The following is a 72,089-nucleotide window of genomic DNA, read 5'->3' as shown; positions in this document are numbered from 1 at the left end:
CCTACCTGGAATAAGTATAGGAGGATTCAATATCAACAACCTCCGCTATGCGGATGATACAGTACTGATAGAAACAGTGAAATAAGTTTACAGAAACGAGTATCTACCATCAACGCAGAGAGCGAAAGACTTGGCCTAACCTTAAACAAAAAGAAAACTGAAGTAATGCTAATATTAAAGAAACCTGATATCCCAAACTGTAGGATCGTATTGGGAAAAGAAATCCTGAAACAAGTCCACAATTTCAAGTACCTTGGATCATGGGTAACATCCAATGGCAAATGTGAAACAGACATAAAAGCAAGAATAGCAATGGCAAGAATGACATTTACAGAAATGAGAAACATCCTAAAGAACAAGAAAATAGCAATTGACAACCGCCTTAGAACTCTCAGCTGCTACATTCTTCCTTTATTGATGTATGGCTGTGAGTCATGGACCATCACAAATGCAATGGAAAAAGAATTAAGCAGCAGAGATGTGGTTCCCATGAAGAATGCTATGCATATCATACATGGACAGTTCTACAGAGAATGAAAACAAAATGTTCATTACTTAAATAAATCAGAAAACAGCAATCAAAGTTCTTGGGACACATCATGCGAAGAGAGACATTAGAACATTTAGTTACAACTGGAAAGCTGGAAGGAGAAAGAAGCAGAGGCAGACAGAGAATGAGAATGACAGATGGATTAACATCATGGTTAGAAACAGGGGAGGCAACAACTACAATTCGAAGGGTCAGGGACTGTGATGGATGGAGAGACATAATTGCCCACGCTGAACGGCAAGGCACCTGAATGAATGATGAATGATATAACTGATATGAAGTCACTGAATTTTTTTTACTTTTGAACCACTTTAACTGTGGGATGGCTCAGTAGTGCAGTGGTTAGCACAACACTTTATAGTATCAGCAACCTGAGTTCAATCCCTGCTGCTGTCTGTAAGGCCTGTAAAGTGTTTGTACATTCTCCCTGTAACTGCATGTGCTCCAGTTTCCTCTCACAGACAAAGACGTACCAGTTGGTAGGTTAATTGGTCATTGTAAATTGTCCTGTGATTAAATCGGGGGATTGCTGGGCAGGGTGACTCGAAGAGTCAGGAGGTCTATTCCATGCAGTATCTCAATAAATAAATTAAAATCTACATACACCTCTGTCAAGTAAAGACATGACTTCGGGACTGCTCTTCAGAAGAAATTCTCCATTCTGGTTGCTTCACAGAAAGCAAATTGCGTAAGAACGCAACACACATGTACATGCACAAACCCTTGGGCCCAGGTATTTCAATGTATCAAATATGATGGATGAGAGAAGATATACTTCATTTTTTAATAAGTAGTTTAAAAGGCCAATGGGCAGTTGGAACTTTTGGTTAACTCTCCTAAATGCTTGGATTCATTCTCTCAGATATTCTGTAAACCTAGCTTTTAAGTGCATTTTTTTTCTCTTGAGGTATGGAGGCAAAGATGTTAATTGAAGTTATCGATTAAACTTTCCTAACAACAATTTTCTGCTTTTAATAGGAATGCAGATTAAAACCAGTCTGATTTTATTTTGGTGAATTACACCTAGATGCTTAATCAAATTCACAGGAGGAAATAAGTTTGAGGAATTTATTCTACCAGCTGGTGTAATTTTCCTCTTTTTATTTCAAAGTTCAAAGTAAATTTATTATCAAAGAACATAAACGTCACCATATGTTGAGATTCATATTCTGGCAGGCATTCTCAGTAGGACAGAGAAATACAATATTACATTGTGATTCAAATGAAATTGATACCCACATGACGACAGCAAGAGAAGATGGAACGGTATCAAACACTGTATTTATCGTGCTTTTGACTCACAGATATGTCAGACTCTGCTCCTTTGAGTATCCATCATTTCTATCTGATACCCCTGAAATGATTGCATGCAAGTCCTGATAATTCAGTCTAAATCTCAATGGGGTCAAGCAAGGCAATATTATCGTCCCCAAACTCTTCCTCGTCACTCTCACTGCAAAACTGTACATTCCTGAGTAAGTTTAAAGAACAAACGGGAAATTGTTCAGATCTGCGTCATTCGGATTACTCCAACCTCACTCTTCAAGTTGTAGTACACAGGTCACTCCTCTAGATACTGAAACACATTCATGAAAATGTTTGAAAGAAAGAGCATTATTCTGAACATGCACAAAACCTAGGTCCTACTCCCTTCATTACTTTGACTATAACACTAGCTCCCTACAATAAAGTCCACATTGGGTCTCTAGGACAAGAATCACCTTCAATATCTTGGAAATTACATCTCAGAGAAGGCAGATATCAATGATGAAATGCACCATGGTTTCACTATACCAGCACATTTGAACAAAAAATGTGTTTGAAAAGAAAATCTCCCACCCTATACAAACTCATGGACAAGTAAGACATAGGTAATCCCTGCTCTCTCCCCCTCCCATGAGATATTGGTAACTTACAAAAGGTAACTCAAAATATTGAAGATGTACCACAAACATTGTCTATAAAAGACCTTCCAAATCCACCAGAAAAGTGAACAAATTAAGACCATGGAAATCATAACAACTGCAGATGCTGAAAATCTGGAAAGAAAAAAGAAAATGCTGGAATCAGGCAGCGTCTGTGGAAAAAGAAAGCAGAAGTAACCTTTTAAGCCAAAGATTCTTTGTCATGTTGTTGTTACCTCCAATGGAAGCATTTTATATTTCTTTATGATAATTCTGTCACAGTCTTCTCCTTCACTTTAAGTTGGAAGAAAACAAACGTATATACATGGATTGATAGTGTGGCTTCGAAAGGTAAAACCTTCAATACAACCCAGTGTCACCCAAAGCTTGTTATACAAATCTATACCGCACTTGATCTCTTTTGAAAGCAACAAGTAAGCACTCTCAGAAACCAGTCACCTGTTCAACTGAAAACAAAGTGTATCTATGTAGCTATACTTAAGGAGTATTATAAAAATGTAAACTAAAATCACCAATAGAGAAGTTGTTCTGTGCTGAAAAGAAAGTATGCCAACAAAAAAACTTAGCATCTCTTGAAAGATGAAAGAATCAAATGCCACTTTCCACGTGTATTTTTAAGTCTTTTCAATTTTAAAGCAAACAATATTTTTTATCATTAGTTATTGCATTTTCTAATAACTCAGAATTAATGAGAAAATCATCAGCAATCTTCAAAAATTCATCAGGATACAAACACAGTACATGCGAGTAGAAAGGTGATACTAGTTATACACCATAGCTCCAGCACCATCCACAACCCCAGTTTCCACATTATAGGAAGGGTGCAATTGCACTGCAGAGGTTGAAGAGGAGGTTTACAAGGATGTTGCAGGACTGAAAAAAAATTAGCTATAAGGGACAATTGATTCTGTCTTAGTTTAGGGGACAGAGGAGGAAGATGAAAGTGCATCTGAGGTTTAAATAAATAGAAAGGAACAGTTTCCCTTTACAAAGATGTCATAAGCCAAGTGGCATTGATCGAAGGTAATTCATTAAAAAAAATTTAGAGAGGAGATGAAGATTCTTTTCTCATCCAGTGGATCTGGAACTCAATGCTTAAAAGGGTGGTAGAGGTAGAAACACTCACCATGTTTAAACAATGCTGAATGTGCACTTGAGAAGACAAATAGTAGATTATTTACAACTATCTAAGATGGGCTGAATGGACTCCTTTATTTCCTATGATTGTACTATTTCTATGGTAAAAACGTTATGGAATTCCTGCTGTGTGACAGGAGAAATGACTCAGAACTATCCTGTTCCCTTATGCTTTACCTCAAAACTTCATTGAATGTTTCTTTTCCATCCATTGAAGAATTTATAATTATTACATCTTACTCGTAAAAAGAGTAGTAATGGAGCAGATTAAATAAAAAGAGACAAGACTGGATTGTGGTGATGACAAGTCAATTGATTTGTAAGGATCCCCAAGTACCCTTGTCTAGCCCAGTGCTTGATGAATGTTCCAGCTGAATGAAAACAAAATCATATATTTTCAATGGAATAACATTTAAATATGGAATATTTGTACAGGATCTGAAATATAGAGGTGGTGTTAGTGATTCTTCGCCCAAGAGGTTGTAAAAGTTCTGCTTTGAAGTATATTCAAGTCAGAGATGGATAGGGTTTTAGATATTTAGAAACCAAGGAATATGGAGTTGGGGGGGGGGTGGAGTGGGGGAGAAAGGCAATGAGGTGAAAGAAGTGCCAAGGTCTTATTGAAGGTGGCGCAGTAACAGGAGGCTGAAATGCTTACACGAACAAGGAGAAAATCTGCAGATGCTGGAAATCTGAGCAACACAATCCAGCTGAAGGGTTTTGGCCCAAAACATCGTCTGTACTGTTATCCATAGATGCTGCCTGGCCTGCTGAGTTCCTCCAGCAATTTGTGTGTATTGCTGAAAAGCTTACTCCTGCTTTTATTTCTTACGTTCTGATTGCCTTTATTGCTATTCAATTGAAAAACTGCTTTGAAAGGCTTTTATTGATTTACACACCATGTTTAGTAATTCCCTACCAGCTTAGTTACAAATAATCCGTATCAGTCCCTTTAACTTAAGATATTTTTCTTAACTTTTGGTAAACGGTCTTTAATTCATATAATAACTATATAATGCTTCCATATATTTGCAAATGTTGATTCTAGTAATGAATTTTGAAAGTAAAGAAAGATAAAGTTTTCCTGTACTGCTTGCAGGGAATTTTCGTACTGTTTAGTTCACTACTCAACCAAAAATTGATTCTAAAATCTCTAAAATTCTGATATTGATACACAGAAAATACAATTAATAAACCAGTAATAGCACGGAGTTGCAAAAACGCTGATTAAAATGTTTAACTTCACATGATGGCAAACAAGAGTCTGCAACATATTGAGTTAGCTCAGTGAACTGAACAGAGGGCGCCTATCGCAATAACAGCAAGCACAAAGGTTTTATATAACAGAAATCTGAACAAAAGGAATACTGAAACTTCATGAATATTAAAAGTCACAAAAATTTCACACGTTCACACATACACTTCAACACAAACTGCAATTTGCTTATATCAGCTTCAGTGTAAATTTTAACATTAATTCACACAAAATTTTAATCGATTTCTCTCTTTTGTCTAATGGGACTTAACTGTCATTTCCACCTCAAATTCATCCCAATCGCATTTGTTGTTTTTATGTCATTGCATTGTCTGTTGGTGTGGACAGCTGCATGGTACAATAACTGCCTGTCCCAATCCCTCATTTTTTCCCATAGGTGCTTCAGCTTGAATATATTTGATCTTTCTCTGTCACCCTGATGTCAATCAAGCATTCCTTTCCTAGAGTCCTGTCAATGACACTAATGATTGGTTCTTACGAGAAATGTTTCCAAAGGTTCCCAGCTTTAATTTACTAGATGATCAAATGCATCAACTCTTGCCCTCCCACCCTTGTATTGAAAATGCATTATAAATGAAACAGGTTGTCTTTCAATTGCTGTCATGATGATTAGTTTATTAATCAACTTGAAGGCACAGTGGCAGAACAAAGCAATGGACCTTAGAGATACTGTAGAGCTAAACAACTCTGTACCATAAGGATAGTTTATGCGTACCAAAAGCAATGTGTCATATGCCTACATTTTATGGTATGTACTTATGGTTGCCCTTACTGAGCACACTCAGTCTACCAGCTCTTTAATTGCTGATCATTTATTCAAATTACATCAAATCAAATGCTGGAATTGTTCAAAGGTCATTATGTCTGCTAACGTGACCGAGTTACATCATTAATATTCATTCATTCACACAATGCCTTGCCAACTAAGTCCCTGGTTCACCATCGATGTTGAAAAACACTTTGCTCTTTGTTTCAGAAGATGAGGGAGCAAGAGCACGGTTTAAGATTTACGGGTTTCAACGGATGCAATCTGCAAATTCTGCAAGGTCGTTTATCAGGAGTTGGGACGAGGAACGTTACAAAACCGAAAGGTTATTGGAGGGGAAGAGCAAAGTATTGATGGGTTCTTTTGTGTCCAACTACACTTTCCAAACCCTCAGCGTCTTCCAGCAAGATAGATCATGAAAACAGGTGCTTGGGCACTCCACTTGGAAGGTTCTTTACATCAATCTGATAATTCTCATTGCTTAATTATTGCCGGGCTTAATTTTTGCAGATCTCTATACAATAAAACTTGAGCCTTTAACAGAAAGACAACAATAGGTTGAGAAAATGGATCACGACCACCTTATTGTGGTCAACAAATGATTAACGATAAATGTTAGTCTTCCAATTAATGCCCCATCCTGAAAAAATTAATAAATAGTAGAAGATATTATTGGTACAAAAGCACAGGTATGAGGTTCTGCCACATCAGTACTATATTTTAGGAGCTAAATTCAATAAAATGAGTTGAGATGTGGGTGCAGGGGTGAGAAGAGCTTAATATTTCTTTTTAATAAACATTTAGAAAACAAAACTTTTAAATGTAACTACATGAACAGCAGATCAATTAATATACTTCCAGTTTAAGATAGCACTTCTGAAGGCGTGTGACAGTTTACTGGTAGTTTGAAAGTAAAGAAATTTGATTAAAACATTACTAATAACAATTTTTTTTTAAGTAAGTTTTTGTAAACTATCACCATAAACAATGAAGAGGCAAGTGAAGGTGAAACAAATTCAAGAGATGTCCCCTGGTGGTGCACAGCAAAATCAGTGGTCTAGGAGTTGGAGCTGTGCTGGCTGGTGAATGATTCAGAGAGGAAAAGTGGAGGGAGAGGAGTCCTAATGCCTATCCGAATAACCCAGGTACAAGGATGGATTGCTCTAAGCACAAAGTATAGAGGTTGTGAACGGCTTCTTCCACAGTGAAAACTAGTCCCGAAGCGAATCACTGAGTGGCATGTTCTGGGACCGGAGTGATTCGCCACGGTGAAGCCCAGTTCCTAATGCGAGGTACAATCGGCAATTTGAACAATTTAAACACCTACCCAGATAAACTGGAGGCTCCTCTCTCCGTGTCACTGAGGCTGTGAGACTGCCTCCGGCTGTTGTGGTTCATGCCTGCAAAATTTGTGACGATTTGCCCCCCTAATATAATTAACTGAATACCAAGGCCTACTCTGGGCTGCTTTGGGGATTCGGATCTAAGGACTCAATCTGGTTCAGGGTGTTGTTGTTGTTGTTGTTGCTTGCTTCTATTGTTTGCATGATTTCTGTTTTTTTTCTTTCTCTGTGCATTTTTAAACTTGGTTCTTTCAGGTTCATTTGCTCTGCGGCTGCCTGTAAGCAGATAAATCTCAAGTTCATATCATCTATGCATTCATTGATCATAAGCGTACTTTGATTTTTTTGAATCTTTGAATTTATGTAAATAAACACTTACAACATGCCTGTAACTAAAAATTACCTTCTTACCTCACTGCTGCTGATCTCCATTCAATTGAATGGTGATGTTATTCCTGTATCTGAAATAAGCTGGAACAGGATACTTTAACATAAGTATTGGATTGTTGAAACTTTTCACTACTCTCAAGTAGAAAACCAATGCCTAGAAAGCAAATTTGAAAAGCGCTTAGAACAATGAACAGGAATTTCAGAATTTCCGGAATATGCAGAAAAGTCTACCAAAATTCCCACTGGAAAATGTTGGCAGCTAAGTGGATAAATGTTGATGTTTGCCCACACCCCTCACCAAAATTGTGAACGGACCTGCACATAGCTCAAAAGAAAAGATGGAACAGAGAAAATAATTCTTGAGTAATTTAGGACTGGATTCTGTGCAATAAAGCAGGAGGATGTCCACAAGTCCAATATGTTGACTCCACCTGTTCTTCTTTCTGATCGCCAAGGTCCCGAGCATGTCTAGCAAGATCTGATTAAACCTCTCGGGCTGGGGATCACCCTGCGGGTAATAAGGAGTAGTTCTCAACCCTGAGCATGCTCAGCAACTCATGGATGAGCCTAGTCTCGAAATCCCGTCCCTGATCACTATGTATCTGCCTGGGGAGGCCATAATAAATCAAATAACTTCTCCCATAATACTTTGGCCAATGTGGACACCCTCCGATCCTTGGTACGGAAAGCTTGAACATATCTAGTGTAGCGATCCGTGATGACTAAGACATTTGCTGTGTCGCTGACGTCTGGCTCTGTTGACAGGAAATCCATACACACCAGGTCAATGGACCCCGCACTCTGCAAGTGGGACAAGGGAGCTGTCGTCTAAGCAGCGTCTTCCTCCGTATGCATCGAATGCATGACTTGCAGTATTCTTCGACCTCTGGCTTCAATCAGGGCCGGTAAAACCGATCTCTGAGCAATCCATAGGTCTTTTCAACCCCCAAATGTCCAGAATCATTATGAAGTGACTTCAACACAGTCCTCTGATACTTCTCAGGCAGAACCAGCTGGGAACACCGAGGTCGGTAAAGAGGTGACATGTCCCGATATAGTTGGTTCCTCAACTCTAGTCTGAGCCATTCTCTCAGTAATGGAGACACCGCAGCATGTTTTGTCTTCTCCACTTGGGCCATGTTTCTCTTTTCAACTGCTGACCAAATGGTACTGAATGCCTGGGTCATCTCGCTCAGCAGCTGCCACTTCCCCAGGATTCAATTCCGGTAACTGGCTTGTCTTCGGTGCAATCAGGTGATGGTAAAATTGTGGAATGGTGTCATCAGTCACTCCCGATTGATTTACCGCTCAATCCTGCCCTTGCCTTCTGTCTGCCTTCACCGTGATGGCAAACTGGCACAAGGCTTTCACCCCTGAGGCAGGAACACTCTCCCACTCTTTGTCCCTTCCCAGCCCTTCATGCACATGTGAGTCAAAGCATCAGCATCAATATTCCTGCTTCCCAGCTGGTACTTCAGGTTGAAATCATAGGCAGACAATACCACCAACCACCGATGGCCTGTGGCATCTAATTTTGCCAAGGCCAGGATATAAGTTAGGGGATTGTTGTCCATCCTCACCGCAAACATAGCAGCGTAGAGCAAGTCTCTCGGCTTATCCACCACAGGCTTTTTCGATGCCAGAAACTCCAGCTTGTGCGTTGGACAGCTTTTCCCGGAGGGCGACAGACTCTGGCTGACAAAAGCAATGGGTCTCAATCCGATCCCTGATCCTGTTACAGAACACCCCCTAGCCCTCTCGGCTGGCATCCGTGTGCTGTACATATGGCAATTGGGGGTCTGCAAAAGCCAGCACAGTTGCGTGGGTCAACAGCTCCTGCAGTGACTGAAAGGCCTCTTCCCATTTCGCATCCCACCTCGGTCCAAAAGGCTCCGAAGGACTAAGATACTCTTTACCCTCCTCTCCTTTTGTTGCCCTCCCTTTCTTCCCCAAGGGAGGGTAATGACATAGAGGTTGATTCAATGTGTTACTTGCTTTTGCATTGCCCTTCAAGAACCTCACAGTAACCGCGGAACCTGAGGAACGAGCGCAAAGCGCTCGCAGTCCATGTGGCCACCACCTCTATCTTTGCCAGTTCTACTCCATCCTGTGCGACTATGTGGCCAACATAGCTGACAGAAGTCTTGCAGAACTGACCAGGGAACTTGTCCAGGGAAAGTTTTAACCCTTCAACTTCAGGCGTCCCAGCTTTTTCAGTAGCCTCAGTTCATGTTCTCTCAAGGTGGCCCCAAACACTATGAGGTCATCCAGATACACCAATACCTCAAGCAAACTCATATCCCCCACCGTTATCTCCATAACCCGCTGGAAGGTTGCAAGCTCCTGATATACCCTCGGGCATCCTTTCGAGCTGGAAGAATCCCAGTGGCCATATAAATACTGTCTTTTCTTTGTCAGCCTCACTCATGGAGATCTGGTAATGTCCACTCCTCTAGTCCAGCACACTGAACCACTTAGCGCCACTTAAACAGGCCAGCATATCTTCGATCCTTGGCTGGTCAGGGACAGTACTCCTGTCAGAGTCCTATAGTCCACACACATCCATACCTTCCCATTCTTCTTTCTGGCCACTACTATTGGGGACACATAGGGGTTTCTGGACTCAGTGATGATCCCAGCTTCTTTCAACTTATTCAAATGCTGCTGAACGTCCTCCACCTCTGCAGGGGCCGGTCGCCATGACCTTTCTCTGAACGGGGTGTCCTCGGTCACCCGGATAGTGTGATGAGTGCTCTTGGAGCAACCCACATCAAACTCATCAGTGGAAAAGACACCTTCCAGCTTCAACATCTTCTCTATCAACCTCCTCTTCCAACCCGCAGGTACCGGGTAGTCCCTAAAGTGGAATGACTCAGCAGTCAAGTTTCCCCTTTTTCCTTTCCACCAGTTTCTCGCTGGCTTCTCTCACATGGACACCAGACATTACTGTCGCCGGGAAGAGATGCACCAGGGACATCCCCCGCTTGAAGGTGACCTCCCTCTTCGCACTGTTCCTGACAGTCACTGCCATCCTGTTCGCCTGTACAACCGAGGGCTTCTGCCACTCAGGCCTCACCGGTACCCCAGCAGGTAATTCAGACTCCTCCTCGTGGTTTTCTGGAGTGTCAACTAAGAGTGCTTCACCCTCAGGCATTCCAGGAATTTTGGGGGACCCCATCACTCTGGCTACTTCCCCGGGCTGTAACATGATTGGCTTCGACTGGGTGAACCACACAGTCCCTCGTCTAAATTCGGTATCTGGCCCAATGCAGCCATGCACTTCCTCAAAAGCAGCTCGAAGCACCCGGTAAACGGACAATGTTCTCAGAAAGCTCTCTCCAGCTTTCTCCTCGCAGGCCCCCATGAGCCTCTTCACAAGAGGGGTGTTGGTCCCCGCCAGAATTGAAACGCTGCCCTTCTCGATGGGGTCTGGACAAACCAGCACTAACCTCAGCCACTCACACATCTGCCTCCAAAAACATCAGCTTCACTGACAAATAACTATGTAAGGATAATCACCAGCACTAAGACCCCAGATCTCCCGTGCACTGAATGGAGCCAATGGTAAATGCGCCAGGTATCCGTTGTAAAATGAATGGTACAGCAACGTGACCTGCAACCTGGTGTCCAGTATGGCCTTAGCATAAATACCACCTATCGGTACTAACACACTGGAGCATGGCCCCACTAAGCCTTCAGGAATAGGATCTTTCGCTTTCGAAGGTTCCTTGATATATTGCTGGGAACGTGTCCCCCCCACCCCCACTGAGACACTACACCGTTCCCTCACCGGGTCTCCTCTAAGTTTCCCGACATCTCTCTCTGCTAGGCACCCAGGGGCTTATTCTTCGAGGGCCTTCCCTTCACTCACGCTCCCGCCTGGAGTGCTCCCCTTTCACCACAGTTATAACCGCCCCCCCGCCCCCAAAACCCGGCCAGCTGCAGCCCTCTGTGTAGCCTGTCCCCAAGCGATCAGTTCCTGGGACTGGGTGTCCTTTGCTATTTGGTCCATTCTTTACTCATCCACCTCACCTGCCGGAGTAGTTCCGCTGCGTCGCAAGCAATTTAGCTGCCTCTCTCGCCAAAAGATGTTGGGAGAAAGCTTCTCCTCTTTCTCCCGATGCATGTTCTGAAAGCCTGTCATGAGCTCCATTGGGCTTCCTGTCATGCCAAGTGCAGTTTCCAGTGCTCCCATGTAAGCGGCAGCTTTGGCAAGAGGGTACTGGGACTTCATGGCTCCCGCAACATCAGCAGCCCACCCCCTCAAGCTCTCAACCAATCTCTGTCGCTTTACATCATCAGAGCACTGCTACTTATCTAACAGCTTGTCAGCAACCCACAGTAGAAAGAAAGAACGAGGGGGAATAGGGTTAAGGTGAGAGGGGAAAGAATTAAAAATAACTTGAGGGGTAACTTCTTCAGGCTGAGTGTGGTATGTATATGGAACAAGTCACCAGAGGAAGTAGTTGTGGCAGGTATATTATTAATACTGAAAATGCACTTGGAGAGGTACACAGATAGAAAAGGTTCAGAGAGGTATAGACCTAACATGAGTGAATGGGACCAGCCTAGAGAGACGCCTTGATTGGCATGGACATCTGGTTGAAGGGTCTTCTTCCATTCTCTATTACTCTATGACTATATGTCATTTGATCCGTGGCCATTTGATTGATCTTTGAAGCTGTGTAGAAATTATGGTGTTGAGCCTCAATGTGGCACACCGATTGAAATATGTTGAAAAAAAATAATGATCCAAATGCGATTTCCACAGCAACGACATGGCTCTGCAGCAAAACATAGTATTCTGTCAGCTTATGTGTTTCAGCTTGCTGCATTTTACCTTGGTTTCACGTGAGATCAATCAGCACAGGGAAATGGTTGTGATTTCCAAACAGTCAAAATATGAAATTTTGTAGTTGAAAGTGAAATATGAGCTCCATACGCCAACAGCAGCCAAAGTCAAATTTGATGCCAAATTCTGAAGTCCTTGACCTCGTCTGGGAATTGTAACAACAAGACGCTGGGGGAAGAGCGATACATCCCATGAATATGAATGATAATTTCACTGTGCAGCAAGCTGGTAACTCACTCTTGGGAAACGAATAGAATAATGGCCAGAAGGAAGTGAATTATTGAAATGTCATTCAATTGACAGGGTCAAATACTATTATAAAGTGCAAGATATAAGGCCAATCAGATTGAGTCTTTGAGCTGCGTCTGGAATATGATTTTAATGCTAAGTTCTCTGCTATATAATTTTTACCTTATTAATAACTATCTTTGAGGTCCATATTAGGCCTGAACTGATAGTTTAAATAATGTCAGCTAAACGGTTTGCAGACAAAAGCAAAATGCTGCATTTATAATACATCTTTCATAATCACAGGGTATTTTCTACAGAAATGAAGTATTTCTGAATGGTATCAAATACCGTAATTCAGTGCTGAGAAATATAAATGCTTAATTCCGCAAGTTTCCTGCTTTTGAAATTAAAATGATTCTTCACTGGAATAAAATCCAATAGTGATCACTTTGAGGATTTTTAGCATGACCTGCAAAATATGACAGGGCCCTTCCCATAGGCAGCATCTCCGTAAACCTGGCACCAGCGGGGTAAGAGTCACTGATATCACCCTATGGTTTGGAATATTGCAAGGGAATTTGGATTACACTGACCTGGAAGATCCCATCTGTCTTATTCTGATATACCTTTCACACTGCAGTGCTAGACTAGGATTTTTAAACTTACTTTCTCCATTATGCTGCACCAGCACCTTACCCTGTGGCCTTACAAACACCAACCTGCTCCCTGACCCCGCATCAAATCCCAGGGTACAACATCTCAGTCTGCTGCCTGTCTACCCTGTGACCTTCCTCTTCGAAACTGCCGCTCTGAAACTTTGGCCTCGGATATTCTGATATGCGCAATCCTGTTGTGCTCTCTCAATCCCCAGCAACGACCGATATGCTGATCTGGACCCTGCCACTCTTCTCCAGGCAATCAAAATATTGACTCACATCACCTGCATCCCTCCTCCAAAGCCAGGATTTGCTGGTTCTGATCCATTTGCAGACTTCGATGCTCTCCCCAGCCCCACTCATTGGACTTGAGGCTGTAAACTATTGGATTGAATGATCTGGTCCCATTATAATGATATTCTCAGTTCAATATATTAAACTGTAAGTTACCAAATGAAACTTCCAAAGTCTTGCATGAAAAATATCGACTGCAGAAAGGTTACCTATTTTCAGTCAAAGTCAAAGTTGACCAACTGTCATATGAACAAGTACAGGTGCAATGAAAAACTTCCTTGCAGCAGCATCACAGGCATTGAGCACCATCTAAGTATCATTCACAAGTAAAAGATAAACATTAAATATAAATTAAACAATTTTTTACATGAAAGAAAACAATTAAAACAAGAAAACAAAAATAGTCCATTATGGTGTAAAGTGGTCAAAGTTGTGATAGTGTTACTAAATTCATGATCAGCAATGTGCCAGTTTGTTCAAGAATTAAATGACTGAAGGGATATAGTTTTTATTAAACCTGGTAGCATGTGATTTAAAGTTTTGTTACCACCTGCCTGAAGGTAGCTGTGAAATATGGCATGGCTTATTTTGGAGGGTTATCAGCTTAATATAAAATCACCAATACCTTTGAATGGAAAATCCCATGAAAAGTAGGTGATACAGCCCAGTCCATTATGAATAAAGCCCTCCCCACCATAATTCACATCTAAATGAAGTTTTTTTTCAGTAAAGTGGCATCCATCATTAGGGACCCCCACTCCAGAGGACATGCTCTCTTTTCACTGCTGCTATCAGATTGTAAGTACAGGTGTCTCCAGACTCACAGATACAGTTATTACCCTCAGCGATTAGGCTCTTGAACCAAAGGTAATAACTTGACTTGCTCCATCTTTGTAATGTACCACAACATATGGACTCACTTTCAAGGGGTCTTCATCTCATGTTTTCGCCATTTTTTGCTTACTTATTAATTATTATTATTATTATTATTATTATTATTTGTTTTTGTATTTGTTGTCTTTTACACAATGGCTAAATGCTCAAGTCGGTGTGGTCTTCCATAGATTCTATCATGGACTAACTGAGTATGCTCACAAAAAATGTATCTTAGGGTTATTCATGGTGACGTACATGTACTTCGATTATAAATTTAAATTGAACTTTGAACTTTGATTTGATGATGGATGTTGCTCTTTTGAGGCGACGCTTCCTGTAGATACCACTGATGATGGGCAAGGATGAGTCCATGATATACTGGGCCAAGTCCACAACTCTCTGATCTTCTTACATTCCTGCACATTCAAATTGCCATAGCAGACCATGATGCAACCAGTCAGGATACTTCCAACTGCACTTCTGTAGAAGTTAGAGCATTTGATGACAACAAACTTCATGACATATGCCAGAGATGTTAAACCTGACCCTGGTTCTGATTCTAATTCTGAAGACAAATTTCCTTAATCTCTTAAGAAAGTAAACGTGTTGGCATGCTTTCCTTCTGTGCTCGACCCGGAACAGGTTAATGCTGAGGTGTTTAAAGCTGCTGACTCTCTCCTCCACCAGTCCGCAATGTAGACTGGTATATGTTCACCTTCTTCCCCTTTCCTGAAGTGAACAATCAGCTCTTCAGTTTTACTGATTCTGAATGAATGGTTATTGTTGCTGGTGCCCGCTGTTCCTCATAGAAGGCAGAATCATTTCCTTTGAAAGTACCTCCACTTGTCCATTCTCTGTGAGATAAATTACAACGCTGACATAATTTCCATGCAAACCATTAATTAAATATTACATTCTTATGGCAGTGCTTCTGGTCAGCTTGTAATCTTCCCTTTCTCATAAATTTTCTATAACAGAACAAATGCATTGTTCATTGTTTTAGCATTTTCTCTTTGTCAGCTCTTTCTCCTGTTGCCAGCTCTTTACTCTCATATGCTGACATACCTTCATATTAGTTTCACTTTAAAAATCTGTTATCTTGATCTTTAAAAAGAAGCAAGACAATTGAGTTCAAACACATCTGTCAGAAATCTGGCTTCAGGTTCAATTTCGATGTAGGCCATCTCTTGGTCATATTCTCTTTCACATTAACTTCAAAAATGGAAGATGAAGAAAGCTGCTGAATTTAAAAGAAAGTAACAGTTATACAGAAAAAAAAACAAATTTTAAGTGAGCAGTTGTCCAGGGTTCATTTCAATTTCATGAATGACTGAGTCTAATTGCCTGGTTAGAGTCCTGGAAGAAAAGGGGCTATGGGCAAATATGGAAATTGAATTAAACATTCCTGATATACTAGAAGGCTTCAAGATAACATTGTAAGTTTCTAAATATATTAAAACTCATATTTGCATAATTACACATGCTGTTTTCTCCTACATGTTACTCTCTCACATAATAAGGAGGACAGTTATTGGATTGTTTTGAATGCCATCTTAAGAAGGCTTCACACGCAATGCAAAATATAACTTATCCTTTCCTTCTCTTATGCAGTCCATGGGATTGAGGATGATTTATCTGCACTCCAGTTTTGGAGATACTGAGGTGGCTTTTGAGGTCAATGAGGGAACTACAGATTTTTTTTAAAGACTAGCTTTATTTGTCACATGTATATTGAAACATACAACAAAATGAATCATTTGCATCAAATAAAATCAGTGAAGATAAGTGCTGGGCAGCCCGCAAAGTTGCAACACTTCCAGCGCCAACATAGCTTGCCCACAATTCACTACCATTAACAGTACATCTTGGGAATGTGGGATGAAACCCACATGGTCAGTGGGAAAACATACAAACTCCTTACAGATAGCTGAGGGAATTGAACTCTGATTGATAACATATTATCGTTCCACAACAACCGCTGATGGGGTTGGTTGTAAATCGTGTGATTAGCTTATTCCACTCTTACATAACTTTTCTGTGTGCTCTTGCTTTCAGGTTCTCAATACTCAATGCTCCTTCTCTATTTGGGTGGACACAGGCCAGCGAGTCCCAGGAAAACATGAGCATCCACTTCATTAAGATGGGTTATACCTGAACCTTACGAGGTCCAATATCCTTGTGGGGAGGTTGGCTAGAGTAGTTCAGGTGGGTTTAAACTAGTATGGCTGGGGATGGGAACTGGAGTGATAGCGCTGAAGATGAGAAAGTTGGTTTAAAAACAGAGGCAATATACAATGAGACTCCTAGAAAGGACAGGCTAATTATAGGGCAAACTTGCAGTGAAAAGGATGAGCTGCAATGTAAATGGCGGACAAAATAGAAAAAGCTGAATATAGGGCTAAAGGTGTTATATTTGAAGGTCGATGAACTTGTAGCACAGTTTTAGGTTGGTATGCATGATGTTGTACACATCACTGCATCATGGCTGAAAGAAAGTTATAGCTGGGAGTTTAATATCCAAGGATACACATTGTATCGAAAGGGCAGGCAAGAAGGCAGAAAAGGCTGCATGGCTCTGTAGGTAAAAAAATGAAATCATGTAGCGGTGTGCTACATGCAGCGCTAAAATTACGACATGGAGTCGGTAACTGCATTCGAAGAAAACTTTATTCGAAATCCCCAGCCTCACTTTTAAGCCTCCCTCAACCTGCCCCCTGTGGCGCAGAGGCTCCAAAGCTCTGTGCTCGCAAATCCCCGCAGGCTATCTAATTGTGAGCCGGTTCGGATGTGCCAGGAAATGGGTCGCCACATAACCCCCCCCCCCGAGAACCGGCGATACACCCCCCAATGTCCACAGTCTGGGCCGGAACCTGCTTGGGAGGTCGGCCTCTGCGCCGAGGTGCAGGAAACTCGACCGGTTGCGCCAGGTCCACATGGGCCAGTTTGAGTCAGTCCACCGTGAAAACCTTCTCTTTCCCCCCAACGTCCAGCACGAACGTGGACCCGTTGTTCCGGAGCACCGTAAACGGCCCCTCGTAGGGCCGCTGCAGCGGTGGCCGATGCCCACCCCTTCGTACAAACACAAACTTACAGTTCTGCAGGTCTTTGGGTACGCAGGTCGGGTTCCGCCCGTGCTGTGAAGTGGGTATGGGGGCCAGGTTACCGAGCTCCTCGCGTAGTCTGCCCAGGACTGCTGCGGGATCTTCCTCTTGCCCCCGTGGGGCTGGTAGGAACTCACCGGGGACGACCAGGGGCGCGCCGTATACCAACTCGGCTGACGAGGCGCGCAGGTCATCTTTGGGTGCTGTGCGGATGCCGAGTAGGACCCAGGGAAGCTCGTCCGCCCAGTTGGCTCCTTGCAGGCGGGCCACGAGAGCCGAATTCAGGTGACGGTGGAAACGCTCCACTAGCCCGTTCATCTGTGGGTGGTAGGCAGTGGTGTGGTGCAGCTGAGTCCCCAAAAGCCTGGCCATAGCTGACCACAGGCTGGAGGTGAACTGGGCGCCTCTGTCGGAGGTAATGTGGGCCGGTACACCAAAACGAGATATCTAGGTGGTGATCAGTATCCGGGCGCAAGATTCGGAGGTGGTGTCAGTGAGTGGAATTGCCTCTGGCCATCTTGTGAACCGGTCCACGATAGTCAGGAGGTGCCGTGCTCCACACGACACTGGCAGGGGGCCCACGATATCCACATGAATGTGGTCGAAACGCCGGTGGGTGGGGTGGAACTGCTGCGGTGGGGCTTTGGTGTGCCGCTGCACCTTGGCTGTCTGGCAGTGCATGCACGCTTTGGCCCATTCACTGACCTGTTTGCGGAGTCCGTTCCAAACGAACCTTCTGGAAACCATCCGGACATGTGCCAAGTTATGGATGGAGTTGAAAACACGGCGCCGCCAGGCCGTCGGGACGACGGGACGGGACTGGCCGGTGGCGTCGTCACAGAGTAGGGTCCTCTCAGCTGGGCCTACGGGGAGGTCCTGGAGCTGCAAACCGGAGACTGCGGTTCTGTAACTCGGAATCTCCTCATCCGCCTGCTGCGCCTCTGCCAGTGCCTCAAAGTCTACTTGGGAAAGGGCACGAACGGTAGGGTGAGAGAACGCATCCGCCACAACATTGTCCTTACCCGAGACGTGCCAGACATCCGTCATGTATTCAGAGATGTAGGACAGGTGGCGTTGCTGGCAGGATGACCAGGGGTCGGACGCTTTCGTGAACGCAAAGGTAAGCGGTTTGTGGTCCGTGAACGCGGTGAAGGGCTGACCTTCTAGGAAGTACCTGAAATGACGGATTGCCAGGTAGAGCACCAACAGTTCCCGGTCGAAAGCACTGTACTTGAGCTCGGGTGGCCGCAGGTGTTTGCTGAAAAACGCCAGGGGTTGCCAGTGACCTGCGATGAGTTGCTCCGGCACCCCACCGACTGCCGTGTTAGATGAGTCCACTGTGAGGGCGGTAGGGGCGTCCATTCTGGGATGTACTAGCATCGTGGCATTCGCCAAAGCTTCCTTCATTTGAAGGAAAGTGGCGGCAGACTCCTCGTCCCAGGTAATGTCCTTGCTCGGACCCGACATCAGGGCGAACAGGGGGCGCATGATCCGGGCAGCTGAAGGGAGGAAACGGTGGTAGAAATTGACCATACCTACGAATTCCTGAAGGCCTTTGATCGTGGTGGCTTGAGTGAAGTGGCGGACCGCATCTACCTTAGCGGGCAGAGGGGTTGCTCCGTCTTTAGTAATCCTGTGGCCCAGGAAGTCAATGGTATCGAGTCCGAACTGGCATTTGGCGGGGTTGATTGTAAGACCGTACTCACTCAGTCGGGCGCAGAGTTGACGGAGGTGGGACAGATGCTCCTGACGACTGCTGCTGGCTATGAGGATGTCGTCCAAATAGATGAACGCGAAGTCCAGGTCCCGTCCCACCGCGTCCATTAACCGCTGGAACGTCTGTGCGGCATTCTTCAGGCCGAACGGCATGCGGAGGAACTTGAAAAGGAACTCAAAAAAAAACTCGAAACGGGGTGATGAGAGCCGTTTTGGGGATGTTGTCAGGATGCATCGGGATTTGATGGTACCCTTGGACGAGGTCTACCTTGGAGAAGATCCGTGCGCCGTGCAGGTTTGCTGCAAAGTCCTGAATGTGCAGCACGGGGTAGCGGTCCGGTGTTGTAGCCTCGTTCAGCCTGTGGTAGTCGCCGCACGGTCTCCAGCCTCCTGTCGCTTTGGGCACCATGTGCAGGGGGGAGGCCCATGGGCTGTCGGACCGCCGGATGATCCCCAATTCCTCCATCCTCTTGAACTCCTCCTTCGCCAGTCGGAGCTTTTCCGGGGGAAGCCGCCGAGCGCGGGCATGGAGGGGTGGTCCCTGGGTCGGGATGTGGTGCTGTACGCCGTGCCTGGGCATGGCCGCCGTGAACTGCGGTGCCAGAACCGATGGGAAATCCGACAGGACCCTGGTGAAGTCGTTGTCGGATAGCGTGATGGAGCCGAGGTGAGGGGCTGGCAACTGGGCTGCACCCAGGGAGAACGTCTGAAAGGTCTCGGCGTGGACCAGTCTCTTCCTGGGCAGGTCGACCAGTAGGCTGTGAGCCCGCAAAAAATCCCCACCCAGAAGCAGTTGGGCTACGGCGGCCAGTGTGAAGTCCCACGTGAACTGGCTGGAGCCGAACTGCAGCTGCACCTGACGTGTGCCATAGGTCCTTACTGTGCTGCCATTCACGGCCCTCAGGGGGGGATCCGGTGCCCTGCTGCGGGTGTTGTAAGTCGTCGGAGATAAAACGCTGATCTCGGCACCGGTGTCGACCAAAAACCGGTGTCCCGACCTTCTATCCCACACATACAGGAGGCAATCCCGATGGCCAGCCGCCGTAACCATCAGGGCAGGTTGCAGGGCGGGTGACAACGGCTGTTAGAAGCACCAGTGTTCGTTGGTCCCCCCACCCCTGCCCCTGGGGTTGGCGGGCTCTGCGGCCGGGCCTGGACTGGTTTGCTGCCGGGAGTGTGGCTGGGAGATCCGTGCGATGGACGCCCCGCTCACCTTTTTGGCGTTCCACAGCAAGTCCGCCCGGGCTGCCACCTTCCGGGGGTCACTGAAATTCGTGTCGGACAGCAGCAGGCGTATGTCCTCGGGCAGCTGCTCCAGGAATGCCTGCTCAAACATTGAGGCAGCGTGTGTGTCCGTCGGCCAGAGACAACATCTCATTCATTAAAGCCGATGGAGGTCTGTCTCCCAAGCCATCCAGGTTCAGTAAACGGGCAGCACACTCGAGCCGTGAGAGTCCGAAAGTCCTGAGTAGCAGGGCTTTGAATTCTGTGTACTTGCCGTCCGCCGGGGGCGACTGTACGAACTCCGTGACCTGGGCCGCTGTGTCCTGGTCGAGGAAGCTCACCACGTAGTGGTAGCGGGTGTTTTCTGAGGTGATCTGCCGAACGTGGAATTGGGCTTCGGCTTGCTGGAACCATAGGTCCGGTCACTGTGTCCAGAAACCCGGCAGTTTCAACGAAACCGCATGAACAGAGGCAGCGTCGGTCATTTCTGGTCCAAAAATCGTTTGGACCGTCGGGGTCACCAATTGTAGCGGTGTGCTACATGCAGCGCTAAAATTACGACACGGAGTCGGTTACTGCAGTTGAAGAAAACTTTATTCAAAATCCCCAGCCTCACTTTTAAGCCTCCCTCAACCTGCCCCCCCATGGCGCAGAGGCTCCAAAGCTCTGTGCTCGCAAATCCCCTCAGGCTATCTCCCTTAACCGGAAAGCTGGCTAGTTGTGAGCCGGTTCGGATGTGCCAGGAAATGGATCGCCACAATCAAATCATTAGAAAGAGGTGACATAAGGCTGTCAGGTGTTGAATCAAGTAAAACAGACCCTAATGGAAATTATATACCATCTCCAAACGGTAGGAAGGATATGGTTTACAAGTTACAATGGGAGACAGAAAATACATGACAAAAATACAATGTTACATCTGTCATGGGGATTTCAATGTGCAGGTAGATTGGGAAAATCAGGGTGGTGCAGAATTCCAAGAGGGTAAATTTCTAGAATACCTGTGATGTGGGTTTTTTTAGAGTAGCTCATGGTTGAGCCTACCAGAAGATCAGCTATTCTTGACTGTGTGTTCTGCAATGAATTGATTAGAGAGCTTAAGGTAAAAGATCCCTTAGAGGAAATTGATCATAATATGATTGAAATCACCCTGAAATTTGAGAAGGAGAAGCTAAAGTCAGATGTATCGGTATCGCAGTTGAGTAAAGGAAATTACAGAGACATGAGAGAGGAGTTGCCCAGAATCGATTGGAAAAGAACACTGGCAGGGATGATGGCAGAGCAACAATGATTGGAATTTCTGGAAGAAACAGAAACATAGAAAACCTACAGCACAATACAGGCTATTTGGCCCACAAAACTGTGCTGAACATGTACTTACTTTAGAAATTACCTCGGGTTACCCATAGCTCTCTACTTTTCTCAGCTCCATGTACCTTCCCAAGAGTCTCTTAAAAGACCCTATTGTATCCACCTCCACCACTGTCGCCGGCAGCCCATTCCACACACTCACCACTCTCTGCATATAAAACTTACTCTTGACATCTCTTCCGTGCCTACTTCCAAGCACCATAAAACTGTGCCCTCTTGTGTTAGCCATTTGAGCCCTGGGGAAAAAGCCTCTGACTATCCACACAATCAATACCTCTCATCATCTTATACACCTCCATCAGGTCACCTGTCATCCTCCGTTGCTCCAAGGAGAAAAGGCCGAGTTCACTCAACCTATTCTCATAAGGCATACTCCCCAATCCAGGCAACACCCTTGTAATTCTCCTCTGCATCCTTTCTATGGTTTCCACATCGTTCCTGTAGTGAGGCAACCAGAACTGGACACAGTACTCCAAGTGGAGTACTGTAACTTGGAGTACTGTACTCCAAAGCCATAATATTACCTCTTGGCTCTTGAATTCAATCCCACAGTTGATGAAGACCAATGCACTGTATGTCTTCTTAACCAGAGAATCAACCTGCACAGCAGCTTTGAGTGTCCTATGGACTCAGACCCCATGATCCCTCTGATCCTCCACACTGCCAAGCATCTTACCATTAATACTATATTCTGTCATCATATTTGACCTACCAGAATGAAACACCTCTTACTTATCTAAGTTGAACTCCATCTGTCACTTCTCAGCCCAGTTTTGCATCCTATTGATGTCCTGCTGTGTCACAACCATGGATTCGGCAGTGCAGTAGATATGGCAATTGTGCTTGTGAATTTGCACATGTCAGCTAATTATTATTTAATTGTGATAGAATTTAACTCCATACTTATTGTTGTAGTGTTTGTTGAGACTTGGACAGAGCACAGCAACGCTTTGCTGCCTGTTTTCTTTTGGCCTTCCCTGAGAAATTGGACTTTCGAGACAACTGATTCTGAAGACTAGTGGTATTTGTTTAATGTTTAGATGTTCTTTTCAGCTACAGTGTAGGCTTCATTTCCCATTTGAGAGTTTTAGTTAATGGCCCTATTTGGCCTAGTGTTTATTGTTTATTTTCCATTTAACGCCATTCACATTAAAGTTGTGAACTATTGACCTACTTCAGTGTCTCTCAGTCCGCACTAGGGCCATATCCAAATTGGGTAACACGCTGTAACCTCTGACGGGCTGCCACACTATCCACAACATTCCCAACCTTTGTGTCATCAGCAAATTTACTAACATATCCCTCCACTTCTTCATCCGGGTCATTTATAAAAATCATGCAGAGTAGGGGTCCCAGTACAGATCCCTAAGGCACACCACTGGCCATCGATCTCTATGCAGAATATGACCCGTCTACAACCTTCTGTGGGCAAGCCAATTCTGGATCAACAAAGCATGTCCCCTTGGATCCCATGCTGCCTTACTTTCTCAATAAGCCTTACATGAAGTACCTTATCAAATGCTTTGCTGAAATCCATATACACTACATCTACTGCTCTACCTTCATCAACTTGTTTAGTCACATCTTCAAAAAATCCAATCAGGCTCATAAGTCACAACCTGCCTTTGACAAAGCCATGCTGACTATAAAGCAATTCAGAAGGTACAGTATATATACTTTCTAAAGAGGAAGACATATTTTATAGGAAAAATGACACAAGCATGGCTCACAAGGAAAATTAAAGCAAAAAAATCGTGGGAAGTTAGGGGATTGGGACTATTTAAATACCAACAGAAGAAAATTAAACAAATCATTTTAGATGGAATTCCATCCTTAGATGGTGAAGATGGAATGTGAAAGTAAGCTAACCAATGATATTAAAGAAGATACCAATACTTTCCTCAGATACATAAAGTGGAAAACAGAAGCCAGAATGGATATTGGACGGCTGGAAAATTATGTGGTAGAGGTAGGGGGACAAGGAAATGATGAATGAACTGAATAAGTGTTTTGCATCAGTCTTCACTGTGGAAGATGCTGGCAGTATGTTGGAAGTTTCGGATATCAGGGGTCATGAACGTGTGAAGTTACTATTATTAGAGAGATGATTCTTGGGAAACAGAAAGAACTGAAGTTTGATAAGTCAACCTGGACCAGATGGTGTAAACCCCAGAATGCTGAGAGAGCTGGCTGAAGAGATTGTGGAGGCATTAGTAATGACCTTTCAAGAATCACTAGATTCTGGAATGGTTCTGGAAGACTGGAAAACTGCAAATGCCACTCAACTCTTTGAGAAGGGAGAGAGGCAGATTAAAGTAAACTATCGGCCAGCTAGTCTGACCTTAGTGGTCGGGAAGGTGTTTGAATTGATTGTTACGGATGTGGTTTTGGGGTATTTGGAGGCACATTTTAAAATAGGCCATAGTCAGCATTGTTTCCTCAAGGGAATATCATGCCTGACATATTTAAGAAAAACCAGGACCATATAGGAAAAGATGTGCTGCCATTGGAGAGGGTTCCGAGGTGGTTCACAAGGATGAATCTGGGAATAAAAGGGTTATTGTAAGAGGATGGCTCTGAGTCTGTACACACTGGAATTCAGAAGGATGAGAGGGAATCTCATTGAAACTTTTCAAATGTTGAAAGGCCTAGACAGAGTAGATGTGGAAAGGATGTTTCCCATGGTGGGAGAGTCTAGGAAAAGAAGGCACAGCCTCAGGATAGAAGGGGGAACATTTAAAACATTGATGTTGAGACATTTCTTTATCCAGAGAGTGGTGAATCTGTGAAACTTATTACCACAGGCAGCTGTGGAGGCCAGGTTGTTGGGTGTATGTAAGATAGAGCTTGATAGGTTCTTGATTGGACATGGCATCAAAAGTTACAGGGAGCAGGCCGAGCAGTGGGGCTGAGGAGGTGAAAAATGGATCAGCCATGATTGAATGGTGGAGCAGCTCGATGGGCCAAATGGCCCAATTAACCTGCTATGTCTTCTGGTCTTGTGGTTGGAATAAGCAGGATAGACAAAGGAGAATCACTTGATGTTGTGTACTTGGATTTTCAGAAAGCCTTTGACAAGGTGCTGCACATGAGGCTTCTTAACAAGCTACAAGCCCATGGTATCACAAGAAAAATTCTGGCATGTATAAAGCAATGGCTGATTGGCAGGAGGCAAAAAATAGAAATAAAGGGAGCTTTTTCTGGTTGGCTGCTGGTGACAAGAGGTGTTCCTTAGGGATGTGTAGGTACTGATTCTTCTTATGTTGTATGTCAATGATATGGTTGATGGAATTGATGGCTTTGCAAAGTTTGTAGATGATATGAAGAGGAGCAGGTAGTTTTGAGGAAATAGGGAGGCTGCAGAAGGACTAGGATTAGGAGAATGGGTAAAGAAGATGGAATACAGTGTTAGGAAGTGTATGGTCATGCACCTTGGTAGAAGAAATGAAGGGGAGACTATTTTCTAAGTGGAGAGAAAATACAAAAATCTAATGTGCAAAGGGATTTGAGAGTCCTTGTGCAGGATTCCATAAAGGTTATCTTGTAGGTTGAGTCTGTGGTGAGGAAGGCAAATGTGGTGTAGCATTCATTTCAAGAGGACTAGAATATAAACAAGGAGTTATGACCTGCACCCATCCATACCAGGTTCCGAGGTTTAGACGCTCTAACTCCCTGGAGTATGGATAGCCAGCACGGCCGCTTTAAAGCTTCTGAACACTCACTAATTGGAAATCTTGTTTTGGTCATGAAGGATTGAGCAATTAAGGAGCAACTGAACTGAGGTTTGGTGCTCAATTTTAAGTTCAGTCGTGATCTCTTCTTTGTTTGTTTTGTGCTCCAATTCTTGATCCAGTTTGAAACCGTGATTTGATCCTAACCTTGGATACTCCAGGATCTGGGTCCAAGCTGCTCTCATCAAGGAACCTCGTCACAATACGATTGAGCCAGTATGGACTCAGCAGGGTATCAGTGTCTTACATCTGCTGTGACCAGCCACAGCAAAAATATTTCCTAACAGAGCCTGGAGACACAGAACTTCTAGTTAGCTATTGTTCATCTTCTAGAAGGAGGAGGCCCGAGTTGCTTGGGAGAACTAGTTGCTCCACTCTGGAGCCATTGCAGCTTCCAACCCCAAAGAGACACAACAGTGACCCGGGTGGGTTCTTCATCCATTCCTCATTAGTGTTTGAGCTTCAGCTGTTCCAGGTCCCTTTGGAGCATGGAAATGTGGTCTTCAATAACTCTCTTCTGCTTGTGAGAACCCAGGCCTGGGCCACCACACATTGGGAATGCAGGTCGGAGATTTGCTTGGATGGAGAAATTCATGGCTGCCACAAAGAAGGTCTTTCCTGTCCTTATCAAAGCAAGAAGAGCCTCAGACTGACTGATTAAGGTTTGACAGGGAGATGGTCAGTGGCGACTGTGCGATTGAACTTTGGACCTTGGCCCAGTAGAGTGGTTGTAATGGGGAGGCCTTGGCCACATTATGCCACCACAGACCCCAAGATAAACTGAAGGATGCCCTCTCCTTGGGAGATCCAGCAGAGAACTTTGAGGTTTTCACTGACCAGTCCATCTGTCTCGATGATCATCTGGCAGAGCAGAGGTGGATCTACATCATGAGGTCAGGGAGGACTAGCCTGAGCCCGGACTCAACACATTGTTGTTCCTTTTCCCAACCTTGGACCATGATCAGCCTGTCGCCTGCTCAGGACCCAGTTGAACCCATGCAGGTAGGTGACACTAGACCCTCGGCCACTGAGGGGACCCAACGCTGGAGTCGAGGTTGCCACTTTTACTGCGGGGAAGCAGGTCACTTGCGGGCTGAATGTCCAAAGCTGCAGCCACCTGGGGAACTGTTAAGTCTGTCCAACTTCGGGAGGATTTTGATGCTAGCAGCCACTACGCCCAATTCCACGAATTCTGGTTTTGTGCTGAAAGTGGAGCTTACTTGGAGTACAAAATAGAAGCAGTTGAAGGATTGTGTGGACTCTGGGGCAGATGGTAATCTTCTGGATAGAGAAACTGCTTGTCAGTTCAACAGGCAGCTGTGCAAGTTGAATCAGACCTTGCCTGCAACTGTCTTAGGCAGCCGCCTGCTAGGTTCTGGGCAGATCCGGTACAAGACTGTGGTGTTGCAGATGAGGATAGGGGTCATGTGGAAGACATTAGTTTCTACATTATCGACTCTCCACTTATACATCGATCCTTGGGTACCCTTAGCTGTCTTAGCATACCCATCCATAGACTGGATGGAGGAGAGAATGACTGCTTGCTCCAGCCATTGTATGAAGGTTTGTTTCTGGCTTGGTGTTCCCATCACCAGACTCTACCAAGATTAGCAGCCAATGAGGGGATAGACCTGTTTAGGGTAACCTGGAGCCTTCAGGAACCCAGATTTACCTTGCAGGGATGATCATAGCCATGAAATCTCCAGCAATTGGGTCTAAACCATTCTCATCAAGGACTCTCATCATACAAGGATGATGTAATGTTGGGACTTTATAAAGCACTGGTTATGCCTCACTTGGAGTATTGTGAGCAGTTTTGGGCCCTTTATCTTGGAAAGGATGTATGAAAACTGGAGAAGGTTCAAAGGAGGCTCATGAAAATGATTCCAAGATTATACAGCTTGTCATATGAAAAGCATCTGATGGCTCAGGGCCTGTATTCACTGGAATGTAAAAGAATGAGGGGTGACTTAATTGAAACCTATGGAATGGTGAAAGGCCTTGACAGAGTCGATGCAGAGAGGATGTCTATAGTGGGATTGTCTAAGACTAGAGGACACAGCCTCAAAATAAAAGGATGTCCTTTTAGAATAGAGATAAGGAGGAATTTCTTTAGCCAGAGAGTGGTGAATCTGTGGAGTTCTTTGCCACAGGTAACTGTGGAGGCCAAGTCTTTATGTAAATTTAAAGCATAGGTTGATAGACACTTGATTGATCAGGGAATGAAGGGATATGGAGGGGGTGGGAGCAGGAGATTGGGGCTGAGAGAAAAAATGGATCAGCCATGATAAAATGGCAGAGCAGGCACAATGGGCTACATGGCATAATTTGCTCCTATATCTTCTTTTATCTTACTAAGAAATCCTTGAATACATGATTGATTTTTTTTCTCTGTTTACCTCATATACCACACCATTTCTTCTACAACCATCACTCATCACACAAAGAGTGACCCGTTTCTCATACTTCGCCTGTCAGCTCTGAGCATATGAAAAGAGGGATGAAGGAAGTTGAGAATGCTTTCAGTGAGCCCAACATGTTCTGTGGTTGGCTTGGGAAAAGAATCATGGAGCAATACAGCATAGAAACAGGCCCTTCAGCCCAACATCTATAGTGGCACAGCACCCACCAAGCTTGTTCCACTTGCCCATATCCCTCTCAGCCCCTCCTATACTTAGACAATATCTTTGGAGTCCAGCACAAAACTAATGGTCTAATGCAGGGGTTCCCAACCTGGGGTCTATGGACCCCTCAGTTAATGGTAAGGGTCCAAGGCATAAAAAAGGTTGGGAACCCTTGGAATGAACAGCAGTGATCCCTTCTCTTCCATCTGTTTCCTTCACCTACAGCAGGCAACTTGAGGCACTGGAAAGAACATCACCAACATAATCTCTTCAAAATATTCCAAATTAGGAGGATGGAGGAACAAACTAAAGTCAACCTATTCAAGCACTCTCATGGCAGGCAACTAGCAAGTGGACAAAGAAAAAGATTCAAACATATACTCAAATAATCCTCAAAGAAAATAACTTATTGGTGTGAGTTAATTAATTGGGCCATGTAAAATTCATTATACCTCACCAGACTGTGGTGAGTGAACTTCCAGCAGAACCTATGGATGCAGATTCGATTTCATCATTTAAGAGAAGTTTGGATAAGTACATGGATAGGAGGGGCGTGGAGAGGTATGGTCCAAGTGCAGGTTGGTGGGACTAGACAAAATAATGTGTTGACATGGACTATATGGGCTGAATGTCCTGTTTTTGTGCATTTTGTACTTTATGACTCTATTAATGGAATTGAATTGAATGAGCGTCCCATATAAGTGGCAAATATCTCTGGCAAAAAAACTCAAAGAAAGTAGTTTGCACAACTTTCTGAAAAGGAGGATTGTTCTCTGTGGCATTAATATTATAAAGATGTAATACAGAGTTTCAAATGCAATGTGTAACACAGTTGAAGTTCAAAATATATGATAGCATGTCATATGATTGTGCAGGGTTCTCAGATTATTAACTGTAATGTTAACTATTAACTGCATATATAAAATGGCTGCTCTGTAGTTTTATAATGAAATGGCTTCTTTGTAGGTAATGCTTTGTTTATTTGAAATGTTTAGGTTATAATTATTGATAACGGAGGAACTAACCAATAGAAGCAATGTTTCTCTATCTGCACATGCAGGAACCTGGAGCGAGTGCACGGGATCTTTGGGAGAAGAACCGAAGAGGAAGGACGTGCTGGATGCGCTCTGGTTGACCACCGAGGTTGGTCCCGGGTGGCGGGTCGAGGAGGTCGGAGAAGATGAACTGAAGGCTTCGATAATTGAGCTCCAGTGGTTGTGCACAAACTGATTGAACTTTGATAAGTTTTAGCTCCCTTTTCTTTCTTTTTTATATTGTATGGCTATTAATTACCTTGTTCCAGTAAGATTCTGTAAAACGTACATTGTGTGCTGTCTGACATTGCTAGTGCAAGTTTGTACCAGTGCGCATTACACAGCATCTATGCAAACGGGAGACACGGTTCAGCAGGTGGACGGATTTTCCTCTAGGCAAATACAAACTGATAGCCCTAAGCATTACAATTGTAATGATCTGTGAACTTCTCCTTGTGCAATTAATGACTGTATTAATTATTTGCTTGGAAAATCTCTACAGCATTGTAAGTGACCAATTCTAACTGATGTATCAGTGTAAATATGCAAAAGCACTATTCAAGTATTCCAGCATTACTAAGAAGAAGCCAGTTAGATTAAGAGAAGAACTGAAGCCATTGTTTTATAAATATGGATTATTTTTTGCCCCACTGGCCAAATAATGTTCTAAAACATTGAATTGACTTAATGTAACTTTATTTCGTTCTTGGATAGAAATATATTAATTTCTGTTTGAAAGCAGAGCCATTTCCTGCATAGACATCCAATTTAATATTCTTGTTTTAAAGAAATCATAATTTAAAAATTCTAAGTATATGGAAAATATGGAAAACTGCTTCAGATTTGTTTTTAAGTTGTTTCAATCAACATTCTGGAATATAGCTGACAGCATTCTGTAAGTCTACTCAATTCTAAATAAGACAGTTTATTTTCCTTGTGCTTAGTTCTAAATTTCTAATTTATGTTTATTTTTAAAGAAAATGATAAAAATGCATGGTTGCACAAGGATTTACAAGTTAGGAAGCAAACTGATTAGGCAACTTAATACAGCCAAAGCACTTCTAAGTTATATACTTTATATTTCCATTGGGATTCATTGTCTAGGTCCGATGTTAAGTTTTTGGATTTTGCGGCAAACCGTTAATGAATTGGGGCCTGTCTCTAATCTTTCACCTCTGAAACTGAGGGCTTTGGTGTCCCTTGTCCTAATGGAGAAAATGAGAATGCTGTTGGGATATCTCAAATGTATTTCGATCAGATTCACAGATTATGAGTGTAGATGTGCTCAAACATTAGACAATGTCAAAATGGAGCTTTGTTTATAAAGATTTTTTTGCATTTATACATTTCACCTTCTTAGATATTGTTTCACAGTGCACACTGCCTGAAACTAATATGAAAATTATAATCCATCAGCAACAAAGCTGAAAGCAAAATGTAAGAAGAAAATCATTCTCAATACATTTGCTGAAATGGTAGTAACACAAAATTATTAAGTATTAGGACCAAATTTTGTCTTACATTATTAATTTTGGCAAATTCTCTTGATATCAGAATTCATGTCTCACCAAGCCTTAGCCTTACAACGTTCCCTACCCCACCACCCCCAACCCAGTGCCACTCTTCTTTTAGACTTTGCAATTCAATCACTTTGAGTGGATGGACAAAGTAGCCCAGGGAAACTTGCATGTTATTGCTTATCAATAATACCACGTTGTAGGACAAGTCATTTTCCTTCTCCGTGAAACATTTAAAACTTGCTTTGTGTATTTCAACCAATGAACTTAGAAACAAATAGTCCTCTTCCAGAACCCCTTCAGACAATCCCAACTAGGTCTTGAAAAAGACAGACAGCAGAGGATGAAGGCCGGCTCCATTTGCCACATCTACATTGAAACATCAAAAAGTACGGTGAAATGCATTGTTTGCATCAATGGCTAACACACTGAGGTTGTGCAGGGGAGAAGCTCACAAGTGTGACCGTGCTTCCAGTGACAACATAGTATGGCCACAACTCACTAAACCAAACCTGAGGGTCTTTGGAATGTGGGAGGAATTTAGAGGACCCAAAGGAAAGCCATGCCATCACAAGGAGAACATACAAACTCCATGCAATCAGTAGCTGGAATTGAATCCTGATCGATGAATCCTGGCATTGTTAAATCTTACAGTAACTGGTATATTACCACACTGCCTACATCTTGAAGCTGGAAGCTGATAGCAGGCTTATGTTAATGAGACTGAGGGAACACAAAGACAGTGCCAAAGGCTGCCTTCATGGCAATTAGCGGCCAAAATTTGTAGAAAGATTTGACACATAGATAGGTTCCAAAATACCTTACTATATACAAAGTATCTTAAAAAGTTCAAAATAAATTTATTATCTGAGTACATTCATGTCATCACATACAACGCTAAGATTCTCTGCGGGCATACTCAGCAAATTCATGGAGCAGAAACTGTAAATAGAATCAATTAAATAGTAAGAGCATAGAAGACAACAAACTGTGCAAATGTAAATATAAATAGTAACAAATAACAAGCATGAAAATAAAGAGTCCTTAAGGTGAGATCGTTGGTTGTGAGAACATCTTGATGGATGAGTGTAGTTATCATCTTTTGTTCAAGAGCTTGATGGTTGGGGGGTAGAAACTGTTGTGTGAGTCCTGAGGCACTTGTACCTTCCACCAGATGGCAGCAGCAAGAAAAGAGCATGGTGGGTGGTGAGGACCTTTGGTGATGGATGCTGTTTTTCTACGACTGTGTTTCATGTAGATGTGCCTAATGGTAACAACTGGGAGGTGATGATGTATCAAGTAAATGAAAGTAATGAAGATTGTTAACTAACAGACATAATAGACATGGAAATTCTCTGGAGGAGTTTGGTCATTGAAGATAATGGATCTGGGTCTATCCTTATCTGAATTTTAAAGGGATTCCTTAGGGAAGAGGCTTTGTGGGAGTAACTTTATGATGGACAGAGGAGGAACTGCTTTACCCAAAGACTGGTGAATCTGTGGAGTTCTCTGCCCAATGAAGCAGTGGACGCTACCTCAGTAAGTATATTTAAGACAAGTTTGGATTGATATTTGCAGAGCAGGGGAATTAAGGGTTATGGGGAAAAGATAGGCAGGTGGAAATGAGTCCACGGTTAGATCAGCCATCATCTTATTGAATGGCAGAGCAGGCTCAATGGGCCAGGTGGCTGACTCCTGCTTCCATTTCTTATATTCTTATGTAGACCATAGTTAATGGCAGGATCTGTGGAGTACATGACGATCATATAGGGAAGGTAATGTCAGAGGCAACTGATGATTCACCTTTTTATTTCAGGTTGGTCAAGAAGTGATAATTGATTCCTATGTGTTGGTCTAGGTTTTGTGTGAAGCCAGTAGTGCAGCTGCCTTAGGGTATCAGTAATCTGGCTTCTACCTTAACCCCTGGCACATTGTTGTTCTCTGTGTGACATACTCACGGCAACTGTCTGGGTGCTCAAGTCTATTCCCATATTCTAAAGACTAACCCCTGTAACCTCTCCTAGTATCCTCGTTGGGGGGGGGGGGGTAATAGAATATAGGAGAATTGACTGAAATGTGGGGACAGTGCAAATGAAGTTAGTGCTTAATTAGTGTAAATGGGGGATTGACAATCATTAAGGGCCCAGTAAGGTAGTACAGTCTCTTCCCGTGTTGTATGACTCACTAGTTCTGAGATAGTTCAAGGTGAAAAATCAATTGAATAAGTATACTTGGCTTGATCTAAAACAGACTTGTGAAAGTGATTCATTTATTCCAGAGCCATCTGGTATCAAATTGAATATCATGCTATCAACTATTAACACTAAGAAGAACTAGCTCCTTGGTCCCTAGCATTCATTACGGGCCAGTGTTTAACGCTGTTCATAAATGGCCATGCTTCAGAAGCCAGTATGTCATTAGAGCGGGAATTAGCAGTCAACAACTTATTTGATGATCTTTATCATCATCATAATGTGCTTTATGACGTGGGCAATCATGATCTTGATCGTGACTGTTCATGGCAAATTTTTCTTCAGAAGTGGTTTGCCATTGCCTTCTTCTGCTCAGTGTCTTGACAATATGTGTGACCTCAGCCATTATCAATACACTTCAGAGTATCATCTTCACTCCCTTAAAAAGCCAGTCCAGGTAATTCCACAAAAAAAAAACCCACTGATAACATGGTATATTTTTCATTAATTTGGTAGTGCTATGGTTATTATTACTGATATTAAATGTCAGTTATAGCTATTTGTCCAACTGAATTTGAATTCACAAGTTGCTCTGATGAATTTTGGACTAGTGCTTTTGGTTCATCAGTCCATTCCCCTGAATTGCCAGAGCAAAAATTCAACTGCAATATCACCAATTACCCATATATTTTTCTTTCATTCCTTGTCTCCCATCCATTCCTTCATCTTCCTTCCTCACCCTTTCCACAACCATTCACTTCCCTATGTTTCCCTAGTCTCTCCAATCCCATCCCTGTTTCCTCTCTCCATGCTTTATTTAAACAGATTCATTTAAAGAAGAGTTAATCGCTCATACGGGAAAATGTTCTAAAAGTATTGAATACAAAACTTGCAGTCTGCTGTAACTCCAGGCATGGTAGTCCCAGCTCTGGGTCTTGGGGTCAAACCCAGCCCAGGATGAAGGGTAGCATAGCAAGTGAGTACTCAAGACTCTGCCCAGTGATGCCAAATCCCAATATATTTTCCTTCCTTTTGATTGATTGTCCCACTGACAACCAGCCTTGACCTGACGTTTGTAAATTGATCGTTCGTACTCAATGGGAGAATGCAAGAGAAAATTTATTTCTAATCCTGGAGGGGTCAGCCTTCAGACTAACAATGAGAAGAAAACAGGTTTTCAAGCAAAAAATGAACAAAACAGTGATATGGAAAATTTGCACAAATTCACTGGTTTATAGTGTAACATTATCTTAATTCAAGGTTAATGTAAATTCTTTGTATTATCTTTTATAATATAAAGGAAAACAAGTCAGGAAGTTATATTGCAACTTTATAAAACTCTAGTTAGGCCACATATGGAGTATTGGATACAGTTCTGGTCATCCCATTATAGGAAGAATATTGAGGCTTTAGGCAGGGTGCCAAAGAGGTTTACTATGATGCTGTCTGAGTTTGAGGGTATATGCTACAATGAGAGGTTGGAAAAACTTGGGTTGTTTTCTCTGGAGCGGTGACGATGGAGGGGAGATCTGATTCAGGATTATACGACTATGAGAGGCATAGACAGAGTAGACAGACAATGTATTGAAATGTCTAATACCAGAGTGCAAACATTTAAGATGAGAGGTGGTAGTTTCAAAGGAGACGTGAGGGGCAGGTTTTTTTACACAGCTAATTGTGGGTGACTGAACTAAGCTGCCTGGGGTGATGGTAAAAGCAGATACTTCTGAGACTTTTAACAGATTTTTAAAATGGAAGGACATGGACATTGTGTAGACAGAGGGGTTTAGTGTTGTTGGCCATTTGATTACTATTTTAATCGGTTCAGCATGATATTGTGGGCCAAAAGGCCGGTTCCATACTTACTCTGTGTTCGAAGTCATTTTCTGCATTGGCGGGCATTCAGAACTGGAAAAATAAAGCATCAGAAATAGCACATTTTCCTAATTAAAATAACTTAATTCAGAAAGGACATACCTTTAGGAATGAACACTGCATAATTAACTTTTGATGAATATGGAATTGATGTATAAATAACTATTGGCACATTGGACTAATGTATCACTCAGCATATATATTTAAGGGTAGCATCAGAAGGCAACTGGTTTAATTGTTGTGAGTACTGAGTTAGCTAATCTCACGAATGCCATCATTGTCCGGTGTTAGTTTGAGAAAAATTGCCCAGGGCCCCTTTCCTCACTAACAATGGAAATCAACTGATGTGTTTGAATTTAGGTGAACAAATCATTCCCTGTATGGCTGGGGAAGTCCACACAATTGGGCAGAAGTGAAAGAAAAAGGCTAATAGAGGAAATGTTTCACGATAGCATCCATCCAGAGTATATGCAGTGCTGCAAACCAAACCAGAGCCTCCCCTGATCCCAGTACTTAATCAATTTACAATCACATCCAATATGCAAAACTAGGTACCATAAAACATTACAGCACAGAAACAGGCCTTTTGGTCCTTCTTGGCTGTGCCGAACCATTATCTGGAACATTATTCAGACATAATAGCTTCTACAGGCCCAAGTGTAAAATATTAGCATTTTGGGGAAAGAGTTCCTCTGTATCTATAATAAAATCACATTGGTAAACTAGCTTACAATTTAATTCCCGTTAATTGATGCCATCTCACTGGAATTCAGTCTTGCTGCCTCTACAAGAAGGGCCAGAGATGCCTCTTCTTCCTGAGGAGACCGAGGTCATTTGAAGTATGCAGGCCTCTCCTTTGTACGTTTTACCAGTCTGTTGTCACGGTACAATCTTCCATGCAGTGGTGTGCTGGGGCAATGGCATCAAGATGAGTGATGCCTACAGGCTCAATAAACTGATTAGAAAGGCTGGCTCTGTTATAGGAGTCAAACCAGGCACTCTGGAGGCTGTCATGATATAAAGGACCCTAAACAAATCATGGCAATTCTGAGCAAAGTTTCTCACCCTCTCCATGCAACTTTGGCTGAACAGAGGAGCACTTTTAGTAATAGACTAAGGTAACTGAGCTGCTGCAGAGCGTTCTTACCCTCCACCATTAGGCTCTATAATGAGTCAACCTACAGCCAGGGAAGTGATGAACCCCTCCTGTAAGACTGTTTGAGATAGCTTATTTTTTTATTATTTCTTACTTCTCTCTACTATTTGTATATTTGTGTATCTGTGCACTTGTAATGATACTGTGACACAGTAAATTCCTTTGGGATCAGTAATCTATCCACCTCTCTATCAAAAAGCCTTGTTTTACTGAGACGGATGAATTTCTACAGGGGTCTTTGAATCCATAGCATCTCTGTGGAAGTGTATAGAAACAAATGGCCCCGTTTAAGCCTTTTCTTCATTTTTCATCTCCCTTTCTTTTATAGTAAAGACAAACTAGAGGGAGAATCCAAGTCCATTCATCATGTGTACGTTGAATCACACAGTGAAGTGCAGCCAGCAGAACAACACTGAGCACAACATCAGCAAAAACAAACCCTTCTCCTCCCTCTCACACACATACATACACTGTCTTTTAAACCCAGAACAGGCCTTCAGACTCCAACGGATTCAGACTTAGGCCTGAAGACACCAGGCTTTGACCTTTCTAGCAGACTCACAGAGATTCATAAAATTGGCTCCAGTCAACTGGCCTGGACTTCCAGATTTTCAATTCAACTCTCGGACTTCGACCTTCAGCATTGATCCCAGGGCAAACTGATCACTGAACAATAGGTCTTGAACTTCAAACTCACTGATGTCGGACCCCAATACTAGACCTCAAACTCCAAACTGGATTACTGTACTCAGGGGGCTGATTGAAAATCATTCTTCCATTGGATGCCAACAACTTACTGACCTGGGGGGGAGAGGGATCCCTCTTTCACCCTTTGCCAGCCTGACATCTGATGTCCAACCATGGATGTCCCACGGCCTTGTCGCTGGTCTTCAAACACAGTGTGGAGACTTAGACTTCAGCCTGACCTCTAATTACCCCATATCATCCCTGTTCCTAAAATGTAACCTGATCTCTAACTCCTCTCTCTGTCTTCCAAACCATACTTATGAACCTAAAAAAAACAATTAAAAGTGGAACAGTTAAAAAGCAACTAAATCTGAGCTGTTACTCAACAGCGATCACAGCTCAGTGCTATCTTTGACAGTTGAACTCTCCTAATCAATACTTTATATAATAGAAATTTCTCTGAGTTTAGGTTAGTTTTATTTTCCTTGGAGTAGAAAAGGCCTATAAAGGTTGGACCCTATAAAGGTACAGAAAAAAATATGAGGAGTATATTTAAGATAGTAAGAAACTTTTACACAGAGCAGCAGTTTAAAGTTAGAGGAGTTAAGTTTACAATAGGGGTTAAGTGAGGCAGAAAGGATCTGGTAATCTGCAACAAAGATAGTGGAGGCAGATATTCTCACAATAGTGGTGGGGTGGATATACATCTCTACTAAAGGGTTCCTTCTCTCCCTAGTCTGCAGGCTACCATAGGTCAAGGAGTAGCACCTGCTTAGCCCTCCAAGCAGGGTCACATGATGCCATGGGAGCAGTTGGGGATGGTTGTATGACCAGCTGGTGCCAATCACAAGTCCTGGTTCTGTGACTACTGACGACAGGCAATCTCTGAAGAGTATTGATAACGACTGGGGTCACCACTCTTGTAAAGACACTGCCCAGACGAAGGTAATGGCAAACCACTTCTGTAGAAAAAATTGTCAGGAACAATAATGGTCACTGATAGTCCATGATCACCCATGTCATTTAGACCTAGCACGTAATGATGATGATGATGATGGACAATCTCTTGAATTGCCAGGTATAGAAGTCTACAGAACAATTAGTGAGAAATAGGATAAATACAAAGTGAGAGTCAATCAAATTTATTGCCATTTGTTGCACAACAACATGTACAAACGCAATGAGAAACTTGCACTACCATCACAAGATAGGTAGATGCTGGTTATCATGGAATGGTGACCTGAAGGTCCTGTTTCTGTGCTGTGTCACTCTATGAGATGTCTCCTGATATTCAGCACCACTAACGTTGTTCAGTGATATCAGGTAGATAATACAATGAGTGACTGAAGTCACAACTGTTGTGCTGTCCAAAGTTCTATCTCTTCTATCCAAATATTGCTTAATAAGACAGGCAAACACTTCTCAGTACTTAACAGCCAGCTGATTACCTCTTGATGGTGCCTATTCTATAACTTTTAAGTTCATTCATTGCCATAGATGATGCCTGACCTGCTGAGGTCCTCCAGCTCTTTGTGTGTTGCTGTAACTCTAAGGGTGTTAACTTACGATAGATATTGAAAAAATATGCTGCAAAAGTTTAACTTTACAGTCACTTGATGGGCATGTAATTTTAATCAGGTCTTTTTTTGCAGTAGGGGTCTGAAATAGTTCACACAGCAGGTTATGGAAGCTTTCTCTTCATTTACTTTCTATCACATTAACTTTATTTTCTTTGAATTAAATTAGTTTCTGTCGGCTTATTCTTCAGTCATCTGATCAAATTATTGGTATTTTGTTAAAAAAATAGCAACACAGATGAATATCATGAAGTCAGTCGCAATAAGGAGGCTGGTAACATATTGGTCTAATTATTCAACCCTCACTCTGATTGGCAGGGATGCTGAATACACTATGTCACTTGCATCAATCTTTCAGTAGTCCTACATAACGCGAGCAACCCTTAGGGCACTCTTTGAATACTTTTCCTACATTGTGCCTCTATCCTTTCATCCTTTGGTCCTGTCCCAGAAGAACAGGCAGCAGCAGACTGAGGCAAAATAAAAGTTTAATGCAAGGGGCTTGATGAATAGTGTGATTAATAGAAATATACAGGAGTTTCTCAGCTGTTTAGAAAGAGTTGTTTTGCATTGAAGGAAGTACTGAAAGCAGGAGAACAATGCTGACTTTGATTTTTTTTTCACTCTTTATGGCGTGTTCTCTCAAAACATGATAAACACAACAGAGTTTTGCTGCTGTTGCTCAAAATAAACACATATTTATTGAAAGATTTCCATATAGATTTTCAGTTGTGATGGAAATACGCAAAAAGATTTTCCCTGATTTTTAAGTCTGAATTATACATTCTTTGACATGCTTTAAAAGTCACTCACAACGGAAGACTTTACTCTGCAAGTTACCAGAGTCAGAAAGAACTTACATTATTTAAAATAATTACTTAAGTTCTTCCATTCAATGAGGTGACAGGGGATTTATATTAAACTACATCCATCTGTCTTTGGCTTTGTGTAATTTTACTTTAATTTATTAGTCTAGCAAAAAAGAACTATTGATCTCAGAATTAAAATGATTTACTGTTTTTAAGAGTCACTTTCACACTTCTGTCATGCTCAGCCAGAAGAACTATGTTTAAGTTTTCTTTTTCAGCTGTTAGTCACAGATTTTAAGGTTATCTAACCTTCTTCCCTAGAATAATTCAGCAACAGAAGGTCCTTCTTTCTTTTTATTGTTTCAATTTCTCTCTAAATCCTTGAAGGCTCCAATCAAACTAAACCTTAATCTCCTTTATTCCAAGGAGTTCAGGGCTATTTGGTATTTTTTTTCTTTTAAATTTACCCCTAGAGTCTTGGTAAACTCTTCTGACACTTTGCTGCTTCCAAGGCCAAAGAAATCTTTCTGAAGTATGTACAGTCCAGAACACAAGTCTCCAAATAGAGTGTAGCCAGGATTTATATGCATGGCTAGAGAAAAAAAAACTTCTTCCTAGCTCCTTCTTGATCTTCTTGGTTACAAAAGCCACCATTAATCTTTTACCTCACTGCAACATTTCATTGTTTGCAGACCATTACATTTCAGTGGACCTTCACTGCTCGTTTCAATTCCTCATTTAAGTAATAACTTGGATCAAACCTTCCCATGTTTCAGAGTGAATGAGCATACAATGCACCAATGTTAAAACAATCTATAAGAATTCCACCCGTTCATTTAATTAATCATTTTCCTTTGTAACTTTTGCTCCTCTTTACACTGTCTGCAATGTCACCAATCTTGTGTTATTGTCAAACTTCCATACAGATGCACTGCTTTTCATAGAAGCTACACTTCAAAAGTAGTCTGTAGGACATTTTGGGAATACTTTCTTTCTTTAAACATAGTGACTGGTTGATGGCTTCTGAATCTTCTTATAATTTGTATCAGAACATTTCCAAAAATATTACTTTAGGATTTGATTTGATTTTTGAGACCTTGCTTATACTTTATAAATCCGTGATAGCTTTTTTTGATCAGCCCATATTTAATTTGTCCTTATGTATAATTTATAAAATCTGCCTACAGTAGATATACATGTTGAGTATTTGTTGGCGTCTTTCTCTGAAAACCTGAATCAACAAAGGATGCTCAACAGTTGTGATAGGGCTTGAATATTATCACCTCTTATAAAGTTACATCAAACAACATAGGGGACAATGAGGTTTCACTTCCAAATGACTTCGATGCCTTCTATGCTCGCTTTGACCATCAAAACATGGAGGAACCATCACAAACTCCCACAACCCCCGATGATCCTATGATTTCATTCATTGAGGTCGACGTGCAAGCAGCCTTTGAGAGGGTGAAACCATGAAAAGCATCCAACACAGGTGGGTTACATACCCATGTACTCAAAACCTGTGCCAACCTGGGCTGGGATGTTCACTGAGATCTTTAATCTCTTGTTTTGGTCTGAGGTACCTACCTGCTTCAACCAGACTTCAATTATACTGGTGTCTAAGAACGTGGTAAGGTGCCTCAATGACTATCACCCAGTAGCACTTATGTCCACAGTGATGAAGTGATTTGAGAGGTTGGTAATGAAACATATGAATGCGTGCCTGAGATGCGACTTGGATCCATTCCAATTTGCCTATCAGAGCAACAGGTCCAAGCAGATGCTATTTCTTTGGCTCTTCACTCAACCCTGAAATATTCTGGATAGCAAAGATGCATGTATCAGGATATTATCCATTGTCTACAGTTCAGCCTTCAATACCGTCATCCCCTCAAAACTAATCACTAAGCTCCAAGACCTAGGCTTCAATAAGTCGTTGTGCAATTGGACCCTTGATTTCCTGACTTGCTAACCCCAGTCAGTTTGGATTGACAACATCGTCTCCTCCATGATCTCCATCAGCACATGTGCACCAGAAGGCTGTGTGCCTAGCTCCCTGCTCTACTCACTTTACACTTATGACTGTGTAGCTAAGCAGAGCTCCAATGTCATGTTCAAGTTTGCTGACAACACCACTGTCGTAGGCCATATCAAAGGTGGTGATGAATCAGGATGCACGAGGCAGGTTGAAAATCTGGCTGAGTGATACCATAACAATAAATCTTACTCAATGTCATTAAGACCAGGAAACCATAAATCCATGAGCCGGTACTCATCAGAGGGTCAGCAACTTTAAATTTCTCTGTGTTATTATTTTGGAGGACCTGTCCTGGGTCCAGCAGCAAGTGCAATTATGTTGAAAGCATGGCAGTGCCTTTATTTCCATAGGAGTTTTCAAAGATTTGGCATGGTACTTAAAATTTTGAGCAACTGCTATGGATGTGAAGTGGAGAGTATATTGGCTGGCTGCATCACAGCCAGGTATGGAAATACCGATGCCCTTGAATGGAAAATCTTACAAGAAGTTGTGGGTAAGGCCCAGTCCATTAATAAGCACATCTACGTGAAATGTCACAGGAAGGCAGCATCAGGACATGCCCTCTTCTTGCTGCTGCCATCAAGAAGGTACAGGAGCCTTAGTTTCAAGTACAGTTGCTATTCCTCAACCATCAGGATCTTGAACTAAAGGGAATAACTTCACTCAACTTCACTTGCCCCATAATGGAAATGTTCCCAGGCCGATTTCAAGGACTCACATTCAAGGACTCCTCACCTCACTTTTTGGATATATTTAGTTTATTTATTTATTATTATTATTACTCTGTTTTTGCATTTGAACAGTTTGTTGTCTTCTGCACAGTGGTTGAAAGCCCAAGTTGGTGTATGCTTTCATTGTTTCTGTTATGGTTATTATTTTATTATGGATTTGCTGAGTATGCCTGCAAGAAAACGAATCTCAGGGTTGTATACGGTGACATATATGTATTTTGATAATAAATCTGCTTTAAACATTGAATTCATAATTAGTCAGTCCATGAAAGTCCTGTGTGTTCTGCAGATGTGAGTCAGAATATAATGAACCATGTTGTTGCCATAATTCTGTCATTGCATGATAGGTCTAACAAGTTTAAATTTTCTGGACCAAATATGCAGTAGCTCCTATTTTAATTCTGTGTATATTAACAGCCATGTTGAGAAACAATTAGTTTCCAGGACGTGAAAGCTTACATTTATCAAAAGACTTACTAGAAGAGCAAATACAATTTCAATCTGAAATACAGAAAGTTTCCATAATTCTATGACATTGTGACATACAGAAATTTGGCAGGCTGTCACTAACAAGGCCTGTCAGCTGACAACATGATATTAGCATTGAAGAGAAGGTTTTCATGGCTGTCGTGCCTGGTGGGGAAAAGCCAAAACAAAGAGAATAAATCAACAAATTGCCTATACATGAAGAAATGAATTATCTCAGCCAAAGTCACTGAACAATTATTGTGTCAGAGAAAAGCGGGCATAGAAATCCCCGAAATGCTTATGAGAAGTACATACTTATTCTAAACACGGTACAGTGCTGGTCAGGTGGGGTGATGAGCAACATATGCACTTTATTCAACTTGAAGCGGTCCTCAGGAATTTAGCATATATAAAGGGAGTAGCGTAACTCTATTACAGCATCAGCAACCTGGTTTCTATTCCACTGCTGCCTGTAAAGAGGCTGTACATTTTCTCTGTGAGTTTCCTTCAAGTGCTTTCAATATCCAAACATTTACATTGTTAATAGAGGACTTGGCAATCAGAATCAGCTTTATCAACATTGCCTTATATGACACAAAATATGTTGCTTTGCGACAGCAGTATTGAGTAAAATTAATAAATAGTGCAAAAAGGAATAATGTGCTAGTGTTCATGGCTCTCCAACTGTTCAGTAATATGACCGAGGGGATGAAGCTCTTCCTGAAACGTTGATTGTATCTTCTTCCTGATAGTAGTAATGAGAAGGTGTTATGTCCCAGTTGGTGACATTCTTAGTAATGGATGATCCTTCTTGAGGCACCACTTCTTGAAAGTGCTCTTGATGGTGGAAAGGGTTGTATCCATTATGGAATTGGCTGAAACTACAACCCTCTGCAGCCCCTTGTGTTGCTGGCTCTTTACCAGCCTGTTCTGCATACATCCAGAATTCTCTCCACCATACATCTATAGAAATTTGCTAGGGCTTTTGGTGACATGCCAAATCTCCTCAAACGCCTCACGGAACAGATATGCTGGTGTGCTTTCTTCATGTGTTTGGCCTAGGACTGATTCTTGAAGATTCATACTGTGGTGAACTACATATACCTGTCTGGACACGCCCCCTGCTGACTGCTCCTGTGGCTCCTCCCACAGACCCCAGTATAAAGGCGATCAAGGCCTGAGCCCGGCCTCTCAGTCTCCAGGATGTAGTCACTCACTGCTTGTTCCTTCTTCCAGTCAATAAAAGCTGATATCTCGCCTTTACGTCTCAGAGTGAGTTACTGATGGTGCATCACATACACTGAGAAATTTAAAGCTGTTCACTCTTCCCCGTCGCTGACTCCTCAATGAGGACTGGTGTGTACTGTTAAAGTCCACAATCAGTTTCTTGGTCCTGCTGATGTTGAGTGTGATGTTGTTGTTGTGATACCAGTCAACCTCTTGATCCACCTTACTCCTGTTTGCTTCCTTTTGCCATCTGAGATTCAACCAACAGTAATGATGACAACTGTGAATTTATAGATGGCATTTCTGCTGTGCTTAGCCACATGTTCACGAGAGACTTACAGATTTAGTTACTAGCTCCAAATTTTGGCAGTAAGTGCAATAGATAATTTAGAAACAAGTCCAGTCAGTACTTAAAGGGCTAAGGACCAGGTATTGCTTATGTGAGGTAAATCACAGCATGATGTAGATTCATTATGATGTGCTGGAGGGGTGGCATAGGAGCATAATGTTTGCAGTGCCAGATATCACTAATTGGGGTTTAATTCCTGTCACTGTCTGTAAGGAGTTTGCAAGTTCTCCCTGTGCCTACATGGATTCAGTCCGGGGAGTCCAACTTCCTACCACATTCCAAAGGCTTATGGGCTAGGGTTAGTGAGTTGAAGGCATGGTATGCTGATGTTGCCAGCATGATAACACTTGCAGACTGCCCCCTCGGACTGTGTTAGTCGCTTATGCAAAGATGCATTTCACTGTACGTTTCAACATTTTGATGTACTTTGTACATGTGACAAAGCTAATCGTGTAGATTCCTTTTATGTGATCATTATTTTGCATATTAATTAACTTTCCCAACCTTTATTATTCCATGGACCAATACCATTAAGCAAGGGGTCTGTGGACCCCTGGTAGAAAATATCAGAGACAAGGACTTTGTAAGCCAAAGGCAGGGCCGAGTGATGCAGAGACTACATGTAGGATGATCAGAGGGACAGAATTAGCAGACTATAGATACAGTACCTTGGATGATTATTAGGCTAGAGGGGACACCGCAGTTGGAAAAGTCAAGATGTGAAGGGTGATACTTTTAAAACCAAAATGTTATCTAACACTGGTCAACCAGAACTAGATTAATGGTTGAACAGCGTGGAAAAAAATGGTCACAGCAATGGATTTTGGATTTCCCTGAGGGCAAACTAATGGAGTAGATTGAAATATTAATGTCTGGGGTGAAAAACGTGTGAATGGTGCTTTCAGAATCAGGATGTCTGAAACAGGGGCAGAGTTGAAGGATGATTAAAAGTTGGAAATGGACAATCACAATAATAGAAAGGACGAAGGATCTGAAAATCGTATTGAGGTGAGATTTAACACCACTGCTGTTCACTGGTTTTAAATAGTTGTCTGGGAGAAATGAGGTCAATGCTAGGGATTGGACTTTACAAAGGAGAGCAAGGATACTTGCTGTAGGGTTAGTGTAAATGAGAGCTGGATGGTCGGTATAGATTCAATGGGTTAAAGAAGCTGTTGTCATGTTGGGTGATTCCATGACCCCTATGCCAATAGCTTTGGCACTCCCAATGCCCTGCACCTTTGCATAAAGTTGCATAAAGTTACTGGTTCAATCAGCACTCCATAGTTCAGTGCATTCATTCAGGAGGATGCTTCAGTGGGCAATGCTGTACATATTGTCTCAGTACTGATTTCAAAAGATATTAACCAAGGCTCCAAATGTCGAATCATGGACATAAAGAATCGCATGGGACTTTCATAAGAAAAGCAAAAGTGGAAACCGTAGAAAGGGTGCAGAAGAGATTTACAAGGATGTTGCCGGGATTGGGGAGCATGCCTTATGAGAATAGGCTGAGTGAACTCGGCCTTTTTTCCTTGGAACGACGGAGGATGAGAGGTGACCTGATAGAGGTGTGTAAGATGACGAGAGGCATTGATCGTTTGGATAGTCAGAGACCTTTTCCTACAGCTGAAATGGCTAGCACGAGAGGGCACAGTTTTAAGGAGCTTGGACGTAGGTACAGAGGAGATGTCAGGGGTAAGTTTTTACACAGATAGTGGTGAGTGTGTGGAATGGGCTGCCAGTGACAGTGGTGGAGGCGGATACAATAGGGTCTTTTAAGAGACTTTTGAACAGATACATGGAGCTCAGAAAAATAGAGGGCTATGGGTAACCCTAGGTAACTTCTCAGGGAAGGACATGTTCAGCACAGCTTTGTGGGCTGAAGGGTCTGTATTGTGCTGTAGAAATTCTATGTTTCTGAAAGTATTCTCTCAATTATAATCAATAGTTACTGGACAATCAGACTATTATGTTTATGAATATCAAGGTACAAAAAATCAGAAATGAATCATTCATTGTAATACAGGTTGAATTGCGTTTATGTCAAAGAAGTTGATATATTTTTTAAGACAGCCAATCAAAGAAAGGGAGGAGAGTTTAGACAGAGAGTTCCAAGGACTGAAGAAAGATGAGAGAGTGAACATGTCTTCTGATGAATGGGCATACTCAGATAGAGACTTGGAAAATATTAAGAAGTTGATGGGAAAAATATAATATTAAGTGTTTAAATTAGAACACATTAATGCCTTTCTCTGAATACAATGAACTCTCTAGTCTCATGACAGTTCTAATTATGAATTCTCACATAAACATTTCTAAATGTCGTCACTGAATGGCCCATAGCACAATGAATCCATGTGTGTGATGAGTTTAACAGTCTACCTCAGCAGATTATAGTCAACTGGCTTGCAAATAAACCACAGTGGAATAAAATTTGTCAGGAGGTAGATCATACAATACCTCAGAGATAACCTTTGATGACAGATATTTGGGAGTTCATGATTCAGATCATGAGAAAGGTATTTGGGAAAAAATATACTTTCAAGACATTTTATATAATGAGCATCAAATTTAGAAACTTCACTTGGATTTCTTGGAGGTTTGGAATGTAAAATGAAGATAGACGAGCTAAAACTCCATATCTTTCAGAGGCAAGATTCTAGTAAGCACACAGAATCTAGCTACCATTGGTCAAGGGGAAGCAAGGCTTTCTGCATCGATATATGATCAATAACAAGAATAGTGAAAACACAGACAAACATGAAAGAATTAGATAACAGCATCCATTAACTATAAGCTGGAACAATTTGATTCATACTGGGAAAAATGGTTTAACTACATAATGCCTCATAGGCCTGATTTTATTCTCACAAATCAATGAATCTGTTGTAAAAAAAAGATCACTCCCTACTTGTACATAGTTCTTTCCTTTTGCTTATTTTTTTCTTTCTACTCTTTTCTATAAGTGTATACCTCAGATAAATACTTTGTGGAGATTTGTGATATATATGATTATATCATATATATGTACAATGTCTGAAATGCATCTTATGGAAATGTTTGATGATGAACTTCAATAAAAAATAAATTACAAAAAAAAAAGAAAAGTAAAATAAAGCATGAATTAGATAATTCCCAGGGATTCTTTGTAGGAAGAAAATAACTGTGAAACAATGTAAGGTTAAACAGATAGTTTTCAATGGAGGAAAGAACACCTTTTATACTCCATGTTCAAGACTATCAATTGGAAAATATAAGGCAATCCCACATTTTATCTGCAGGATGGAGTTTGCCAGGGAAGTTATGACTTAAAGCAGAAAGAAGACTAATGTCTATCTTTTCAGGTTGTGAAGAGGAAATAAGTGCACAGATATCACAAGAAGTTCAAATCAAACTTAATCATTCAGCCTAAAGTTGTGATATAAGGAGTTTTGTAACCTGATAAGTAACCCAAGGTTACAGCAGTTTCAATACTGCCAGTTTACCTGTTGCAAGGCATGTTGGAACAACGTAAGTTTGGGAAATGACTTTGGACAATGTATGGCTTATCTTAGACTGCATTAGATATAATCTCTGTGAGCGGAGGAACAATATCCTCTGATCCACAATAATTGATGTACTTCTAAATGTAATGTCTTTTTTCTATTATTTAAAAAATTTTATTTCTAGAAAATTTTTCCCCGAACCCTTGAGTCAGTGTTAAAATTATGTAAACCATAGCTTACAAAACATAAAATTATCCATAAAATAAGAACACACATGGCAGAAAAAAATATCAATGAAATAACCAAGTCTGTCTATTAGACCTCTAATAACAGAGAAAACTACCATTCAGCAATATGTTTAATCCACTACATTCACCACTGTTCCCCCTCCCCCACCAGGAAACCTAAATATTTGCCCCATTTTTGTGTATAGATGTCCAATCTATCAAACTGTTTGTAAGGCATGTGTTCAAAAGCTGCCACTTTGGCTATTTCTGTGGCCCACTCCTGAAATGATGGTTTCCCCTATGTTCCTCCAACCTTTAAGTATAATTTGTCTTCCTACCATTATACTTGTCTGGATCCAATTTTGAGAGTGCTTATCCCCAAGTAACCCAAGTGTGTCTCCCATGACAAAATGTCTGGGGCAGAAAGTGAATTGAATACCCGAAACTTCACCAATATACTTACGTATCATAATCCAAAATTCTTAAATTCTGAGACTGTCTTTTTTTCTATTTTAGATCACTTAATAAATGTTGACAGACAGGGACAATGATGCACTTTCCGAGAGAAGAAACTATCTTGAGTTTATTAATGAGCTATTTCAACCATGTTAAAGGGAATAACACACACAAAATGCTGGTGGAACGCAGCAGGCCAGGCAGCATCTAACGGAGAAGCACTGTCGACATTTTGGTCCGAGACCCTGCATCCTGTCGAAGGGTCTCGGCCCGAAACGTCGACAGTGCTTCTCCTATAGATGCTGCCTGGCCTGCTGTGTTCCACCAGCATTTTGTGTGCATTGTTTGAATTTCCAGCATCTGCAGATTTCCTTGTGTTTGCATGTTAAAGGGAAGAAAGGTCAGACTCCTTGCTACTATAAACAGTTTCTTATCGTGATAAACCACCTGTAACATCAAATTTGTTGAAATTCTCTTGTACCATTTTTGATTGTACATTCAAAGTTAGAAGTTGGTTCAAACTATTTTTAGCGATTAATTAGAAATGCATGAAATGGAAAACAGTACTGCAGATCCAGTTTTACTGCAACTTAATCCCTACATAGGGCTCCCATTTTATTGCCTTCTTTTATAAATGCACCTTGGGATCTTAGGATGTAGTTCTGTCGTGCAATATTATGTGGCTCCTCTGTCTCTCCAGCTCTGATTTAGAGTGACAAGCCACAAATCTCCAAGGCTTTTTACTGTGCATTAACTTGTTGAGCTAAATCAAAAATGAATTCACTGTGTGGAATAAAGTTATGGAAGAGGAGTAGATGGAGGAGGTGATGGATTTATGTAGTGACAGTATATTCTGGGTTAGTGTTTCCACTTGACTGCATTGGATTTTTTTTTTCCCAAAAGTTGATAAAACCATGGTAAAAGGTTATGGAATTGTGAGTTCAAAGTATAGTAAATTCAAACGGACCTCTCACATATTTTAAAACTAAAAATTAGTAATGCCCCCAGAGAGCATGCCAGTGTTTGAGGGGCCTCTTTAACATAAGGATTTCATTGGGGAAGAAGCATGAAAGGGCATGTATTAAAAGCATTTCAATTTTTTGAATATTACACTTATCCATCAATTTTTCATTGATCTAATTAGCAAACTAATTTCTCGTATTGTATTTTCTTATGGGATAGAAAAGGTCCCTTCAACCCATTAACTGTATGCTTATTTTCAGATAAATCCCATTAATCTAATTTTCCTTTAGCCTCAGACACTAATTCACTTCCTTTTGATTCACCTACCATCCAATTGATTGATTGGTTGCACAGTTCTTCTGCTATGCATTTGAACTTAGATAATGTGAATTGCATTTTGCGCTTAATAGGAACACCACTCAGTGCATCCTGACAAATAGTTTCTCCATTTGGTATGCGAGCAGCTGTGCATCAGATGGGAAATCCCTACAAAGGACTGGGAGAATGTCAGAAGGATCACAGGGGTCTCTCTACCATCCACTGAAGACATTTATCAGGAGAGCAACATATGGATCCCACCCATCCATCCAGCATCCTTTTTGACTTTCTACTCTCAGGCAGGGGACTACCCCCTCATGGGAGAGGCTTCAGGAGTAAACCCTGAGGACAAATCTGGAGCTGGAGTCCCTAAGGCAGTCTGACGTTGTCTGCAAACTCGTTCTGGCAACTCTTGCAACGACACTGGTGCCAAGCTGTATCGGCCCTGGCCCTTCCCTTGGACAACATCGGTGGCATGGAGAGGGGAGACTTGCTGCATGGACAACAGCCGGTTTTCCATACAACCTTGCCCAAGCCTGTGCCCTGAAGAAGACTTTACAGGCGCAGATCCATGGTCTCATGAGATTAACGGATGCCATACATACATACATGTGTACACATGTTATGATATACCCTCGTTCAGAAAAATGTTGACTTATTTGACAATGTACATGTATATAGCTAAATGACAATCAACTTGACTTGACATTGCTTGACTTGACAAGGAAAGTTGTGTGGGAGCGTTTGAAGTGGAAAAGCCATTCCACTCTCTCAACCTTGGAGGTCCAGGTCTAGTGGAACAAGTAGTCACTGTTTGCAGCAATCAATTAACCGATCGACCAATATGCCTTTGAAGTCGGGGCAAAAACCAGCACACCTTAAGGAAACTCATGTAGTCACAGGGGGAATATGTCAGTATCAATATATCCTCACAGACAGTAATTGAGTCAGGATTGAACTCGGGCCACTGAAACAATGAGGCTGCTGCATCACATACTGTACCATTCTGCTGCCCCAGTTTTGTAAAAATCTGTGCATTTGTTGGATGTGATTTTCAGTAAATTGGAATTAATTTTAAAGTTGAAAGCACATTTATTGTCAAAGTATGTATACATTATGTAACTTTGAGATTCATCTCCTTACAGGCAGTCACAAAACAAAGAAACCCCAAAGAACCCATAGAACCAAAGACTGTCAAGACACCCAACAAGCAAATTAAAAAAATCAAAGAAAAAGTAACTAAACAATGCAAACAATAAAAAACAAGCAAACAGCATTCAGAACTGAGGTCCAAGAATGAGATCCCATCCACAGATACAAGGCCACAGCCTCTGTTCAACATAGAGATGAATAAGTGTTGCCCTGGACTGTGCCATCCCTCATCACCAGCCCTGACATACCAACCTATTCAATCTGGCCTGAGCTTAAATCATCCAAGCATTGGGTTCTGTTGCTTCCATATGCTTTGGGCCCTGGGTCCAACCGCCACAATTTGACTCACAACCTTTCCTCGCTCTTGATGGGCTCGGACTCTGCCTCACCTCCGCTAGGCACAACTCTACCTCTACCTTACCTCCACTAGCTCATCTGCCACCAAGTCCAAAGGGAAGCTTAAGGCTATTGTTTATGATGATCGTTTTCTAGAAAAAGTGGTACTAATAAAGTACTTAGTTGTTTCCTTTGCCTATAAGTAGACACTGTTTCACCAGCGCCATCTTAAACTGGAGATGGATCAGACTCTGTTTGAAATGTACCATTAGAGCACTCTAACAGGCTACATCACGTCTGGTATTGGAGTGGGGAGGTGGGAAGTTACTGCACAGGATCAAAAGAAGCTAGAGAAAGTTGTTATATTAGTCAGCTCCATTTTGGGTACTAGCCTTTGTAGTATCCAAGACATCTTCAAGGAGTAATGCCTTAGGAAGGTGGTGTCCATTATTAAAGACACCGATCACCCAGGACATGCCCTCCTTTCTTTGTTACCATCAGGAAGGAAATACAGAAGCCTGAAGGCAAACACACAGCGATTCAGGAACAGCTTCTTCCCCTCTGCCATCCAATTCCCAATTGAACATTGAACCTATGAACACTACCTCACATTTTTATATTATATCTATTTTTGCACTGTTTTTCATTTAACTGTTTAATATAGGTAACTTTACTGTATTTGACTTATTTATCTTTTTCTATATTTATCACGCATTGCATTGAACTGCTGCTGCTAAGTTAACAAATTTCCCGACGTATGCCAGTGATAATAAACGTGATTTTGATAGGATGGTGGAGGGGAAGAAGCTGTTCCTAAAACAATGAAGGAGCATCTTTGGGCTCCTGTACCTCCCTGCTGATGGTCGTAATGGGAAGCACCGGTGATGGCAGACGTTTGCATTTGACAATGTGCAGATAAGTTTGAGGTGTACCTCAGTGATAAAATAACATTTGTAAAATCAACACAAGAGTGAGTAGAGTTTGCACACAGTTAGCTAGTTACTATTTCGGCAGAGGAAGAATCCATACCTGCCAATTATATATATAAATTTAATATCTTCTCCTTTTGCTCCTGTTCATAAATTTCAAGTTAACTATATATAAAACTGTGTTTCTTACATTAACTATAGATCTACTGTGTTTACTAATTTCTCCTTTTACAAAGGCTGTCATTTCTTTTTCACATGCTTTAATGTTTTTGATGGTGGATTAGAAATGGGAGCGGAGAGATAGTGCTCATACCAGTCTCTAACTTCCCATCAACATCATGTGTGATATTGATCAAACCAAATGGTATCTCCAAGGTTTAAAACTGCCTTTGACAATGTAATAGAAAAGCAAAAGATGGATCACACCTCTTCTGTGGAGTCCACTGAAAAGTGATATTCAAGTATAACAATAGTAACATAAAAGACTAACTAAATATTGGGCTGGATATAAAAAATTGAGGCCAAGGTAAACTCTGGAAATCCATGTAGAGTTCTAGATTCTCTACCTTAGAAAGAAGAAAGTGGCTTTGGAATAATTCAGAGCAAATTCACCAAAACGCTACTGGGATTTAAAGTGCAGATTTATAAAGAGAGACTATATAGATCAGGACTGTGAGCCAGGTTACGGAATCCATCTATTAGCTTGATAGCAACACATACAAAATACTGGATGAACTCAGCAGGCCAGATAGCATCGATGCAAAAGAGTATGTCAACGTTTTGGGCTGAGACATTTCATCAGGACTGAATGTTCTTTATCAGGCTTTTGCTCAAGAATTTAACAGAGGTATTTCCCTACGTGAGAGTAAAATTTAGAAGAGGAGGAAATAACTTCAAATTCTGACCCAGGGTGTTAGGGGATATTTAAATGCAACATAAGTGCGAGGAATGCAATATATTTGTCCACAAATTCAGCAGATGGTGACACAGGTAAAAATGTTGGATCAATAGTTTTAAGGAAGCATCGGAAGTGTGGAGTAATTCAGGTGGATGCACTGAATTGGGGAATGCGGCATGTATGAAGATTTGTGAGTCCCTTTTATCTTCCTATCTTAGAAATTGTACTGGACAATGATGGAGTTAACAGAGGGACAGTACCAGTGAAGACGGGCATCATCTCTACAATAGGTTATGTTTCTTGACAAGTAACTGGATCCTAGGCTATTGCACTGATGCTACAAACTCAATTTTCCTTGTGGCAGTAGAATATAAATTCAAGCAATTTATCTCTGAAATTAGAAGGTGATGGTATTAGATATTCCTGTAACTTAACCTTAAATATTCTCGTGGAAGGAAATCTGCCAGCCTCAAAACAATTTATTGAATAATGATTGGTCTATTGCCCTACAAGGTACAACTACACATTGCTTAAGCTACTATAACTTGAGGTGATTATTAGGAACTTAGTTTAAACTGGGTGCAGCTGGACTGGTACAGAGCCATAGAGGAAGATTCTTCAGTTTGCAAACCCTGAATGGCCAAAAACTTCCACTACTGACCATTACATGCAGTGTAGCAATGAAGTGGAGTGACAGGACTATTAATACTGGTCACATGGCAGGGTCTTGATCTACTGCAGTCCACAGCAGTCTGGGATTTAATTAACTGGGAGATGACGAATGCTAACTGCCTCCTTAGAAAATTTTGGCCTCAGCCAGTTTGATTTGGCTTAGAAACAGTGATCGTATCTCCAGAGTAATTTATTGGTGGTAAAGTTCGCTTGAGCATCCTGAATGTGCAAAAGATATTGCATACGCATAAGCAGTTCATAAACATGAGGAAGTCTGCAGATGCTGGAATTCCAAGGCAACACACAATATGTTGGAGGAACTCAGCAGGGAAGGCAGCATCTATGGAAATGAATAAAGATTCAATGCTTCAGACTGAGATCCTTCTTCAAGGCTGAGAAGGAAGGGGGAAGATGTCAAATAAGCAGTTTCCTATTATCCTGGTATTATCTTATTCCTATCACATAAACTTCTTGAAAGACCCATATTTCTGAGAGTTTTCATTGTTGGCAGAATATTCAGTAATCGTATAATCTGGATGATATTTCAGTCTTAAACTATGATCTGGAACTTCCACTGTGACAAATTAAGAGGGGAAAATAGACCTTAAATAAAAAAAGGTTATAAAGTTTAGATTTAATAAATCCTAAAGCAGTGTCAATCTGTTTTATAAACCAAAATATCAATATTAGTTTTGGACAGAGATTTGGAAACAATCTTTAAAATCCAATGCCAAAGGTTGTACCCAAACAATGTAGGACCAGGAATAAACTACAATCCAATGTGTAGTTGTACCTTGTAGGGCGATAGACCAATCATTATTCAATAAATTGCTTTACATTTGTACTTCACAAGTTGTTTGACTTGTTGAGATTGATTTTCCAGTTTGGATGGCCAAGTCTTCAGGTTTCCACAGTTGCTTAATTCACTTTTGTTCAATTGCCACTTCTCTCCGAGTTATAATAGTTACCAATTTCCAAATTCCTGGTGAAATGAAGTGTATTCCCAAGACTGTCAGGGCGTACACTTCCTGAGTTTGGTTCAGCACAAAAAACCCATAAACTATGTAAATTATGCTTCAGAGTTAATCCCCGAGCTAATTAAAAATATTGTATAAAAATGTAGTGGTATTATTTATTCTGTGGGATCTGAGAATTATTAAGTGTTACAAAAGCACTCTCAATATTATGTAATCTGAGACAATAAAGATTTATCATTTCAAATAATGAAATAACGTGTTTGACAGAATCTCATAAAGCGATGAGAAGGTTTTCAGGAGTGAGATAGATTGGTTAGTTGAGTGGCTTGCACAGACGACATTGCAGACAGTGTTAGCAAGACTGAAGAATTGATTGTGGACTTCACTAAGGGGTCAACGGTGGAAAGGGTGAGCAGCTTTAATTTCCTGTGCACCATCATCATGGTTGATTTATCCTGGGCTGATGTATTGCTGCAATCACAAACAAGGCATGCCAGTGGCTGGAGTTCATTAGGAGTTTGAGGAGCTTTGGTATGTCATCAAAGACTCCAACAAATGTCTACAGCCGTAACATGGAGGCCCATGACTGGTTGCATCATCGTCTGATACGGAAGCTCCACTGCACCAGATTAAACAAGGCTGTAAAGGATTGTGGACTTAGCTAGCTCCATTATGGGCACAAGCCTTCCCTCTATCAAGGATGTCTTCAAAGCACAGTGCTGTAGCGGTGTGCTACACGCAGCGCTAAAATTACGACACGGAGTCGGTAACTGCAGTCGAAGGAAAAAACTTTATTCGACAACTTCAGCCTCACTTTTAAGCCTCCCTCAACCGGCCCCCCATGGCACAGAGGCTCCAAAGCTCTGTGCTCGCAAACCCCCGTAGGCTATCTAATTGTGAGTCGGTTCGGATGCGCCAGGAAATGGGTCGCCACAGTGCCTCAATAGTGTAGCAAGAGTCCTTACCATCTGAGATACACCCTCTTCTCATTACTAATACCAGGGACCGAAAGACATAAGAACATAAGACCTTAAGACATTGGAGCAGAATTATCCCATTCAGCCCATTGAGTCTGCTCCGCCATTCCATCATGGCCGATCCTGGATCCCACCCATACACCTGCCTTCTCACCATATCCTTTGATGCCCTGCCCAATCAGGAGATTATCAACTTCTACTTTATATATAACTATGGACTTGGCCTCCACTGCAGTATATGGTAGGGCATTCCACAGATTCACTACTCTGGCTAAAAATAAATTCCTCCTTCCCTCTGTTCTAAAAGGTCACCCCTCAATTTTGAGGCTGTGCCCACCATAGGATACATCCTCTCCACATCCACCTTTCAGCATTTGGTAGCTTTCAATGAGACCTTTCTGCATTCTTCTAAATACCAGTGAGCACAGGCCCAAAGCAGCCAAACGCTCCTCATCTGTTAACCCCTTCATTCCCAGAGTAATCCTCAAGAACCACCCTCTGAGTTTTTAGGAATGGCTTATTTTGCTATGTCATCAGATTTTTGAACAAATTTACATTCGGATTCAGATTTATTTATCACATGTGCTTTGAAACATAGAGTGAAATGTGGCATTTGCTGTAACAACCAACTCACCCAAGGATGTGCTGGAGGCAGACTGAAGGTCTGCCGAACCTATGAAGCATGAATTCCTGGACACCATACAGATTGCAGAGGGAGAGATGCTTGCTGACTGGAGGCATATTAGGGTGGATAGATCCCCAGGGTCTGACAGGGTGTTGCATCAGGCTCTGTGGGAGGCAAGTGCAGGAATTGCAGGGGCCCAGTCAAACATACTTCAATCATCCTTATCAACAGGTGAGGTACTGGAGACTGAAGGGTAGCTAAAGTTGTTTTGCTGTTTAAGAAAGACTCTAAAGAGAAACTTGGAAATTATAGGCTGGTGAATCTGATACCAGTAGTGGGAAAGTTATTGGAAGGCTTTCTAAGGGACTCAATGTATGAGTATTTGGGTAGACAGGGACTGATTAGGGATAGTCAGCAAGTTGTGCCTATTCAATCTGATAGATTTTTTTTTTGAAGAAGTTACCAAAGAGGTTGATGAAAGCAAGGCAGTGGGTGCTAATAAAACATGGACTTTATCAAGGCACTTGACAGGGGCCCACAATGGGAGATTGATCAAGAAGGTTCAGTTGGACAAAATTCGAGATAAGTTAGTAAATAGACATTGACTTTCTGGGAGAAGCCAGAGGGTGGTAATAGATGGTTGCGTCTCTGACTGGAGGTCTGTGTCTAGAGGAGTGCTGCAGGAATCAGCGCTGCGTCCATTGTTGTATCTCATCTATATCAATGATCTGGGTGATAATGTGACTAACTGGATCAGCAAAATTTCAGATGGCACCAAGATTGGAGGGGTGTAGTGGACAGTGAGAAAGACTATCAGAACTTCAGGAGCTGGACCAGCTGGAAAAATGGGCTGAGAAATGGCAGATGGAATTTAACGCAGGCAAGTGTAAGGTGTTGCACTTCAGCAGCACAAACCTGCAGGGGTCTAACATCGTGAACAGAAGAGCATTGAGGAGTACCGAAGATCAAAGGGATCTGGGAGCACAACTCCGTAATTTATTGAAAGTGGCATCACAGGAAGATGGGTCATAAAGAAAGCTTTTGGCACATTGGCCTTCATAAATCAAAGTACTAACTACAAGAGATAGGATATTATGTTGAAGTTGTACAAGCTTGAAGTTGGTGAGAACTAATTTGGAGTATTGTGTGCAGTTTTGTTCATGTACCTGCAGGAAAGATGTAAATAAGGTTGAAAGAGTGTAGGGAAAATTTACACAAATTTTGCCAGGACTAGAGGACCTGAGTTATAAGGAAGGATTCAATATGTTGGGATTTTATTCCTTGAAATGTAGAAGATTGAAGAGAGATTTGATAGAGGAATACAAATTTCTGAGGGGTATAGATAGGGTAAATGCAAGCAAGTTTTTTCTATTGAGGTTGGGTGGGACTACAACTAGAGGTCATGGATTAGGCGTAAAAGGTGAAAAGGTTAAGGGGAACATGAGGAGAAAATTCATCACTCAGAGGATCATGGAAGTGTGGAACAATCTGCCAGCGCAAGCGGTGCGTGTGAGCTTGATTTCAGTGTTTAAGAGAAGTTTGAATTGGTACGTGGATGGTAGGGGAATGGAGGGCTATGGTCCCGGTGCAGGATGATGGTAGAAGGCAATTTAAATGGTTCAGCACAGAATAGATGGGTTGAAGGGCCTTTTTCTGTGCTCTACTTTTCTATGACTCTATAACTACCTTGCTATTTCTGTTTCTCATTATTCATTCATTCAATCAATCAATCATACATACATTTATTTACCTATTGATCTATCTGCTTCTACCTATTTATTTTCGTAACTTATAGTTTTATTTTTGTCTTGCGCTGTACTGATGATACAAACCAACAAATTTAAGGATATATGCCAGTGATAATAAACCTGATTCTGAAATAATTATTTGCACTTCTTAATTTCTATTTCAGATTTACAGAAGTAACTGTTATTTCTTTTAGAATTTCACGAGAAATTCTTGGTTTCTCTCATCCAATCCTCCTCGAGACACTTTTTGAATATCTCATTATCACACTATCGCCATAAAATGACATCTCTTTGCAGTAGGTACATTTAATGTCAGAGAAATGTATATAATATACACCCTGAAATTCTTTTTCTTCGCAAACCGTCCATGAAAACAGAGGAGTGTCCCCAAAGAATGAATGACAGTTAAATGTTAGAACCCCAAAGCATCCTCCAGCTCCCCCTCCCATGCACCAGCAGCAGCAAAGCAACGACCCCCCCATCAGCAAAAATAAAGCATTGGCGCCCCTCTACTGAGCACTCAAGCATGCAGCAAAGCATCAATACAGATTTGCAGTACCCCAAAGACTACTCGTTCACCCGGTTTTCTACATACCACAGGCTCTCTCTCTCCCTAATAAAGGAAAAAGAGATGTCCCCGTTTCACAGCGAGAGGGGAGACATAACAAACAACTCACTGATTTCTGATGTTAAAAGTCTGTTGCCATCACTTTTTCCGAGCTCTGCACCCAGAGTGTCAGCCCTGAAAAGGCTCGGATCTCTGGATATGCAGCCTATGGCAGCTAACCCGTTGCTCCCAATGTTCTGTGTTCTCCCTTTGTCAGTGGCACTGGCCTTGAATCAGCCCGTCCCCACAGCCACAAAAATCCGGCACCCTGAAGGTGCTCCAGTCTTCCAGGCCATGTCCTTGGGATATCAAAAAGCAGCTGGTTGTGAGGCCCTGAGAGCGAGTCCCATTCCCGCAAACAACCAAAGTCAGAGAGTAACTCCACATCAGGTTACTGAATTTTCCACTATCTACCCTTTACCCTTTACTTTGTTCTCTCATCCGCTTTCCTCTTTTTTTTGTTGCGTTAAATTTATTTTGTCTCTATATCTTCCCTAAATTTTTGTCTCTAAATTTTTTAGTTTTAACATTAAACATTTGTCTCTCAACACACATTGCCTGATCTGTCAGGTCCTATCAGAATTGGTTTTCCCTGAAAGATCAGGAAATATCCAGCCAATCCTGAGAAATAAAAAAAGTAAAACTTCAACTAAGGAAATGGGATAATGATTAGTGAAGTTTAAATTCATCCAGGACTTCAATAGAAATTGCATGCTATCCTGTATAGAACTGACATAAGCACTGAGAAACTGGTTTGTCCTTATCTGCTAGTTACAAACTCTAAAAGCTACAACAGATTTGCCAAACATGATTTCCTTTTCAGAAGTCCATGCTCACTCTTAACACTCCTATTACAGGTTGATTACCCCATATCCAAAATTCCAAAATCCTAAAACCTCCAAATCCTAAATTCTTTTGTGCGCTGACATGACAAATGGAAAGTTCCACAAAACGGTGATAAGGCTCTCGGGAAATGCATGGGTTCCACAGACAGTTCTGAGATGTTACCTGAAATATGTGACAGACAGAAGTTAATGAAGAATAGAAAAATACTACAAAAAGTGAAAAATAAAGATCTTGAATATATATTGATCATCAGCATCGGAGTGAACATATGCCACTCATTAGTATGTTGATCATGAAAAAAGCAAGGATTTATCATGACGAATTGAACATTGAACGTAAATGTTTCATGCACAATATTATTATGTGAAACAACCCCCCCCCCCCCCCCCCGTCACCTGTCACAGTTGCTGTGAAACAGGCCGCTGTTTGAAATCGATAGCAGATATGAAGCCAGTAACAGACATGGTCAGAGACAGTTATTCAATTCCGACAGTCTTTGGAGATTCCAGCAACATTACTTCAGATGCTGCTCTGACTGAGTTCAGCAGCTGTATATGAAACGTAAATGGATTTTGTGTTTGGACTTGGGTCCCATCCCCAAGGTATCTTTATTTATTTAGCAATACAACACAGAACGGGTCCCTTCAGTCCTTTGAGCCGCACTGCCCCAACAAGGCCCGACAAACCAGATTAACCCTTACTGAATTCCAGGACTATTTTCAATGACCAATTAACCTACCAGAGGAAACCAAAGGACCTGGAGAAAACCCATGCACTCCACAGGGAGATCATACAGAGACTTCTTACAGAATGACACCGGAATTGAACTCCAAATTCCAGAAGGCCTGAGCTGTAATGGAGTCGTGCTAACCACTGCACTACTGAGTATCTAATTATATAGATGCAAATATTCAAAAATCTGAAATCCAAGAAGCTTCTGGTCCTCAGCATTTCAGATGAGGGATGCTCAACCTGTCATCACTTCATTAGTAATATATATCAGCATTTTTTGTCTGTCCATCCGAGGATGGACAGAATACAATGTTTGATTCCAATAGGGCAGTTCGGCATCAAAGAAGAGATTAAGCAAATGAGCATACTTTCTCTTGAGTTTAGATAAATAATCTTATTGAATCATCCGAAATTCTTATGGGACTAACATGGTAGGTGCAGGGATCAGAATCAGGTTTAATATGTTGTGAAATTTGCTGTTTTTGCAGCAATAGTTCATTGCAATATATAATAACAAACACAGTATGGATATATATGGTTAAATAAGTAGTGCAAATAAAAGAGGTGAGGTAGTGTTCATGGGATCAATGTCCATTCAGAAATCTGATGGGAGAGGGGAAAAAGCTGCTTGTGAATCATTGAGTGTGTGCCTTCAGGTTCCTGTACCTCCTTCCTGATGGTAGCAATGAGACGAGGGCTTGCTCTGGGTGATGGGGGTCCTAAATGTTGGAAGCCACCTTTTTGAGTCATCACTCCTTCAAGACGTCCTGGATGCTATAGAGGCCATTGGCCATGATGGAGCTGACTACGCTTAGAAGTCTCTGCAGCTTATTTCAATTCTGTGTAGTGGCATCACCACCCCTGGATGCCCCCCCACTCCCCGCCCACCCGATGCCAGACGGCAATGCAGCCATTTAGATTGCTCTCTAGGGTAGATCTGTAGAAAATTGCTAGTGTTTTTGATGACATACCGAATCTCCTCAGACTTCTAATGAAATATTGCCACCGTCGTGCCTTCTTTGTAACTGCATCAATGTGTTGGCCCAGGATAGACCCTCAGAGATGTCGACAATAAGGAACTTAAAATTGCTCACTCTTTCCACTTCTGATTGCTCTATGAGGACAGGTGTGTGTTTTCTCATCTTAGCTTTCCTGAAGTCCACAATCAGTTCTTTGGTCTTACTGATGTTGAATGTAAGGTTGGATGCTCGGGATTAGCGTGTCTCGAGTCACAGAGAAGGGTGTTGAAACTGGAGCATTAACCTTGTTTCTCATTCTTGAGATATGTTGGTTTTTGCTAGAACCTCTGTTCTTTATTTCAGACTTCTAATGCCAGGAGTTGCATTTTTTGTTTTTATGAAGAGAGAGGTCTTCCAGGGGATAGTGAATTTTTAGAATTCTCTACTGAAGATGGCTGTGGAGATTCAGTTACTGGCTATGTAGAATGAAAACTGATAGATGTTTGAGAATCAACAATATTGAGTTAGAATAGCAAAGTGCTGGGGCTCAAGGTCTGCCATGATCTTACTGAATGGCAAAGCAGGCACAAACAGGCCTACTCTTTCTTCTATTCTTTATGTTGTTTAACTTGCTTTTTCTTAACTATTGTGTTCTGCAAACTTATAAGACCATAAGACAAACCGAATTAGGCTATTCAGCCCATTGTGTCTGCTCTGCCATTCGACCGTGGTTGATTTATTTTCCTTCTCAACCCCATTCTCCTGCTTTCTCCCATGAACCATTGATGGTCCTAACAATCAAGAACCCATCGTCTATGCTTTAAATGTACCATTGATTTGGCCTCCACAGCCCTCTAAGACAACAAATTCCACAAATTTTCCACCTTCTGACTAAAGGAAATACTTCTCATCTCCTTTAAAGGGACATCTTTTCCTTCTATTCTGAGGCTGTACCCTTTGGTCCAAGACTCTTCCACTATATAGGAAACATCCTCTCCATGGTAACTCTATCGCAGCCCTTCAATATTTGGTAGGTTTCAATTAGATCCCTGCTCATTCTTCCAAAGTCCAGTGAATATAGTCCCAGTGCCATCAAATTCTCCTCATATATTAACCTTTTCATTTCTGGGCCCATCCTCATAAATCTCTTCTGCACTCTCTCCGGTGCCAGCACATCTTTTCTTAAATAAATAGCCCAAAGCTGCTCATAGTACTCCAAATGTGGTCTGACCAATGCCTTATAAGTCCTCAGAATTCCATCCCTGAGACCAGCACCATTTTGTGGAAATGCCACACTGAAGCATAGCAGGTGCTCACGTTTATAGGGCCTGTATGAGATATCACCCGCTATGAAGTTCTATTCAGAGTCTCATGACAGAGCTTCATGGGACAGAAGTGAAGTGGACCATAAGTCTGAGATAAGCAAGAAATGTTGCTTCAGTTCTTGAACAGAATGCAAGGTGCAGATTTATAGCTCATACAGCACTCCGGCACAGCCAGATACAGTTTGTTACTTTTCCTATTTCTCAGTGCCACTAATAACATGCCGCTGTCACTTTATGCTGTGATGGATAGAGTCATGACCTGCTCCAACACTGACTCACCATTTATGTGTGCAGTTAACACTCATTTATTTTGACGGCGCACTGCCACAACATGATGTCCTTTCCTGACTCGATTTATTTTCTATGCTAAATGTCAGTCAGTTCATTTATCCTGGAAGAATCATGAGATGTTCTCATATCACCTGCTCCTAATAACCGTGATTCAAATTTCTCCTTTGCTGAACCAAGGTAGATGTGATTCATTCTTTGTGAATAAATGCCACAAGTTCAGGGAACGGAGCTGGAAATGGAAGCCAGAGCTTATCTGAAAGCCAGAAAAAAAAGCAAAGACTAAAAACAGATAAAAGAATAGCTAAGCAGCAGCTGATGGTATATTCTTGAATGCAGGTATTTGGGGACTATGACAGATGTGCTGAGGACATGTGATATTATGACAGCATAGTCCATACCACGGTCTAGGTTACAAAGAGTGAGCAATGACTGATCAATATTCTTGACTTTAAGAACTCCAGTCAACACTAAGGGGGATAAGATGGGAAGTTAATTGATTAAAATAAATTAATAGTAAGGAGAATTGGTATGCCAGAGATATCAATGACTATGCTCTTTATGGATAAAGCTAAGAACAGAAGAAAAACAATGGTCTTATTAATGATGCATTCACCGTCACAGAATAGTCAGAGAAAAGAAAACATGAGGACAAATTTCTGAGAATTAAAAGGTCCAAATCAAAATTCAAATCAAATTCAAGCTTAATTATCAGTCAACTATACATGAATACAGCCCAATGAAATGGGGTCAAGATGCAAAACATACACAGCATGTTCAAAATGGCAGGTGAAAAAGCATAGACATGCAAAAAAAAACATATAAAGGTTGGTGAAAGATCTTAAAAACTTAGAATTCCAGTGAGATAATATCAGAGTGAAAGATACATTGGAATTGGTACAGTGAAAATCTTGACTTGTATGCTATTCGTTACATAATGTATTGAGGTAGAATGAGGTAAAGCAATAACAGAATGTAGAATTAAGTGTAATAGCTGAAGAGAAAAGTGCAGCGAGGTCAAGAGTCCATTTTATCATACTAAGAAAGCATAACGTAGTCTTATAACAGTAAGATAAAAGCTGGCGTTGCACCTTGTTGTATGAGCTTTCAGGCTTTTGTATCTTCTGTCTGATTTGAAAATGGAGAAGAGAGACTCCCTGGAGTGGGAGGGTTCTTTGATTATGCTGGTTGATTCATCAAGGCACTGAGAAGTAGAGACAGAATTCAGTAAGGAGATGTTGGTTTCTGTGATGTGCTGAGCTGTGTCCCAAACTCTGTAGTTTCTTGCGGTCACCACACCATGCCAGGATACATTCAGATAGGATGTATAATTGATAAAATAATTGGTGGGTGTCAACAGGGACATGCTATATTTCTTCAGGCTCCTGAGGAAACAGATTTTGGTGATCTTTCTTGACCATGCCGTCAATGTGGTTGGACTAGGACATGCGATTGGTGATTGTCACTCCTAGGAACTTAACACCATAGATCTCAGCACTACTGAAGTAGAGAGGGTCGTGCATTGACCACCCCCCTTTTTCCTGAAGTGAATGACCAGACATTGAAAGAAAGTTGTTGTTATAGCACCATGTCATTAAACTCCTGTACTCTGACATCATTATATGAGATGCTGCCAACTACATTGGTATCATCTGCAAATTTATAAATGGAGTTAGATCAGAATCGGACCGTGCAGTCATGAATGTACAATAGACAATAGAGAGTAGGTGCAGGAGTAGGCCATTCAGCCCTTCTAGCCAGCACCGCCATTCACTGTGATCATGGCTGATCATACACAATCAGTACCCCGTTCCTGCCCTCTCCCCATATCCCTTCACCCCGCTATCTATAAGAGCTCTATCTAACTCTCTCTTGAATGTGTCCAGAGACTTGGCCTCCACTACCTTCTGGGGCAGAGCATTCCACATATCCACCACTCTCTGGGTGAAAAAGTTTTTCCGCATCTCTGTTTTAAATGGCCTACCCCTTATTCTTAAACTGTGGCCTTCAGTTCTGGACTCATCCATCAGCGGGAACATGCTTCCTGCCTCCAGTGTGTCCAATCCCTTAATAATCTTATATGTTTCAATCAGATCCCCTCTCATCCTTCTAAATTCCAGTGTATACAAGCCCAGTCGCTCCAATCTTTCAACATATGACAGTCCCGCCATTCCAGGAATTAACCTCGTGAACCTACGCTGCACTCCCTCAATAGCAAGAATGTCCTTCCTCAAATTTGCAGACCTAAACTGCACACAATACTCCAGGTGGGGTCTTACCAGGGCCCTGTACAGCTGCAGAAGGACCTCTTTACTCCTATACTAAATTCCTCTTGTTATAAAAGCCAGCATGCCATTAGCTTTCTTCACTGCCTGCTGTACCTGCAGGCTCGCTTTCATTGACTGATATACAAGAACACCTAGATCTCGTTGTACTTCCCCTTTTCCTAACTTGACTACGAGGAGTATAACAGTGGGCTGAGGATGTAGCCTTGTTATGGAAGAGGTGTTCCACCTAATCTTATTGATCGTGATCTATCGGTGAGGAAGCCAAGGATCTCATTACAAAGAGAGGTGTTTGAGTTCCAGCATTTGGTGATCAGTTTGCTTGGAATTGTAATAATGCTGTAGTCAGTAAGCAAATGTTTAGCATGGTGCCTTTATTGCACAAATGCTTCAAAGATGAGTAGTCTCAGGCAGATGATTTCTGCAATAGACTTGTTTTGGTAGCAGGTGAATTGTAGTGGATCAAAGTTTCCTGGGAGGCTAGATTTAATGTATATCATGACTAACCTCTTGAAGTACCTCATGATAGTGGATGTCAGACCACAGTCACTTTAAGGCACGTTAGCTTATTTTTCTTAGGAGCCAGAATGATAGCAAACTTCTTGAAGCAGATTGAAACTTGAAATTGAAGCAGGGAGAGGTTAAACTGTCTGCAAATACACTTACTAGCTGAACTGCACAGCATCTAAAGACAGTGGATTTGTAGAGATCAGCTTGCGATTAATTGTCATGCTCCAGTGCCATCTTCTCCAAAGCAGGTAAGAGTAGAATTCAAGCAGTTCAATCTAATACCAGAGAATGCATAGAATATACATCCTGAAATTCTTACTCTTTGCAGACAACCATGAAAACAGAAGAGTACTCCAAGGGATGAGAGACAGTAAAATGTTAAAACCCCAGAGCATCCTCTCCCCACTCCAACGCTCAAGCATCATCAAAGTATCAACCCTTCTTATTTCCCTCCCTCACTTATTTCAGCAAAAATCATCTGTACCCACAACTCACCAGGCAAGCAATAGCAAAGCCCCCAAGAGAGACTTTGATCTACTGTACAACAAACTGATCGTTCACCCAACAATTCACCATAACACAGGCTCTCTCTCGCTCTCCCTAATAAAGGGGCAGACAGCAAGAGTGAAGACCAACAAAAACAAAACAACTTGCAGATTACAATGTTCAAGTTTGCCTTGTTTTTTTGGATTTCTCCAACTCGAGAGTCAGCAGCAAAATCTCCCCCACCAATGAGAGAAAAGGAGAAAGTGATTCACTGAGTGCTTAGACCTCTGACGGCTGTTTCTGATATTCAATTTTCTCCTGCAACATTTCAGTCAGTGACAATGGCCAGAAATCGGCTCATTCACAGGGCCACAAAGCCCCAGAAGCCCGTAGGCACACTGCACCCTTGCGATATCAAGAGACGTCTGGTTGGTGAGCCCAGGTAGCTGGAACCATGGCTGCAAAGATGTGTGGTTTGAGTGTAGTTGAAAGTCAAGGGCACTGACAGAACCCAACCACCATGAAAAAGGAAAAAAAAAGGATATTGAAGGTAGAAGTTAATCTGTTTCCACAGATGAGCTTGACGAAGCTGCTTTCTAGCACAATCATAACTCTGCCCAGTATGCCTTTGGTAAGTATTTATCAGGCTAAATAAGAAAAAAAATACAGTGGAGTAGAGATAGTAATACAATAATCTCATAACAACCCAAGATCAATTCTGTAATATGGTTTATGTATATGTTTTATCTCTAACACTTAACTGTGATCTGACTTAGAAAAGGTGGGGGGGGGGGGGTCTAGAAACTGACCCTTGAAATAAATCGGTGACAGAATAGCAGGCAGAATTCAAGGAGAAGACAATGAGTTTCAAAGTTAATATCTTGCCCAAAGGGTCATTCCTGAAGCTCGATATCCTTGATACCAAGAAGCAGAGGTTGATGGGTTCTCAATAATGAGGAGCTTACTGTATATTTGATGCTGAGCTGACAATGCAAAGAAACCTAGAAAAGTGAGAAATTAGGAAGGTAAGGAGATGAAATTAATACATACGGACAAGTACAGTCGAAGAGAAAGTGATATTTTATTAATAATGATCAAAAGGAAAATAAATAGGAACCATTAGAAAGCAAGAAGGGAACCTATGCTCAGAGACAGAAAAAAGAGGGCATTTTCTTTTAAATGAATACTTTAGACCCCCATTCCCAACTATCCTGCTGGCTAGCAGATGCAAAGACTCTGGAAGATAAAATTGAAGACCTCAGAGGAAGATTGCTGTACAAGGGGGACGTCAGAGAAAGCAATGTACTGTGCTTTATGGAAACGTGGTTCTCACTGGCAATTTCAGATGCAGCGCTGCAGTCCGACGGCTTCACCTTTCTCAGGAAAACAGGACAGCCCGGTCTTTTAAAGGTTGACGAGATGGAGTATGCTTTATAATTAGCTCATCATGGTGGTTCTGCTTCAGTCCTGCTCACTTGGCCGGTAGATTATCCAGGTCAGATATCAATCACTTTATCTGCCGAGAGAGCTTTCCGCTGTCACCCTGGTAAGGGTGTACATTCCACCTCAGGCTAATGTCAGACAGGCACTGGAGGAGCTGAGCAACGTTACCAGCAGACACAAAACTGTGCATTGTGATGCCTTCCCTATCATTGCAGGAGATTTCAAGCAGGCCAGGTTGAAGGGTCTGAACAACTACCACCAACATATCACCTGTGGAACCAGAGGAGCCAACACACTTGATCATTGTATAACACCATCAAGAACACTTACTGTGCCATCCCACACTTTGGAAAGTCTGATCACCCAACTGTACTCCTAGCATTATAGGCAGAGACTAGAGACTGCAGCACCAGTGATGAGGACTAAGATTGTATGGTCAAGACAGACAGAGAAGCACTTACCGGACTGCTTTGAGTTGGTGGACTGGACAATATTCATCTTCGAGTCTAAATGAATATGCCACAGTTGTTACCAACTTCATCAAGACATGTCAGGATGAGTGTGTGCCTTCGAGAATACACTGGACATACTCAAACCAAATGCCAGGAGATTCATAGTCTGCTGAAGGATAAATTTGTTGCATTCAAGACCACTGATCCATAAATATACAAGTTCAGGTATGACCTACGGAAGGCTATTTTAAGGGTGAAAAAAGGTTAACACAATCTTACAGCACATCATTCTTTTACAAATACTGCAATATTTCATAAAGATGCTTTTGTGATGGATATTCACTTTCCAGGGCCTGAGAGGTTTATTGATATCCTCAGCTTCCTAGAAAAACAGCATGACCTTTCCAGAGTGTCAGAGTTCTTTTTGTGACAAAGTTATACTTCTACCTAATATTCCTTCTTGCTGTAAACACATAAACAAAGAGGTCTTGCAGTCCCATGTTTAATCAATGTAAGACAGAGGGGTTATGTTACTTGGCCTGCATCAAAACAGACAACACTGGTAAAGTTATTTGCACCATTGTGACTGAGTTCAAGGAAGCTTTCAAACCAGATTGATTTTGTCACTTAGCGCATCAAACATGGTCACAAGTTTGTTGATTAATCAATAGTTCTGTACTCAGAGAGTCAGCCCTCACAGCATTAATTCTGGGCTTCTGAGATCTCTGTCCTCAGAAGCTTTTAGACCATCTCCGTGAATTACTTTGTTCCAGCAAAGGTATCTGATAAACATCACTTGCAGATAATGTCAACTAATAACAAAACTGTATAAACGTTAGATGCATTGGGGATTGTTAGGAATGACCAGAATGACAAAGACAGGGTGATAGAAGGAAGAATTCATTTTTCAGTCTTCATTTTCTTCAATGGATGACTTGCTCATCTGCAACTCATTGGATGTCCTTTTAGCTCTTAAGAATTGTACCTGCTTTTAGAAATACTTTGCAGTTTATAAATCTTTTATACTTTGAAAATTTTTTCATGAATCAGAAATCCTCTTTGAGTTTTAAATGTGCGTTAAGGACTACTTGTCTAAATTTAAATGTGTATTATTGAAAATAAAATAAACTATGTTTAAACCACTTCATTCATGACAAGTGTCTCCTCTTTGGTAAGTAGGAGGAACCATCACTCAAATAATGGGTATTGGTTCCTGAGTTTGTCATAGCCGGGGAGTTATAGTGGGAATAAGCTCACACTAACTATAAAATACTCCAAATGGCGTGCATCTTTAACAGCCTCTGACAACCAAGTCCAACTCTTGGCCTTCATATGTGGCTTAGCTACTAGGCCTGGTGGAACTGTTTCTATTGAAAAGAGAAGGGGTAAAAGAGGAGCACTGGTGCCTCAAAACCAATTGCTTTGGGGAGGTGGTGCTCGTAAGCCTTGGATGGCAGCCCGCCTAGGAGAAGGAAAACTCTGATTTTGCTCTGCCTTGCAGCCATACCCACCCATGGGAAAGGCTTCAGGAGTAAACCCCGAGGACAAATCCGGAGCTGGGGTCCCTAAGGCAGCTTGATAACTTCACTCTGGCATCCTCTGTGACGACAATGGTGCCAAGTTGTATTGGCGCTTGCCCTTCCCTTGGACTATGTTAGTGACACGGCGAGGGGGAACCCATTTCATGGGCAACAGCCCAAGTCTTCCCACCCAGGCTTGCACCCTAGAGAGGACATAGTCCACCAGAGGCACAAACCCATGATCCCCTGGGATCGATGGCTTTTTAAAATTAAACAGAATATACTTTATTCAAAAACAAAATTATATACAATAAACCATTCAATGACTTTTAATTCTTTACGGTTGTTTCCATTACTGTCTTTACATTTTCAAAATTTTTGCCACCCACGTGACACTCTGTTCTTTCATATTTACATTCAGGGGGTATACCCCCAACCCCTCTACCCCTCAACTCCCGCGGGAGAAGAACCCTAGACTGTGGGTCCTTCCCCGCCGGGCCCTTGCAGTTGCTGCACCGAGTTTGAGTGTGTTCCTCAGCACAGGTCTGGAGGACACAGTCCACCAGAGGCGCAAACCCATGGTCCCCTGGGATTGACGGCTGCCTGCTGACTGGCTGCTAGACTTTGCCCCAGTGACTAGACAGAGAAGTAAGCTAGACTTTACATAGAAGCCACCTCCTTGTAGTGATGGTACCTCTAGATACCTATATTGAATAGAGCTAAAAATCTCCTTTTGAGTTTAGGACTGCATGAACAGTGAACTCAATACCATTATGCTTTGCTCCTATTCCCCTTCCTCTGTGGGCATTGTCTTGTGCAAGGAAATTAATCTTTAAGTACTGATGACTTTGTGAATCAATACATGGCGTATAGTTTTACTCAAGGAGTCCTTCCTGCCCAGCACATTAACCTCCTCATTCTTAGTACAAACACCATCTGACAGCATTCATGTGTTTATATGGAGAAGCAGTAACTCTTGATCAAATTGTATTCCCCAGCCTGTAGCCCAGGAATGTCTTGATGAAGGAAGATAGCTCCCCATTTTGCTCTCTTTCTACCAGCTACTGTGTGACGCGTCACCATTATTTATTGCCTTTGATCTATATAAATTATTTTACAGCTGGTCGAGACAAATATCTGATACCTTTTAGGACCATTACGTCTAAATTTCTTATTGTACCTTCAGTAATGTAGACATTGTATCTCAGAATACCATTTAGTGAAGAAAATTTACTTAACAATTAAGTGAACATGATATACATTCCAGTAAACCTATTCTCTAGATTTTCCAAGCAATCATTGAACTAATGTTTTCTCCCATTAATTTTGAATTCATCTCCCACCAGAAAGATTGTGTCCTTTGTCTCTACCATTCTCCTCAAGGTGAAACATTTTATTTTGGTCACCATCTTCTGTTTCCATTAGAATCCTAAAAATAACATCAATGTTCAACCTTCTCTTCACTGGTGAGAGCATACTCAATTTACATAATCACACCTAATATCCCAGTCTCTTCACTCCTTTAATCATTTCAGTCACCCTCTTCCATCTTCCTTCAATGACTGTAGTTTTATTTAAGTACTGTGGTGGCTGGAGCTCTATTCTACGTGTGGATGCCCTGATGATTGATAACGTGATAGAATAACCTTCCTGTTTCACCTCTGTGTTGACTTTTAAATAAAATGTGGCATCTGATTTGTGGCACTATCTGCCACTGAGTATTGTTGCAGAAGTCTCAATTTAGCCTCAGTTGAGCTTCAAAACTGGTTTCATTTTCAATGCACATCATTATTTTCTCCCCAGCTGGATGATAGTTTCATTCTAGTTTTATTTTACATTTAGCTTTAACTCCTGCCAGTCTTCCTTGTTCTCAAGTCTGTTAAAATCTTCCTGCTGTCTGCACTGTCCAGCTCTTCCCCCTTCAAAAGCTTTTGTCACCTGGGGCTGTGAGGTTTAAGTGCTTTCGTTTTGCTGAGCCTGCTATTGACTGTTTAGGAGTTGTGAACACCTCGGTTAAAAAAATACAATGGTCAGTGTTCTTTCTCAAGCACAAACAGAATGATTAAATATCTAGAGCAACACACACAAAATGTTGGGAAAACTCAGCATATCCAGCAGCATCTCTGGGGAGAAATAACTGACTTACTTACTGCCCATTATGCCACTGGCATTTAGGGCAGCAATGAAGACCCTCCGTCTCTGGCGCTGTTCATCATGTCAGTAGCTTCCTCTCAGTTTTCACTACTTTCGGTCATCCAAATCTCAGGTGGAGACTCAGAAATACCTGAGATGTAGAAGGATTAGTTATAGAAGACTCAGATGTAGAAGGATTGTTCTTTGCTGTTTCCGTAACAATGTTGTCTTACCAGTCAGGATTATTAGTCCAGAGTTGACAATTGAACCTGAAGGACCAGTGGACCACTCCTTGCATGTCATCTACCCATTGACTAGTTTGGCATGAGTGACCCTACCAAGTGTCAAAGCATAAAGCCCTGCGACCAGAAAACATAGCTCTCTGGGTCTTTGAGGCACGCAAACTTCCAAACCATGACAAGGTTGTGGTCCTCTTGAAGGATGGACAGGAATAAAGAGGACATTTTGGGACAAGACCCTTCATCATGTCCAAAATGCTGACTCTTCATTCTTATGGCCTACTGAGTGTGTGTTAGATACATAGAAAACCTACAGCACAATACAGGCACTTCAGCCCACAAAGTTGTGCCGAACATGTCCCTGCCTCAGAAATTACTAGGCTTACCTATAGTCCTCTATTTTACTAAGCTCCATGTACCTATCTAAAAGCCACTTAAAAGACCCTATCATATCTGCCTCCACCACTATTGCTGGCAGCCCATTCCACACACTCACCACTGTCTGTGTAAAAAACTTACCCCTGACATCTCCTCTGTACCTACTCCTCAGCACCTTAAACCTGTGTCCTCTTGTGGCAACCATTTCAGCCTTGGGAAAAGGCCTCTGACTATCCACACGATCAATGCCTCTCATCATCTTGTACACCTCTATCAGGTCACCTCTCATCCTTTGTCACTCCAAGGAGAAAAGGTTGAGTTCACTCAACCTGTTTTCAAAAGGCATGCTCTCTGATCCAGGCAACATCCTTGTAAATCTCCCCTGCACCCTTTCTAT

The sequence above is a fragment of the Hypanus sabinus genome, chromosome 30 (assembly GCF_030144855.1).
Source record: "Hypanus sabinus isolate sHypSab1 chromosome 30, sHypSab1.hap1, whole genome shotgun sequence".
NCBI classification, from domain to species: Eukaryota; Metazoa; Chordata; class Chondrichthyes; order Myliobatiformes; family Dasyatidae; genus Hypanus; species Hypanus sabinus.
This window is presented reverse-complemented; position numbering follows the sequence as displayed.